This window comes from Armigeres subalbatus, chromosome 2, assembly GCF_024139115.2.
Source record: "Armigeres subalbatus isolate Guangzhou_Male chromosome 2, GZ_Asu_2, whole genome shotgun sequence".
NCBI lineage: Eukaryota > Metazoa > Arthropoda > Insecta > Diptera > Culicidae > Armigeres > Armigeres subalbatus.
Genome location: NC_085140.1, coordinates 456,305,718 through 456,365,717, shown reverse-complemented (window position 1 = coordinate 456,365,717; position 60,000 = coordinate 456,305,718). Strand labels below are relative to the sequence as shown.

The following is a 60,000-nucleotide window of genomic DNA, read 5'->3' as shown; positions in this document are numbered from 1 at the left end:
CGGCGTTCTCCATTTTGTTTTATACCACTGTGCTCAAACACCACTCGTATTACGACTGTACTCAAACACGTCTGTCTCAAAACTGCTCTTCAAAACGCTAGAACCTTCCTGCCTCAAGCAATTTTTCGAAGCTCTCCGATGCGATGTTCTCATTTTTTTTTTTGCACGCTTAATATGATGTAGTACTAGAGTATGTCCTGTCATTGATAAAGCTTTATAAGCACATCTAAACCGGAAATGAAGGATTATACATTCATTTCAAATAGTTCAATTTGGGCATTATTGTATTTACACAATATATTGAAATGTCTGATTTTTTTTTATATACATATTGGATTAACACATATACGTGTCAATTTATTATATAAATTCAATTCGATACTATTTTATTAACACAAAATATATTATTGTTATATATTTATTCATTATTATTATTTTTTTTTTAAATTTATTTTTTCATAATAACATATATTATCTACATCCTCGTCCTTATCTACTCTCTAAAAGGATACGTACGCGTAAGCCTATATATATATATATATATATATATATATATATATATATATATATATATATATACTTGTACAACTATATTATAGCAAGATTACCGGTGGAGAGTATATATGTACCGTTTGGCAGCGCAATGTTATTACTTGACACTTTACCACTTTACTAAAGGCACTGCTAAAACAGTAGCGTAGCTGACAAGTGGTACGGAATGCTGCCAGAAAAATGATAATGAAAATAGTGACCTATGCGAAAAAAATGACTGAACAGACAGCGCTGGGAGGGTGATCAAAATACTCGTACCCAGTAATGATGCTCTACTCTGTAAATAGAAACGGAATAACTCAAACGATTTGATGAACGGTTCAATTCTATTCGGCACCCTTTTATCCAACTTCACTTGTTAATTTTATGTAAAACTTCAACAAGTTAGAGCTCTCTGGTTCGATCTTTAGACACTATAGTTCGATCCACTTCATTGTACAGGACTAACATTCTCAATTTGAGTTCTCCAAATTAAAAAAAAATGTGCGTGATTTCGTTGTATGACGCTCGAATGTTTGCTACAGGATTACCACTCATTTGGATATTATACACGTAAAAAAATAACCTTATATGTTATGGCAAAAAACTATTCGAAAATACTTATACTCTTCATTATGCCATCTAATGAATGATCCCATATCAAAAAGCTAATAACATTCATAAGTTAATGAAAAGTATAAGTTTTGGAATGTATGTGACTAATGCGATGTATATGTTTTTTTTATACATCTTATTAAGCGCCTGCTTTTGCAAAAAAGTATTAGAAATCTTAATAATAACATTAATTTTTTTTTTACGTGTACATCTTACCCATCCTACACAGTGACTTTAGTGTTGGTGATTCTGTCTTTAAAGATCTCAATTGCAACACCCTCAACGCGCACAATCTCAAGAACCTCACCTCTCGGGTACATTTTCAATTCAGCGTAAGTGTAACATTTTGAACCTGCTGTTTCTTTTTAGAAACTTAACATTTTTGGAAAATTGAATGTAACTAAACGATACGCGAGGAGAAAAAAATTGGGCACTGCGTGTGAACACAAAAATATATAATTAATTGCATATTATTCGGCAACTCGGCCGTACGAAAACCATTTTTTTGTTAAATATCTTGGCTGTGCATATGCACAGCATATGTTTCGAAATGGACAAATTGATATGAAATTTGCGAAAAAGAATCCAAGTGTCTTGGAGGGACTCGAACCCTCAACCTCCTACTCTCTAGATAGGCGTGATAACCCTACACAACAAGACCACTTAAAGGTCACGTTTGCGGAAAAGCCATCAGAATCCGAGTACCAACCTCCACCGCGGTTAGCTCTCTTTTTGCAAATTGAATATCTTTCGGATGCTTGATTTGTCCAATCTCCACATGTGCTTTACTGTTGTATATCCACAGCCAAGCGAGTGCACATTGTTTAGAGAGTAGGAGGTTGAGGGTTCGAGTCCCTCCAAGACACGTGGATTCTTTTTCGCAAATTTCATATCAATTTGTCCATTTCGAAACATATGCTGTGCATATGCACAGCCAAGATATTTAACAAAAAAATGGTTTTCGTACGGCCGAGTTGCCGAATAATATGCAATTAATTGTAATCAAGTGTCGGTCTTTCACCGTCATTAGTCGTCTGAGTACACGCGACCGCTTACGTGAAAGGCAATCAAACTCATCAAATGCTTTAGCCAAGCAAGCCTTTGGCACAGCAGAGTGCGATTGAATTCGCATTCTATACCGTCCCGCCCAGACAGTTACTGGGCATGGAGTGCGATCCTCTCGTTTAATAAACAATGTGCACTCGCTTGGCTGTGGATATACAATAGTAAAGCGCATGTGGAGATTGGACAAATCAAGCATCCGAAAGATATTCAATTTGCAAAAAAGAGAGCTAACCGCGGTGGAGGTTGGTACTCGGATTCTGATGGCTTTTTCCGCAAACGGGACCTTTAAGTGGTCTTGTTGTGTAGGGGTTATCACGCCTATCTAGAGAGTAGGAGGTTGATGGTTCGAGTCCTCCAAGACACGTGGATTCTTTTCGCAAATTTCATATCAATTTGTCCATTTCGAAACATATGCTGTGCATATGCACAGTCAAGATATTTAACAAAAACAAAAATATATGTTAAAACGTCATGCATCAGACAAAACAAATAGATAATTTTGATAAGTCAGAATCACCATGGTCGTACTACATTCGTCAAAACGTAGTTTACGCTGTTCCATACATCGACATTCTTGATACCGCAAATGCCACGTAAAGTTGAACATTTCTCGCCCATGCGTCAAAAATATAGATAGAAATACAACGCAAAATTTGTTTTTTTCACATCGAAAATTAAAATATTAGAGTAACAGTTTCAACTTTGAAAAACAATTATGTTGCACCGTTAACAAAAACATGAATTTTATTTATTTGTTACTGTTGTTTTGAAGATATACACATTCTTATTTATATGAATTTATTTAATATAATGCTATTCAAAACGGGTTTGTTACATCTAATAACTTATGCCCTTTTGGAAAAATACCCGAGACATGTCGATTATTTAAATCACGGTGTACAGAAAACAAGGTAGGCTCGTTAGAAAAATGACACTTCGAATGTGACGCGTATTTTATCGCCACATGTTGGAGTACAAAAGTAAGCATGCTGCGACCGTATAGCATCGTCTCGGTCCAGCTTGTGCGAAGATAGCAGTGACGTCACATGTTTACATTCAAACTGAATGTTTACATACGTGATAAGCCTGCCTTGTGTTTTGTATGCCGTGATTTAAATAAACATCTGAAAAGAAACGGTTTTTCTATCGGACGCCCATCGGATCAGTTGGATCGCGCTACCGCTGCCTGAAAAAAAAAACAGTGCAAAAATAGCGTACGCAAGGAATCAGCAGTTTGAGAAAAAACATTTAAACCAGCTACAATTAGAATGTAAGGAATTGTAATTATATTTAAGCTACGGCTAAGTTTTATTACCACTTTTCTTTTTTTGAAATAGTTTTCGACGGATGGGGCTCGAAATTACGCAAGCAATCCAGGTGCCAAGCGCGGCGATTCGCTGAACTTCCAACGCTCAATCATTCTCACACACACGATCATACCTTCATGCATTCCATTCATGTTCCACGGCAGAATTAAGGGAATGCTCCGGAACCCGACGTTCCAATGTATCCGGCTGTATAGTGGACGTTTCCAGCTCGCAATAGTGAAACGACAAATCCCGCTGCTTAGCGCGCAACGTTCTGAGCCACTACTAGAACAATCCCAGCATCCCGCGCTTTTAAGAAATGGCTATGAAGCGTTCCTGTAGATGAGTCCCAATGTATGCGACCCACCTGCACACTGGTTGCCGAAATAGAGCTTTCTTATATTATGATCTATTAATGATCCAAAGAAAAAAGTGAGTATTATTATTATTATTTTATATTTTTGTAATGATGCTAAGCTATAAGAAAAGGTTACAGTTGAATACAAGGTTTATTTTTCTCTTATTTGCTTAAAATTGTCGATTACTTTTGTAATCATTGAAGTCTTGGATATTACTGAAAAATGTTATACATGAACATGTCTTTAAATCTTTCTGGTTTACCAACATTTCTCGTGGGTCTTTTTTCTATCTGCTCACCCGGAAGTTCTGCGTTTGCTGCGTGTTCTTGTGAAATTGTCTCGCTATGGTATTCCGGTATCATAGATTCAGTGTTCTGATTATCTAACGGTGCTAGTTTTAGATCGTTAACGCTTCTGGTATACTGGACACCGCGGTCACTTCTAACGACTACTTTAGCTCCGTCCCTCGAAAGTACGGTGAATCGTTCATCATTGAATGGTGGATCCAGCTTTCCTTTCTTCGAAGTCGTCATGAGCACGATGTCCCTGACTCCAATATGAGATGTCTTGGCTCCCTTCGACAGTCGGCATGCTTTTTATCTTGCAGTTTTGTCATTGCATCTAAATCTTTCACGGCTTCTCGATCAATGGTTTCCTCTTGTTTGGAATCCCACAGTGATGGAAATATTCCTCTGTGTTTCCATCCAACCAATAATTCGAATGGGGTAATTCCGAGTCTAGCGTGTGGTTTGAGATTGTTATGCACATGAACGTATTCCTGTAAGGCGTGTTTCCAGCTCTTACCCTCAAGTTTCGCGGCTGACAAAGCTTTTATGACTCCTTGATTTTGGCGCTCTACAGCACCGTTTGTCTGCGGACACAGTGGGATAGATTTTCGTATCCTTACTCCTTTTGTCTCCCAAAATCGAATAAATTCTCTGCTATGGAAGGGTGGTCCATTATCGCTTTGTAGAATGAGTGGTAAGCCCCAGGTAAAGAATATTTTCTGCAAGGCTTCATTGGTGCTAGTCGCATCTGTCGATCTCATTTCTACAACGGTGAGAAACCTTGAGTAAATGTCAACCAGAATCATGAACTCCCTGTAACCACAGCCTTGTACAGCCAAAAAATCAACCTGTAAAATCTCCCAAGGTCCTTCTGGTAGCTGGCGACTTGAGAGTGGGATTGGTGGATTTCGCCTGGAAATAACGACACAGGCGTTGCAATTTTTTACAAATTGCTCTACGTCGTGGCTCATCCGTGGCCACCAGAAGTATTCCCTGAGAATCCTTTTCATTGCAGGGCACCCTATGTGGCCCTTGTGCGTTTCTTCTATAGCCTTCAATCGTAAACCAGCGGGTAATACTATTTTGTCTTCTTTGAACAACATTGGGTCTAATGTTCTAAGATCCCTTTGCTGTGCCTCATAGCTTATAAGGTGCTTCGGCCATATTCCAGACTTCATGGCGGCGCGCACCTCACCCAGATCATCATCTTTCTCGGATTCTAATTCGATGTCTTGCCAAGTTATGTTCATGAAACCAGCTTCAAGGGCGTACAACAAATTGTTTTCATCTTCTTCTTCGAAGGGCTCATCCACCTGCGTTTTCGAAATCAGTCGAGATAGGGCGTCAGCTACGTTTAGTTCTCCGGGTATTCGCTTCACCTTGAAATCAAAAGCTTGGAGTCTCAATGCCCAAGATTCCGCCCGTGATACCGCTCGTTTGCTCAATTTATGTCCACTTCCAAAAATAAACTCATTAGCTTCGGAGTCAGTACGTATCACGAAACTTTTGGCAGTGAGATAAAAAGCAAACCTTTCTATCCCCCATACCATCGCAAGCGCTTCTTTTTGTGTTTGCGGATATCTCCTTTCAGCTTCCGTAAGAGCTTTCGATGCGCAGGCAATTACTCTCGCAGGCAATTACTCACCTTTGTCATTGAATTGTGCAAGAACAGCGCCTAATCCAATCGGTGAAGCATCGACGTAGAGCTCTGTATAATCATCAACGTTGAAATATCCAAGTTTAGATATTGCTTCCAACGCTGTCTCTTTCAGGAACTCAAATTCATTTTCTTCTTCACTGCCCCAATAAAAATAATCCGATTTCGCAAGTTCTCTCAACTTTGAAGTTTTGTCCGCTCTGTTCGGAATAAAACGTTCCGTGAAGTTGATTAACCCTAGAAAGCTCTTCACTTCCTGTTGAGTTTCTGATTTGCGGAACTGACGAATGGACTTCAGTTTTTCATCCTCAACCCTAAGTCCGTCATGACCCAGTTGAAAGCCGATGAATTTAACAGATTGTTTTCCGAATACGCATTTCTCTTGATTTATACGAACATTGTGCTCCTTAAGTTTCTGCAAAACTCCTTCCAAATTGTCGTCGTGTTCTTTCTTTGTTTTGCCGGATACCAAAACATCGTCGAGGTAATTACGGGCTCCTTTACATCCCTCAAGTACGATTGTCTGCATTATCTCCTGAAATATATCAGGAGCATTCGTCAGACCAAACGGGAGCCTCTGGAACCGATACATTGAGTTTCCCGCGAAAAAGTTTGTCAAGTGGCGTGAGCGTTCATCCAGAACGATATGGAAAAAGGCGCTTGTTAAGTCTATCGTGGAGAACCACTTGCATTCGGGCAAGTCGGAAAGAATAGAATCCAGAGTGGGCATCTTGAATGGTGTTCGAACAATTGCTTTATTCGGACCTCTGAGATCCACCACCAACCTAATATCGTGTTTACCCTTCGGTACCACCAAGAGTGACGAACAATACGATTTGTCCATTGAATCTGTAACACGCTCAATAATCCCGGTTGTTAATAAATCAAGAAGGCGCCGCTCGGTTTCGACTTTAAAAGCCGGCGGGATATTCGTAAAAAAAAAATTCTGGAAGGTGGCATGGACTCATCATACCGGAGGATTACTGGCGGCACATTAAACTTTGGAAACTCTTCGGACATTCCAGTGAATGAATTTCTCCAGGAAAGTTATCTTGGTGCTTGAAGTATCTAGTAAAAAGGGGAGTAGACATTGTCTTCTAGATATAGTAAGCGTAAACTCGTCTTGTTCAGTGGGTAGTTAGTTAACTTCTGATCGTAGTATATTTCTCCTATTCGATACATGTCTAAAACTACTTAATTCCCTTTTCTCTCTTCCTGCTTTCTCGCTTCTCTGAGCGAGTTCTCAAGCGTTCGCATAGGGTTACCACAACTCCTCCATCCTTAAGTTAAAGACTATAGTTCAAATAAAATTCAAAATATTTACAACACTAAATCCATTTAGTAATAATTTCACTACTCGAATGCACAATATTCATGCTTAATTGCTATACAATTTGAATTTACATTTGTACAATTTAAAATTCACTATTCTTTCGATTCTACTAATAGTAGACAAATTCACTTTTCCTTCTTTTCTTATTTCTTCTTTTAGAACGTCTTATCGGAACCACCGGGAGTGGATCTGATTCTTCTTCATGCTGTAAATCTTCCTGTGGTTCTACACTAGAGAAAATAAAAGAATCGGCTGGGTAGCCATAAAATTCGAAATCTTGAGTAGATTGGTCGTCGGATTCGGATTCTTCTTCATTCCGTCTTCTTTTACTTCTTGTTCCTGATTCGTTACTACGTCTCACCGAAATCGGTGATAAAACATCTGATGACGACGACAAAAGTGGTGCTTCTACAGATGACGAAACTGGTGCTGCTTCTGGATTTCTTACTGGCGACAAAATGAGTGCTGGATCATGCATTGGGGTCGCTGAACTCTCATGTGGGAACATTAAAGTTCCTTTACGGCGAGAGTTAGAAGATAGCTTAAGCTGACGCTTATGCGCCAACACTATCCTTCCCCCAAGAGAAATCTGGAAAGTAGCATCAGAAACCTGTTTTAAAAATGTGGCTGGCAACCATCTTCTGATGTCGGTTGGGTTAATGTTTTTGTAAAAAATCTGATCTCCATTCTTGATCTTAGTGAATGCGTCTGGCTTTTTATTAACTTGCGCATTAGCCAAATAAGAATCATCATGCGAGTTAGTCAAGTGGTTTTTAAAATTATTCTTAGGATTAATTAGGTCCATCAAGGTTTTTGGCTTATAGGAGAGTAATCTTTCTGAAGGAAATTGGCCTTTGTTGTCTAAGCAAATGTTGCGATAGTTTGATAAAAAATAAGCAATTTGTTCTTCAACATCTAAACTTCTGATCTCCGAATCCAGCATAAACTTTTTCAAAACGTCTTTTACCAATCGAACTGTTCGCTCTGCTTGTCCATTGCTCTCCGGATGGTATGGTGGACTTTTCATGACCAAAATCCCTTGATTTTTCAAAAAGGTTACAAAACTGTCTGAGTTGAATGGTGGTCCTCCATCCGTAACTACAACATCCGGCAATCCGTATCGAGCAAAAATCCCTAAAAGTATCTTCAAAACCTTTTTGCAGTCTGTTCCATGTCGCATGTACTCTAACTCGATCCATTTGGTAAAGCTGTCAACCACAACAAAAAAAACCTTTCTATCAAAATGAAAAAAATCAGCATGAATTCTGCTGAAGGGTTTAGTCGTCGGAATCCACTTGGAATAGGGAGTCTTTTGGTTGATCGCTGTCATTTGATGGCATATCGCACAGGTCTTTACGTAGTCTTCAACATCCTTGTTCAACCCGAACCAATAAACTGTCCTCCGAGCTAGCTGTTTGATTTTGCTGATTCCTGAGTGGTTCATATGAAGCATTTTGAGTACCTTTCGCTTCATACTTTCAGGAATAACCACGCGATCCTGGAACAAAACGCATCCATCGACCTCTTCAAGCTCCTGGTAATGTGAGTACACGTCAACAAAACGCCGTTCCAATCTCTGAGGCCAACCCTGCTTCAAATATTTCAAAATTGTCTGTAGGAACTCATCGCTTAGAGTCTTTATTGCCACCTCTTTGTGGCAATTTTTGACATATTCCCGTGCCCAATCTTTGGGAATCACCTCTGATAAAGGAAAACGACTGCAAAAATCGGCATTACCCATTCGGGATGAAGGCCGATACACAATATCGTAGTCATAAATGGAAAGCTCCATAACGTACCTCTGCAAACGTGTCACCGAAATGGAATTCTTACCCTCCTTTCCAAAAATACCGATTAGAGGCTTGTGATCGGTGTAGATAGTAAAATGCATACCGTAAAGGAATTTATGAAATTTCTTTACGGTGCTCACAACTGCTAACGCCTCGAGATGCAATATAGGGTAATTTTTCTGGGCACTGTTTAAAGAAAAAGAGGTAAAGCATATAGGTTTCTCCTCGTCCTCAACCAAATGTGCAATTACACCTCCTAATCCATAGCTACAGGCATCTGTTACTACTACAACTGGCTTATACGGGTCAAAATATTCCAAAAGGTTTGGGTTTAAAAGAAATCCTTTACAATCATTGAATGCTTTTTCACAGTTGTCAGTCCAACAATACGTCACGTTTTTCTTCAAAAGGTTGTAAAGGCAGCTGATGCGAGAAGATAAATTTGAAATGAACTTCGAATAAAAAGTTACAAGTCCCAAAAACGCCTTTAGTTCTGAAACATTCCGTGGAGCTTTCGCTTCACGAATAGTTTTAACTTTATCAGGGCAGGGAAGCAATCCCTCGTCCGTTAAAACATGCCCCAAATAAGGCAAACGCGTTACAAAAAATTTGCATTTCTTTAGATTTACCTTTATGTTGGCTTTAGTTAGCCTTTCTAAAACCAAAAAAAGTTTCTTCTTGCATTCGTTAAAGTCTTTTCCCGCTATCAGCACGTCGTCCAAACCAAGTACTTGGTCCATGACCTTTTGGAAAATTGCAGCGCTAGATGAAGCTCCCTGTGGGAGTCTGTTGTATGTATAGAGGCCCTTGATGGTATTTTTTTACCATGAACGAACGATCGGTCAAAAGTAGCTGAATATATGCGCCCTCCAAGTCCAAAGAGCAGAAAACTTTTGAACCCGAAAGTGTAGCAAACAGATCCTGAGCAGCAGGCAAAGGGTACGTATTCGGAAGCAAAACTTTATTGATAGATACTTTGCAGTCTATCACCAAACGAATATTTTTATCCTTTTTGACAATGGCAATAACCGGCGAAGCCCATTCGCTGGCTTCAACTGGTGTGATAACTTTTTGCTTTTCCAAATCTTCCAAATAATCAACAACTTGCTGTCTCAAACGCAACGGAACCTCATAGGCTTTTTTTAAAAATGGGTGTATCTTCCTTCAAGATTAACTCTCCCTTATAACCAACTATCGGACTAGAAAAATCTTTGGTGAAAATCGTCGGAAACTTACTCATTACTTCATCGACAACTGTTTGCTCGTCAGTCACGTCAATGTTCCCAACCATCAACGGAGGATTGTTAAATGTGTTTCACCATCCTAAATATAATTCGTCTAACCATGTACGGCCAACCAAAGGGATGAAATTAATTTTGCACCGTAAAAAAACCTTGCTTAGTCGTTTCCGGTTTCCAGTGAGCTGTACATCAACGCAAATTCTTCCAACTACATGCAATTTGTTTCCGTCTATCACAGCACGTTTTTTGTTGCATCGCTGCAGCTCACAGTTCTTGAAATTACAGCATAAATACAGCGGATTAACGTCCGCTGATCTACAATCAATCTTCATGATTAGAATCTTTCGATTGATTAAAACCTCCACATAGCAGGGATCACTGATCTTGTTGACTGACGAGATCATGAGACAAGGCATGCCATCAGAATAATCTGAATCTGAGTCTAAATCTTTCTTTAAACGCTTAAACAGTCCTGAATCTTTGTACTGGAAGATGGTTTTGGAGAATCAAGAAATTTAACACTGGCTTGGTTCTTACGCGGGCTTTTTCCATGCAAACGGTAGCAGAACTTTCTTGTGTGTCCAGTTCGCTTGCAAAAGGAACAAAGGTAAACTGGTTTACCTGAGCTTGCGCCTCTCTTTGCCTTGGTATCTACCATTGCTTCTACTCCTGGACAAAACGATCGATTTCTATCAAAACTACGGCTCCGGCTTCGGAATCTACTCCTAGACCGCGAAGCATCAGATCGGTTACCCAACCTGGTCACTAAACTAACGCGTTTGTCATCGTCGTGTTTCAATTGCTTTGTCCTACATGCCGATACCTCTGACTGAATTGAGAATCAACCGTTCTGCTTTAGCCGCAGACAAATCCTCTTCATCACACAGCCGTTTTTGTAACTGAGCATCATTCACTCCAATTACAAGCATGTCACGAATCGCCCTATCTTTGAATTCTCCAAAGTCGCATCTTTCAGCCAAATTCTTGACTGTAATTACAAAATCCTCTACCTTCTACCTTGCCTTTTACTCCAAAATTTTTAACTATGCATAACAAGCAATCGTTCTTGTCATAACGTTTCTTATGTTCATCAGTCATTTGTTTATACGTTAAGTCATTGAAATTCTTTCCTGGGAATAGCCTTTTAAGCTCTATGAAATCTCTTTTCCACAGACTGCAAGGAATGACGTTTTATAACGTTCTTCCGGAAATTCATTATGTTTAAAGATCCATTCCAGCTGTTCTTGGTATTGGCTGAATGGCATAGAGTAAGGGACGAAAGGATCGGCAATCGACGTCAAGGTCATCCTTCCCAAAGAAACGCACAAAATCAACAAAAATCAAAATGAAAATTGGCCCAATTAAAACACAAAATAAATAAAATAAATCTCGCTGAAGAGTAGAAACAAAAACAAAACCAACGTACCTGTTTAAACAATGCACTCGATGATCCAAGATCAAATGCACTCCACCAAATCCAAATCCAAATCGTCACCAAAACAGCACACAGCAACAAAATCCGCTCGATTTTTTCTCCGTCGAAGCACTTCTCAAAAAAAAATCCTCACAGCAGCATCCACCATAAACAAAAGCTTTCCTTCGTTGCACTCGATCAAAAAATATCCACGTAACAGCAGCAGCTCTGCGACCCAACAGCACCCAATCAATATTGTTCACCACCGGCACACAATAAAAACCAGCTGACCGACGGCTTCACACTCGGTAGTTCGTTGACCTCCGCAGATGCACTTTTCGATGCACTTTCCAAAATTTGCTGATTTCGACGCCGACACAAAACAATCACCGACTGTTTGGCTCCAATGCTCGGGTTGTCGGTAGTGGTGAAAACGATGTTAGGTTCTGATGCCACACTCACACTACTGTTAGCGCAACTGTCACCTCCGTCAGATTTTCCTTTTTGTATCCGCGTTCTTGGTCACTGATCCTCCTTCGGCGAACGGTTCACACCGAGAAAAAGTGTTTTAGTATTCGTGGAATTCGCATAAATGCTGTAAAATGTGGAAGACCAAAAATGTGTGTGTAAAAGAAAATGATCGTCGACAAAATTCCAACCACGTTTTAATTTTTTTTTTACAAAATGGCTTCTATTTAACACAATGGTTTATAAAAGATTTTCTCTATATGTTTTACACAAACCGTAAAAATGGCGTTTGAAAAACTTCTCATCACCACAAAAGAAAAAGCGATTGTTCTGGCGCAAATAGTTTCACATAAAGGAAAACTCAGAACAATGGCCGTCCAAACGTGAAAAATGGGTGGAAAGCAAAATACTTTGTCAAAGGAATACTTACGCCGAGTGTTCTTGAAACAAATGGTATATTTGGTAATCCTACCAAAACATTATAAAACTTTCACAAAATGCACGCAGTCACTCGCAAAAAATTAAAACCAACTGTAAAAACTTAACTTATAAAAATCCTCGTACGCCACTGAAGTATCTAGTAAAAAGAAGGTGGACTTTATCTTCTAGATATAGTAAGCGTAAACACGTCTTGTTTAGTGGGCAGTTAGTCATCGTAGTACATTTCTCCTATTCGATACATGTCTAAAACTACTTAATTCCCTTTTCTCTCTTCCTGCTTTCTCGCTTCTCTGAGCGAGTTCTCAAGCGTTCGCATAGGGTTACCACAGTGCTCAGATCGAATGGAAACATCCAGGCCCAGCTGTAAAACGCTGTATCTTATTGCCGTGTCTCTACCTAACAATGCTCGCGCGTGGTTGATAACGTAAAATTTTTCTCTGTAGCATGGTCGGTCATCGCTTATTGTCAGTTCTGCTACAAATGAAGCAAGGACATCAATATGACCTGAGGATGCGTACGCCTTTAGTGGCTTGTCAGTCCCGTGGTTAATAAACAGTAAACCAGAAGCATCTCCGTTCAGTAACTCTTCGAATGTATCGTTCCCAACTGTGTTCACGTCTGCGCCTGAATCGATCAGGAATCGAACTCGTGTTCCCGCAATTTTGCCATCTACTTCACCCATTTTATTGAAATACGACGATTGATTTACTCCTGATATGCTCACGTCCAATCCCTGAAAATTTGTCTTTAATTTAATAACTAAAGGTATTAAATTGAAGTGTCATAACTAACCACGCTTGTCTTATCGAGTCTACTATCGCATTTAAAAGAGTCTCCCATGGGTGCTACTCTATCAACGAGTGAATAGTCTAGTTGATGGTGATCTTCAATATGTGGTACAGATGTCTGAAAATTGGAATGGGTAACGTTTTTCAATCAATCGAAGATATAAGATTTATCGAAAAGTTTTTTTTTTTTGTCAAGAAACGGTTACAGTTTTGTACTTGGAAAAAATGACAACTTCAATTAACATTTTTATGTATCGGTATGTAGCGATAGAAAATTCAAACTCATATAGTTATATTTATGATAGAAGAAGAACAAAGATAATACATTCTTAAATTATTCATTTATCTTAAGAATGAAATAACCACAACAATTAAATCGAAGATGGTGAACTTACAGGATCTTTAACTGCTTCATCCTCATCGCGCTTAACTGCAGCAACTTTCTTCGACGTGGATGCCCCCTCGTTATCGTCATTGCTGATGCGTCGCTTCAATACCATGGCAGACGGCGTGCGGTGGCAAGCTCGCGCCACGTGTCCCATGCGTTGACAGTTATGACAAGTCTGCTGAATGGTCCAACAAACTGTAGGATTGTGCTGATTGCTTAAACATCTCCAACATCTGTATTGCTGTGTGGATGTACCTCTCTTATATGCACCACGACTCGTACCTCTTCCTGCAGCACCTCTCCAATTTCCACCAAATCTTTGTTGTTCGTTATGTGGGTTGCTCCGACCTCCATACCGATTAGTGTTGAATCTCTCGTTTCCTGATTTATTAACAGCAACAGCTGCTATCTGATTTGACTGCGGCACTTGCTGGTGGTTTTTTGCGTACATTTCTTCGTTCATCTCATCCATTTCTAATGCTCGGACTTTATCGAGTAAATCTCCCAGCTGTCCACCTTTACGCAGAAATTTTCTAGCGAGTTCACGGACTTTGCGATTTGATGCATGGGTTTGCACCGCATCTGCTACCTGCTCAATCAAGATGTCTTCGTTGAAATCGCAAAGTTTTGCAATCGCTATCACCCGTTTAATGTATTTGGAATCTGTTTCTCCTTTGTTCTGGCCCAACGATCTGAGCTTTTGTCGTTGCATAAACAAATATTCGCGCGACCCAAAGAACAAACTCAGCCTGTGGATCGCATTCGAATACGGTTCAGTGCGTGTGTCTGGCGATTCAGGACTTGATACGGTTCCCTCGAGAACGTCGAGTAACTTGGGTCCGGCCTTTATCTTGAAGATGTTCATCTTCGTCATTTCATCAGACACTCCTGCTAGCTGCATAGACGCTTCGAGTAATTCTCTCCATTGCTCATAAGATTTGCGATCTATGTCGTCCTCACCGTCGCTTGGTTTGCATTCCGGAACTTGCATCGATGCGAACGATAAGTTGCTCATAGACGTCATCAAAATAGAATTCTGATCGTCCGTCAAGTTGTTTTCATGCATAGTTGAATGCAATCGCACAAAACTTCCTTCAGTAGATGAATTCTCTTGTTGCTTCTTGTCTGATTGTGCTTTCTTCAGCTTGGATCGTAATGTTATGTTAAGTTTCTTTTCCTCTTCAAGTTGTTTTGCCAATGCTATAGCATCTTTCTTCGACGTTCTGGTCGACTTCCTGTCGAATTAATTTAAAATGGCGATGTTATAAGTATGCCATAACAGTAAGGGAATTTTAAGGTTTACTAAGAGAATCACTATGGTTCGAAATACATCATTTAAGTGATGAAGCAAGAACATCCTTCAATAGTTTTCTTTATTTCTTCCAACGCTCACTATAGAACGCTACACACTTATTCATTCAAGAATTTGGTTTGCTAATTGTTACGAATTAACGTTCACTTCAGAACGCACCAATTCGATCGAGAATTGGATTTTGTTTGGATCCGACCGGATCAACGTCCACTTTAGGACGCACCAATTCGATCGAGAATTGGATTTTGTTTGGATCCGACCGGATCAACGTCCACTTTAGGACGCACCAATTCGATCGAGAATTGGATTTTGTTTGGATCCGACCGGATCAACGTTCACTTTAGAACGCACCAATTCGATCGAGAATTGATTTTGTTTGGATCCGACCGGATCAACGTCCACTTTAGGACGCACCAATTCGATCGAGAATTGATTTTGTTAGATCCGACCGGATCAACGTTCACTTTAGAACGCACCAATTCGATCGAGAATTGGATTTTGTTTGGATCCGACCGGATCAACGTCCACTTTAGGACGCACCAATTCGATCGAGAATTGGATTTTGTTTGGATCCGACCGGATCAACGTTCACTTTAGAACGCACCAATTCGATCGAGAATTGGATTTTGTTTGGATCCAACCGGATCAACGTCCACTTCAGAACGCACCAATTCGATCGAGAATTGGATTTTGTTTGGATCCGACCGGATCAACGTTCACTTTAGAACGCACCAATTCGATCGAGAATTGGATTTTGTTTGGATCCGACCGGATCAACGTCCACTTTAGGACGCACCAATTCGATCGAGAATTGGATTTTGTTTGGATCCGACCGGATCCACCGAAGCAATAAACTAATATCAAACAGATTCTACTGTGCCGTCTCGTGACGTATGTAACGGCACAAAATTGGAAAAATTGCATTTTTTTTCAGCGCTTCTGGAAGCTATCTGAATCTTTAATCTATTTCATGCCTTTACCCGCAAAAATTCTAAAAAAATGAATTTGTTGAAAAAGTATGTTGCATCTGAAATCCAATATAGCCTATGACGCCATTTTGAATTTGTTACACTCGTCTCTAGTAAATCGCCATTTTCAACTACAACATTTAAACCATTTTTTATATTTTTTGAAAATAGAATCATCTGAAAATCTAATCCATGCATTTACGGGGTAAATAAAATTTATTGAACAGCTAGGTCGCCCCTGAAATGCAACATAGTCATGACGCCGTTTCGAAATCATTTCATTCATATAGTTTCCAGCCGAAATATTTAAATTAGTTTAATGATAGCAAAAATAAAGCATCTAAACTACCAGGAATCTTTGGTTTCTTGCACATTTAACAAAAACGCCATCTTGCTTTCCTTAATTTCAAGCCATTTTTTTTTCAAATTTTTCAGGTCACATTTCTTTTTTTTTTCATATAGATCCCTAAACATTTTTCTGTTCGTGGCCGAGAATAATTAATTAACTTTGGGATCGTGTACTTCGTTTGGTTACGTATTACTGTACCTTGTAGGCGGCGTTCGCTTAATGTGATTGCGCAGTAGTTGCTACAATCCAGCTTATCGCCCTTTCGTAGATGAGACACACGATACCTTCCATCACTCCTGCAGCAAAACTACACTCCTCAAAATCTTAGTAATGACCCAGTGCAGCGCTCTAGCCAGTGCCTCACCGCCGTGTTTAAATAGCTCTCCTGGTTGATCAGCAGGGGCTTTGTTCTTCAGCCTGCCAATCTCCTCTTGGATTTCCTGGAATTCGGAGCCAGTAAAGATTATGTCCTGCGCGCGTTCTCCCAGGTTACATCCCCACCATACCCGAGCAGCACAAGTCAGTTAAAATCTGGTTGCAGCAACTTGAGATACTGCATTAAATCTGAGCACATATGAGTTGCAGTAACTTGTCATGTAATATATTATTGCTGCTGGGGTACCGCCATCTTGTCTGCCCATCGCCATTTCAGGTGTTCTTCGTAGTGCACCGCCACCTTTGGATGCCTCACGCTCGTTCGTAGAAAGGTTCCGTTTATGTCATACATATCAAGCTGTGGCACGCTGGCACATACGTGAACGGTTTAACTTCTCCATAGAACTTTCGATGTGTTATAGCGCGGTACAGTTGCTCCGTCTCTTCACGGTCTCGATCTTCCTGCTGGCGCTTTTTCCTCCGGAAAATCGAGTTTTGTCTGTTCCGCGCACCAACATATCATTCTCGTTCGCCCTCGTGCGGTGTTGCAGCAATCTCGCCCATGCCGTTTCTTCCTCTCCACTAACTGCTCACATTCGCCGTCGCCGCCAGTCGTTTCTATGATTCGAAGTACCGTACCAAGTGCAGCAGTTGCGGTGCTAATGGCAGATCGGATATCTCCGCATTCATCTTCAAGAGGCGCTGCGCCTACAAGCTGCTCTTCCGTTGGGAGTGCCACTTCCAGCTGCTGCGCGTGTTCTTGGGCTAGTCCGCGTCTTGTAGCCGCCCAAGCCGCGGCGTCAACTACGACGCATGTTGTACACCGTCGAGTTTGGGCACCGAGCATACTGTAACGAGGTGGTGGTCCCGGATTCAATATTCGCACTGCGAGTAAGTGCGGACGTTCGTGATGTCGGAAGAATTTGCAAATCGATTAGAACGTGGTCATTTGGTTTTTCCGTTTCTTGGTTGGAAGTGATCTCCGTGTGGCCTTGTGCTGGATGTATTTTTGCGGGGAAAAAGAAAGTGCTGGACTACCATTCCGCGGGAGGCTGCGAAGTTTATGCATCGTTGGCCGTTGTCATTCGATACGGTGTACAGACTATCGATCCGATGACCGGTCTGCACATTTCCTCCCTTCCTACCTGTGCGTTCATCTTCGATGATATTTGATTTTGACGTCCCGCAGTGGGCATCCATCGTATGTCTGCCGGCGCTGTGCGTAGAACGCTTCTTCTCGTCGTCAGGTCTCCTTCATTGTGGGCGAGGTACGTTGATGATGCTATAGTTGAAAAACGGCATCCTCCAGCTTGCACATCCTTGCGTTGATTGGCGCACCTGTCGCGTTGGCGCATCTTACCCAGCACTATAAGCCGGTTCCCAGCTCGTTGGTGGTGCACAGCTTTGGTGGTAGCCGCTCGATGCCTTTCCACTTTCTGTCCTGTCCAGCAAATCTCCTGCAGCGCCACGACATCCAGTTGCGGGGATGTAATTCATCGTAGATCATCCTGTCGCAACCTGCGAAACCCGCTGACTTGCGGTTCCATGTTCCACTTCCAATCATTGATCACTGTATTCGTCGCCTGGGTCTTTACCGATTATATCGAATCGCATTATCACTTATATTGTTAGTAATGATTGGTTTCAGGCGGCGTATTGGGCCTGCGCAAACCTCATGTCTCGTCAGAGGCCGTCGTGTCAGGGGCTGTTGGCACACCTAACACACTAAGACTTGGGCTTGTGCGCTTTGAGCGGCTTTTACGATCGCTTTGGTGGGGCCTACTTGCGGATACATGCAGCTTTTTATAGAGGTTTAACAGGGCCCACTGTCAAACCCCACACATCTAAACCGGCCCACAGCTCGCAGATGGCCTGGGGAGGGGGATCGTCAAACCCTTGGACATAGTCCCTGCTGCCCACAGTGATCTATGTAGTCAATGTTTTTGATTATATTAAAATGGTTCATAGGCCACCAGACGGAACGGATTTTTGCATAATGGTAATTTCCGCCCTGAAATTTTAATTGACATTGGCACAATCAAATTACATCAAAATTGTAAAAAAAAAACTAGGAGGACTATGAAAATGGCAAAGTGCAATCGTTCAAGCATCAGGGGGACAAAAAAAGGTCAAAATTTGAATCAATCTAGTCCTCACCAGTGGATTAAAATGCCTGTCTTGAACTGTAAATCTGACTGATGGTCGTGTTGCATGTGGTCATCACTAACCTAGAATTATTATAGCATGACAGAAAAATCCATGAAACTTCTGTGACATTTTCTATGCGACATAATATGTGTCTAGAAACGAAACTAATGGAATATATTTTAGGGTATGATGAATGCATCACCAATGGAGCTAAATATTTGAAAATAATACAGTTAATATAGCTGAGCTCGCGTTTTGTGCTTTCTTTGCAGATTTGGGATTTATAAGTTTTATTTCCTATTTCCGGGTATTGGTCACCCGAAATGAACAATAATTAATATTATGAAAGCTCGATTTGCATATACTGGCAAGATTCAAGAAAGATGAACGGTTTACGCAAAATTTATACAAAATGCTTTTTCTTTCACGCAGTAAAACCACTAGAAATCGATTTCGTTGAGCCATTTTCTTACGTTTATTTTAAAAATTCACGTTCACGGATTATCGATATTGATTTATTGCTTTTTCAGCGGGCAGCTTTCAAAACCATTTGAAAACCAAATCAAATATGACGATAACATGTGTCCTTGAAAGTGTTTGTATGATATTTTCAAAAGTATGCTGTTTATTAACGCTGACGGCGTTCGTTCTCATTAAAAATTCTAAGCTAACATCTAGCGTTGACTACGACTTCGGTATATGTGCCTATCATATTGTAATAAACGGATCCTATCCTGAACTGCAATCAGGTTACGTTGTCTTCCTATCAATCATTCCGTTACAACAATCTATAGTGCCGTGATCCAGGGGAACATTAATATTTTTTAATTGTTTTGTACATATTTCTCCGTAAGTGGCTTTTCTCATATTTTAAACAGAGTACTGCAACATGTATAACGTATTATGCAATTGTTCTTGATTATTTGATAATTTTAAACTGGTTTTAAAAATTTTTATAGGGTTTTGACTCTTCAATTTAATTAACTTTGATCATCAAACGTTTCAATCATTTTTATCTATGTATAAAGGCAGCGACGGTAAACGCCTTAAGGCAATTATAGTTGGAATACTCAGTCAGAACAAATAAAAAGTAATGAACAACCAAGAGAAAATAAGATTACTTATCACACAATTATACGTACGAGCATATTTTTTGTTATTATTTTGGTTTTTGGTGCTTTGAAATATATCTAAAAATATCATTTTTACTTAGAAAATCAAAAAAAAATCTGGCTCAGATAGTTAAATATTAAATTATTTAATTGATTTTTAAGTCTGTAAAAACGTTCTTTTTCCAGAGCAGCAATAGCTTTTAAATATATAAGAAGTGTCTCCTCGTTTGACGATTTATTGTTTTGAGAAATCTTACTCGGGATATAAAATGACGATACCTCAGTACGAAAGTGAACTCCGGGTTTGAACCCGTCCCTATGAAATTTTTCATTTTTAAATTATTTTGTTCTTACCCTACCCGCCATAAGCCTTTACGTAATAAGTGTGCAGCCAAAGCAGCAAACGAAACAAAATTGTTTATTAATTTACTTTTTCTAAAGCATCACTTAGCTTTTATGACTGCTCAGAACATTAATTCTACATCACATAGTAGATAGCAGTATTACATTCACGGGCGGCACGAATATTGTCACATGATACGAACGACTCATGGGTAATACATTCATTGCATGAATGGCGTATTATTCTACAACACTATAATTGTCACAAGAGAATGTTGTGCAACATTCTGTCAGTACAAACAATGTGACATGATAATGGCAACAAAATATTGCCTATTACAATCACTGATTCCTCCTGCTGAAAAAAAATCATTAAAAATAATATCAATTCTGCTTTCAATGCTTTGTTTTCATGGGATGAAATTGAACTCTAGTCTTAATCACTCGTCAAAGTGAGCCAATGATATTTAAATGGTCGCCATTAGGTGCAAGAACGTTACCTTTGAGAACAACTAACGTGCAAAGATGAGTGCTGCCCTCACTCGAGCTCCGCCATGTGGTCTTGTTTTAGCTTCAAAGCATCGTTCAACAAAAGAAGAACTGCTAAATTGGCGAAGCTACCTCATACTTTACGTTTACGTGACACATGCCATGTATGACGTCCAGAATCGGCAATATTCAACTAGTCAATACCCAGGATAATACGGATTACCAGGACAAACTGACTATGCATTTCGCGTTTAAGTGCCGCGAAATCGCTTATTTTACTATCTACAAAACATTTCTCAACAAATCTCATTTAAATGACATTTGAGTAATTTATGTAGTAGTTATTGCTATTTTATTTATGCATTTGAGAGTTGACAAAATTGTCGACTTGTGAGTAGATTTGCTAAAGTCAGACAACAACTTAAATTTAGTCTGCTCTGATAGCAGCATAACCATTGAGAGCTACAGTAGTCGAGCTCAATGGAGTCTATAAATTTGCAAAAATAATCTCATATTTTCGATCTTCATTTTGAGCCGAAAGGCTGACCCCACCAAGTAGTTCCCCACACATTTGGCGTATCAAATGCTAGTGAAGTTGTTGTTGCTTTTAGGTTAGTACAAGATTAATATCGATAAATTGACCGATGCATGGGGACGAGCTTTGCTCACGCCATGCTGGCAGATGCTATCCACTGTAGAGGCGAGCTACGAGCAACATTTGAGCCATACAGGTGGTATCAGGAAAACTAGGTTTTGCGATTACAAACGTCTTCTTTTTTTTGGCACAAAAATATATTTTCAGTTTGGTCGTTTGTTAAATAACGGTACATTTATCTTTGGGGCAGATCTTGCTTATTTTTTCTGACTAGACTTTCTCGCGTCCATCCACCGAGCCGCCACAGCAGCAGCCACGCAGTGGAACATTTAATTGGCGACGCTCGACTAATCTTGCCGTGTGAAATTTCACCCGAACTTATCTCCATCCGGATGCTTTCACCTGCTGACCGCGTCATGTTCCGGTTATTGTCGGTAGTTTAAACATTTATTTTAAGTAATGCACAGAGCTGAAGAGGCGACCGCTGACTGAAAGTTGTTAATAGATGACGATACCGTTTGCCAAAAAGGAGAAGAAAAATGTTAGATCGAAAGCATGTGGAACGATTTATGTCTTTCATCTACCCTTTCACGCAACATTGTAGCCCAGTGGTCTGCAACGATTCACAAGCGATTGTTCTCTTAAATGTCTGTGGAAAATGCATGGTATTTTACTAAATTCACATTCTTTCGACTCTAGCGAAACACCGAACAATAGTGAATTAGGATCTAAGTAACGCATTAAGGAGGTGCGATTCTTAAATCCTTGTGATAGAAACGTTATCTTACATTTAGCCACCTGCTGAGGGAGGAACTTGACTGGGAAAGCGTTACGACGATGCCAAATTCCTTCTCATTTTTTCTTCCACCGCCAAAGACTGAGCAGGTGAAGCCAACTTCAAACAAAGATACGAAGATGCCATGCCCAAGCCACTAATCGGACCACCCAATCCAAAAATCCTGCGCGTTGGCTAATAATCTGGTGTAAAGGCTAGTCCTCCTTCCATACTGGCTGGTGATAATTTCGAAAGAAATCGAACCGCACTGGACAGGTGAGCCTTCCGCAGGCCACGTGGGCGTCTGATAGACCCCTGCTGGTGATTCATTATCTAGTTGATTTATCAATTTCCGGAAGCAGATTATGGATAGGTAAACGAGAGAATGATGAGTTTATTACTGGAACTTTGCGATGTTATTGTTGAAAAATAAATTTTGATTTTCTCAAAACAAGTTTTCTGAAGTTTTGCCAGTCACAGTGCTTTTTTGAGATAATGCGTCATCTTGTGGCGACTTTGGCAACTATAAAATCATTCAAGTGACCATTTGCTGACTCAGGGTAATTGATCAGAATTTATTTCGGAGGTCCACCAAATTTCGTTTCATTTTGTTAAATCCATGAGTCGTTCTAAGCAAATTTTTTTAATCCCATTAGGAAAGTTTTGATTACCTCCGATTTGCTGGCTTTTTTCGGTGAGTCTTAAATCTTCAGTTTCTATTCATTTCGCTTGTCGCTCCTTGCGGTGTCAATCTAGTCTGTATATTCATTACTCTTATGTACTCCCTTTCGTTTGATTGAATTATCACCGAAAAAATCCAATAAATTAGTACCGATAATTTTTGTAATGGTTCAGAAAGCTGCAACTTTTCTTAAAGATCGATTTTCCTTAAGATTTGTGCATCAATGCAAGGACCACTCATTGACCAAAAAGATTCAGGACATTCGGAGGATTGATTAATTCCGGAAGTTCATTCTCATAGACAACTGTGACTTTTTTTAATCGTTTGTTTTCAGCATTCTGAGAGCAAAATCAATGCTTGTACTGCTCTTCGGCCTTAGATAGCCACTAAGTGGTGCTCCAGGAATAGAACTATGTATATCAGTGGAAATACTCGCTTCACGAGTAAAGTGTAATTTTAACTACTTAAAACGCTGCATATGCGCGAACCTGCTGCCCACATTTTCTGGTGCTTGCTTTGTTCGCGGGGACAAAACAAGACAGAAGTAAGACAGTATTTTGGTTCGAGAGTAGAAGTTATGGTCGCTCAGAGTATACCCATCAGTTCCTTTGGAAGTTCTTCGAAATTTCTTCCAGGAATTCCTTCAGTTCCTCAAGAAATTCCTCCGGGGAGCTTTCCTGGAAGTTCACTCCAGAATTCCTCAAGGAGTTCTTCAAATTCCTCAGGAGTTCCTCGAGGAATTTCTTGATTTCTCCAGGAATTCCTCCAGAATTCATCCAGTTACTCCAACAATTTCTCCTGGAGGTTCCTCCAGAATTTCTCCGAGAATTCCTACAGGAATTCCTCCTGAGATGCTCACTAATTCCGCAGGAGTTCCTCCAGAATTCCTCCCTGGAATTCCTCCCTGGGTTCACTCCAGGAATTCCTCAGTAATTCCTCCGGGGGTTCCTCAAGGAATACCTCCAATTCCTCCAGGAAATCCTCCAGGAATTCAACCAGGAGTTCTCCGGGAGTTCCTCAGGAATTTCTCCGCGGGTTTTTTTTTGAAGAATTCCTCCGGGAGTTCCACTCCAGAATTCCTTCAAGGAGTTCATTCAGAAATTCTTACAGGTTCCTCCAGGGTACCAGGAGTTTTCTGCATTCCTTCAGGAGTTCTCTAATTCCTTCGGGAGTTTATCCGATTCATCTGAAGTCCCTCAAGGGGGGCTCCATCAAGCTCATCCTCTTTTGGCAATGCTGCCTCAATATGCTGCGCGTATGCAGTGGCGACATCAAATTTGCTTCAATTTAACTGGGTCGTACCGGCGGCTGTCAGTACCGTATTGTCGATTACGGATAGTTTTTGGTGCAGTTTAACTATTACCTAATAGGGGCGTTGAACTTTCCAACAGCCTGTCTGAACTCGACAGGAGGATCTTATTCGTTCGATTCTGTGTTCGCCTCGCCGGTTCGGATTCGTAAAGAAACGGTAGCACGCGCGGAGAAAGGAATCCCGTTTCGATTGCTACCGTTTCTGTACGTTTCCCGTGTTTGTGTGCTCGCCTACAATACCGCCTAGGAAAATCCTCGCGGATAAGGTGGTCCAGCGGCGAATTGATCATATGCGAAAAGCGGTGAGAGATTCATCGCTGACGCTTCGATCCAGTGCGTGACAGGTGCCAAGTGCAAGTGAATCGACTCTCTAGACAAAGTGGATGCTGCGTTTGCGGAGGTTCAGGACACCATCGAGCGACTGAATGAGTGATGATCTGGAGGCACATCTTACCGAAAGAGTAGATTTCGAGCATCGGTATTACATCACAAAGTTATTCCTGCTTTCAAACTCCCCACCAAAAGTAATCAAGCGCAACTGAACTTCTACCTCCGCTTACCGCAGATCGACCTCCACGTTTCAATGGCGATTTCTTACGTTGGTTTCATTCCGTGATACATTTTTCGTCCGGGTTCGTAAAATGCGGACATACCAGCGGTCGCCAAACTGCAATATATTTTGCAGTCTCTGGAAGGGAACGAAAAGATACCCACGGTCAATCGATACCGAAGCCGACAATTGCAGCTTGCGCGGGACGCAGTCCTCAAGCGACCGACAACTGTCGATTCCTCAAGCGGCAACTTTCCGGGCACTCTACGATTTACCAGCGGTGAAGCAGGAGGTCTGCTAATCGCATCCACAGCCTGATCGACGTTTTCAGCGCCATAAAGGCCCTGAAGAAGCTGAACGTACCTGTATGGAGCACTGGGACACACCGCTGGTGAATATTTTTTTTTTGTCGTACAAGCTGGATTGATCCACTTTGCGAGCCTGGAAGGAGAAGAATGGTACGCAGGATGACGTGAAGTATGATTGCTGGTAAATTACTCTATCAGCGCGTACGAGGTGCTAATTCAGTAGATTTACGAAGAGCGCCATCAGCATCCAATGCCGTCAGCAAAGGATTGGCCGGCAACATTCCAAAATGTACCAAAAATCAAGTTCGCAGCCAACGCCATGCATCCCCCAATTCCTCTCACCGTGTCTACTGTCTTGTTCGAAAATCACGTCCTACGCTGCTTCACGATCCTGCTATATCCAAGTTGTCATGGAGTTCAACCGTGCCATCTACTATTCCGTTCAACAACCGTCTCCGTCCACTAGTGTGGGCACTCGGAGCTCACTCCTCCCAATGTCAACATGGCAGTCGAACTGCATGCAATACTGTTTTGTTGGAAACAGTTTGTCCTCAATGTCGTTGATGATCACAGCGGACGAGTACCAGGCAAGCTTTACTGGACTCGCTTCAATGTACAGCTTCATTTGAAGCCACTGGCGAAGCTACTATTTAATCGGTCAAAAGTGGGCATATCCGCCAGCAGGGATCGGCCTCTCCACGCACAGTGTGAAAAGTGCAATTACCGCTACCATCCAATCGAGAACACAGGAGTTTCGATGAAGCTACAGTTCCTCATTCTTTAAAATCCTTCGGCACAATTTATACCATACTCAACATCTCATCGTGGAACATTCTCAGGGTTGGTCTCTTCGACCCTCAATTCTAAGTCCCAGGAGGATAAGCCTCATATCGGTGAAGCCTTCTATTATTATTATTATTTAAGACTAAGCCGAAGTGAGCCTGTGGCGGTATCATAGAAGTCTTCTCCATTCGGCTCGGTCCATGGCATACGTCGCGCAACCCGCAGTCTACGGGAGGTCGCAAGTCATCTTCCACCTGATCATCCACGCCTTGCTGCTGCGATTCCTCGCCTTCTTGTGCCCGTCGGATCGTTGTCGAGCTCATTTTCAGCGGGTTATTGTCCGACATTCTGGCTACGTGCCGGCCCACACGCAGTCGTCCGATTTTCGCGGTGTGAACGATGGATGGTTCTCCCAGCAGCTGATGCCAATCGTGTTTCATTCGCCTCCTCCATGTCCGTCCATTCTCTACCCAGTACCAGCACGTTATTCTTTCGAAAAGCTTCCAGTGCGCGTTCGTCCTCCACGAGCATCGTCCGTCTCGTGATCGCGTAGAGACTACCGGTCTAAGTGTAGCGTTTATGCCAGATGTCAGTTTTGGTACGGCGTGACTCTTTCGATCGAAGACGTCTTGCGAAGGTCAAAGTATGCACATTTCCAGCCACTTGCGCTCCGAATTCTCTGCTGGTATCATTTTCGGCGATCACCAGTGAGCCCAAAGTACACAAATTCTTCTACACCTCGATTTCGTCACCACCGATGCCAACTCGCGGTGGGTGGCTCATGTCTTCTCTTGAACTCTCTTCCTATCATGTACTTCGTCTTCGACGTTTGATGACTATCGATCCTTGGCTTCCTCTTCAGTCTGATGTAGGCTTCTCCATCTTCTAAAAGTTACGTGCCATAATATCTATGTCGATCGGCGAAGCCAAATAGCTGGACGGACTTATTGAAAATTGTACCTCGTGTTAATCCCTGCTCTTCGTATTACCTTCCAAGCGATGTTGAATAGCAGACACGAAAGACCATCACTCTGCCGTAACCTCTGCGGGTTTCGAAGGGACTGAAATGCCCCTGAAACTCGAACTACGCATCACCCGATCCATCGTCCTTTGATCAACCGTGTCAGTTTATCCGGAAATCCGTTTTGATGCTTAGCTGCCATAGCTGGTCCCATCGATTGTATCATATGCGGCTTTGAAGTCGATGAATAGATGATGTGTGGCACGTTGTATTCGCGGCATTCTGCAGTATTTGGCGAATGGCGAACACCTGGTCCGTGGTGGACGTTCGCCTAAAACCCGCCTGGTACTGCCCACGAACTCCCTTGCAATTGGTGCTGATCGACGGCATAAAATTTGAGGTACTTGTGGCGGCGTTCAGCAATGTATTGCGCGGTAGTTAACCAAATCAGCTTATCGCCCTTTTGTAGATGGGACACGACACCTTCCATCCACTCCTGCGCGAAAAACTTCCTCCTCCCTTGGTTGCACCAGTGCAGCACTCTAGCCAGTGCCTCACCACCGTGTTTAAAGCTCTCCTGGTAGTTGGTCAACCCCAGGGGCTTTGTTGTTCTTCAGCCGTAATCTCCTCCTGTTTCCTGGAGATCCGGGGCCAGTAATGTATATGTCCTCGCGCGTTCCCAGGTCCATCACCATACCGCATCTTCGTCTGCCACATCGCCATTCAGGTGCTCTTCGTAGTGCTGCTGCGCAACTTTGGATCACCTCCGCTCGTTCGTAAGAAGGTTCCGTTTGTCATCCTTGCACATATCAGGCTGTATGGCACTGCCCTCGTGAACAGTTCAACTTCCTCCGCGAACTTTCGTGTGTTATTAGTGCGGCTACAGTTGCTCCGTCTCTTCACGGTCTCGATCTTCCTGCTGACGCTTTTTCCCTCCGGAAAATCAAGTTTTTGTCTGTTCCGCCTTTATATCGTGCCTCAGTTCGCCCTCGTGCGGTGTTGCAATCTCGCCCATGCTGCTCTTCTCTTCTACTAACTGCTCAAATCGCCGTCCTTACCGGTCGTTTCTCTGATCCGGGGCACCGTGCTGCAGTGCAGCGGTTTTGCGGTGCTACCAATGGCGGATCGAATATCTCTCGCCATCTTCAGAGAGCATGCGCCTAGCTGCTCTTCGTTGGAGTGCCGCACTTCGCGAATTCTTAGCTGGACCTACTACCGTCACATGTAGCCGCCAATGTTGCAACCCGGCGTTCGACTTCGACGCGTGTTGTACACCGTCGGAGTTTTGAGGCCTGGCAACTGCAACGGGTAGTGGTCGGATTCAATATTCGCACTGCGGAATAGTGCGGACGTTCGGGTGATGTCGGAAAGAATTTTACCGTCGATTATAGAACGTGGTCGATTTCGGTTTTCCGTTTCTTGGTAGTGATCTCCATATGGCCTTGTGGATGCTTTGCGGGGAAAGAAGGTGCTGCCGGACTACCATTCCGCGGGAGGCTGCAGATTTATGCATCGTTGGCCGTTGTCATTCGATAGGTGTATGCAGACTCTCCGGTCCGATGACCGGTCTAAGCATTCCTCCTTCCACCGTGCGTTCATGTCGAGTGACGATTTTGACGTCCGCACGGTGGGCATCCATCGTATGTCTGCTCCAGCTGTGCGTACGAACGGCTTCTTCTCGTCATCTCTCCTTCTTAATCCAGTGCGGTACGTTGTAATGGCTACCTGGTTGAAGAAACTGCCTTTTAATCTCAGCTTGCGTAATCCTTGCGTTGAGCTGCCACCCAATCACGCGTTGGCCTATCTCCAGCACTATGAAGCCGGTTCCCAGCTCGTTGAGTGGTGCCACAGCTTTAAGTAGAAAGTAACCGCTCGGGGAATGCCGCTTTTCCACCTTTCGTCCCTGTCCGGCACTCCTGCAGCGCACGCGTCGAAGTTGCGGATGCCATTCATGTAGATCATCCTGTCGCACCTGCGAGAACCTAAGGACTTGCAGTTCCATGTTCCAGCATCCAGAATCGTGATCCTATTCGTCACTCTGGAGTCTTTGCCGAGTTATATCGAGTCGATTATCTCTTATATTTTTTCATATTATTGGTTTTCTAGGCGGCTTATTGGGCTACTGCACAAACCTCCTGTCTCGCCGGAGGGCCGTCGTATCAGGGGCTGTTGGCATCTCACTCACGGACTTGGGCTTGTGCGCTGAGGCACATTTTCGGTCGCTTTGGCAGGGCTGCGGATACTGGCCAGCTTTTATAAGAGGTTTAACAGGGCCCTTATCTCAAACCCCACCATCTGAGCAGGCGCCACAACTCGCAGACGGTGAAGCCTTCTGGGAGATTTATAGTCAGTTGAAAATTTCCGTTAAGGGCGGCGGTTTCAACCTTTTTCTTGAGAGAATTACCCCTTCAAACTTATGCATTAATTAGGTGCCCCTCTCGAAAGTAGGCACAATCTTGAAAAAAAATAATCCCAGGGAAGCCTTTGAAGGGCTCTTTGAGCTTTTAAGATCCCTTTAAGTGGGTTCCGCCTCTTGATTAAAACTACTGAACCTCTTAACGGCTTCCAGGCCTCACCCAGAGGTGGAATTTCGAGTCACTTAAAGAAGGCTTCCTTTGCATCTTGAAGAACATTTCTGAGCCTTTTGATGGTATGCTTCCAAGCCTCTTGAAGAATTTAGAGCTTTTGGGAAATTGAGGCTTCCGAGCATCTTGAAAGAGCTTCCGAACCCTTGAAAGTAGAGTTCGAGCCTCTTGAATGCAAAATCTTAATCTTAATCTTACAAAGAAGTGACTTCTTGAAATGAGGCAACCTAACCACTTGGAAGGAGGCTTCCAGGCCTCTTGAAAGATGGCTTCGAGCCTCTCTGAAAGGCTACTCTTGAAACAGGCCCTCTGAGCGGGCTTTGAAGAGGCCTTCCGAGCTCTTGAAAAGGCTTCCAGAGCCTCGAAGGCAAGGCCTCTTGAAAGGCTTCGGCCTCTTGAAAGGACCTCTGGGCCTCTTTGAAAGGAGGCTTCTGGGAGGCTCTTGAAGGAGGCTTCAGGCCTCTTGAAAGGCTTGAGGCCTCTTGAAGGAGGCTTCGAGCCTCTTGAAGGAGGCTAGCTGGAGGAGGCTTCGAGCCTCTTGAAAAGGCTGGGCCTCTAGAAGAGACGCTTCTGGGCCTCTTGAAGGAGCTTCGAGGCCTCTTGAAGGAGGCTTCGGGCCTCTTGAGAGGGAGGCTTCGAGGCCTCTTGAAGGAGGCTTCCGGGCCTCTTGAAAGGAGGGCTTCACGACCCTCTTGAAGGGAAGGCTTGAGGCCTCTTGAAAGGAGGCTTCAGGCCTCTTGAAAGGAGGCTTCCGGGCCTCTTGAAAGGAGGCTTCAGGCCTTTGGGAGGCTTGAGCTTCTTGAAAGGAGGCTTCAGGCCTCTTGAAAGAGGAGGCTTCTGGGCCTCTTGAAGGAGCTTCGAGGAAGCTTCGGGACTTTTGAAAGGAGTTCCGAGCCTCTAGAAGGTTAGGCTCATGGGCCTTGAAGGCTGAGGCCTTTGAAGGAGGCTGGGCCTCTTGAAGAGGGGGCTTCTGAGCTCCTCTTGAAGGAGGCTTCGAGGCCTCTTGAAGGAGGCTCAAAGGGCCTCTTGAAAGGGAGGGCTTCGGGGCCTCTTGAGAGGAGGCTCTCGGGCCTCTTGAAAGGAGCTTGGAGCCTCTTGAAGGAGAAGAGGAGCTTCGGGCCTCTTGAAAGGAGGCTTCTGAGCCCTCTTGAAGAGGCTGGGCCTCTTGAAGGTGCTTCGAGCCTCTTGAAGAGGCATCAGGCCTCTTGAAGAGGCTTCCAGGCCTCTTGAAAGAGCGAGGCCTGTGAAAGCGAAAACAGGCCTCTTAAAGGAGCTCCACGAGGCTCTTGAAAGGAGCTTACAGGCCTGAGAAAGGAGGCTTACGAGGCCTCTTGAAGGAGGCCGGCCTCTTGAAAGGAGGCTTCGAGGCCTCTTGAAGGAGGGCTTCAGAGCCTCTTGAAGGAGGCTTCCAGGCCCTTAAAAGAGGGCTTCCCTGACTCTTGGAAGGAGTTTTTGGCCTCTTGAAAGCGACTTCGAGGGGAGCTTAAGGACTTTTTGAAAGGAGCCTTCCGGAGCCTCCTAGAAAGGGCTTCGGGACCTCATGGAGGCTTTTGAGCTTCTTTGAGGTGGCTTCTGGAAGCTTCTTGAAGAATCAACCTTACCATGAAAGGCTTCCTGAGTGCCAGGAGGCTTCCGAGGGCTCCTGAAAGGAGATTCTTACGAGCCTCTTTGAAAGGAGGCATTCAAGCTGCTAAGAGGGCTTACGAAGAAGCGTAGAAGAATCTTCTAAACCTCTCTTGCAACGAAGCAAACGAGCTTATTGAAAAATAAAATCATTTTGTTCATTGACGTTTTGTTCGTTTGATCTTTTTTCTCGCAGCCCTTCATAATGGTCTGATTGGAAGGCAGGATTCAATTGGATTAATTGATATTATATTATGTCAATATAAATCTTTGAAATAAAAAATTATCAATAAGTTTTGATTCCAAATGTAATACGTCGCCATTACGCATTTTGTCGAGTACCCCTAGGGCCAGCGAACAATTTAGGGTACATGTAGTTAGTACCCTGCGTTAGGGGACAGACTACCATGGTTGACTGAAACACCATTCGGATGGGCTTCGCTGGCATCAAGTTAACACTTGTATTCCTCGATCTGCAACCTTTCTACGAAAGATGATCTGTTAGAAGCCACGCTTCAGAAGTTTTGAAATCGAGGACGTCTTCGACGGATATTAACGCCGAAGAAAATAGATGTGAAGCACTTCAGCGCTACTACCACCCGTAGTCCGTCTGGAAGGTATATCGTCAGTCTTCCTCGAACGACAAATCGATATTGTTCTAGGAAGCTCAAGGGATGTCGAGATCGCCGTCGAGTGTCGAGCGGCGTCTCGAACGTGATCCTGCCTCAAGGACGCGTATCATCGTTTTATGGACAGATATACTCAAGTTGGGGCATATGGAAGCTCATCGATCTGGTAGACGACAATCAACCACTGCTACATACCCACCATGCCGTCTTCAAAGAGTCGAGCAGGCCTACAAAGGTTGAGTCGTTTCGATGCGTCTTGCAAACATCCTCCGGATATTCATTCAACGACACTCTTGGTTAGACCAGTCGTTTAGGAGATCTGCTCCCATCGTGCTGTTCCGCATTCGCTGTGTCGTTTGTCGCCGACGTGGATGAAATGTACGGCAGATACTCCACCTCGAAGACCGTAAGTTCCGTCGGATTCGCTGGACAAACAATGATGTTCTACCTATGAAGCTGCAGAGCGGTGACCTGCGTACCACGTCTGCTCCGTATCTTGTACAACGAGGAACTCTGCAGCAATTGCACGCGACATGGGCACCAGTTTATACGATGACGATTTCCTTTCGGGTGCTGATGACGTAGAATCTCAATTGAAGTGAGGCAACAAATGACGTCGATGCTCTAAACTGCGGCTTCCCAATCAAGGAATGGACATCAGATGTTCATGTTCTACATGGTGTCCATCGGAAGATTTAGTTGTTCAACCGCTGCATGAACTTCAGGACGAGCAGGCAGTTTCAACCCTGGATCTCGTATGGGGAGCCGAGAACCAATTACCTACGGTTCAAAATCCAGCTATTTCACTGGCCATAGTCCTGACGAAGCGAGAAGGGATGTTTTATATCGCGCAAATCTTGGTCTTGGGTCTACTATTAATTGGCCATTCTGCAGCGTTTATGGGCATGAAGCAAGGGAGGCCTGTGAGTGGGATACAGCACTCCCAACCAAGCTACAGGAGGAGTGAAGCGTTCATTACTTTACGTTTACTGAGCGAAGTTCGTGTGCCACGATTTGTTTCGCTTTCAAACGCCGTCAATCTCAACTCCATCTTCGCCGACGTCTCTCAAGGAGCTTACGGATCCTGTTGCTACGTATGACCAGAAACCAAAGGCAGCAAAATCAAAGGTCACGCCGTTATTACCGTTCACATCGAGCTTGTTAGCGACCTCACTAAGATGCTTTCCTGGCAGCCCTGACGTGTGTGAGTTTACCGCTCGAGGATCAGAATATCGGTGGAAGTTTATTCCGCACGTGCACTACTGGCGGGCTTTAGGAGGGCTTTAGTCAAATCAGTCGGAAGACCTCCTGAAAACAGTAAACACCAACATCGCCACGAACAGATGTTGACTCTTCTGGCAATGGTCAATGTGCCTCAATTCCCGTCCACTGCGTCCGATGCCGAGGAACCGTCGATCTGGAGGTCCCAGGACACTGCTCGTAGGGCCAACCTTCAAGGGTACCATACCGATTTTGCGATGATCTGACAATCGTCTGGAAGCTTACGACGTGGTCAGAAGCATCTCCAGAACAGCTGGCGCTTGGTACCCACCAGCTCTAGTCGCGCTGATGGTGGCTAAGGCGGCGTCGCTTGAAGAAGCGGCTTGTGTGTTGGAGGTGAATATACAAAAATAGAAGACCCGGCCTTTAGTCATCATCCTGCACATTGTTTCACTGATCGGCTACCGCCGAACACGCGCCTTTGCATATCGCCCATCACTATGAAGCTGTTCCCAGTTCGTGTGTGATGCCGCAGCTCTAGTAGATTTATGATTACCTCTAAACGTTCGACACCTTTGATCCTTCCAACTAAGGGTATGCGATAACAACTTTCCTAACGAAACGAAATTTGAAATGTCTATGTTGATTCGGATCGAAACGAAACGAAATATAGATTACTTTCGAGACTTCGAAACGATACGAAATCAAGGTTCATTTAATTCGGAATTTTCGAAACGAAACGAAATTTTAATTTTTTCCGCGGAATTTTATTAAATTGAGTTTTACATTATATGCAATTCTGATTTCACTTGGCACTTCACGTTCACTTGTGTCTTGCATATGAAAACAGCTTTTATGGTCAGTGTCACGTACAGAATTAGAATGTTGCATCCCAAGATGCACCTCACTAGGCAATCAGATAGGCAGCACAAGACAGACAATAGAGTGTTTTCATCGTCGTATGTTCTTTTCACACTTTATCTATTGGTATGTAAATGCGACCAACAGTCAGTCAAGTATAGGTAGCTCTTCGGCGCTAACGCCGTCGCGTCGATCGCAGTGATCGCAGCAGTAGTAGAATTTTAGTTCTAGTGTCTCGTCCGTACCGGTCGAAAATATGACAGTCCGCTTTTTGTTGGACGTTATGGTTTGTTATTCGATTAGAATAAATTGTCCGTCGTGTCGCAGTTAAGTTTAAATACGTGTTTAAGCCAACCTCCGAAACGCGCTATTTAGCGAAGTGACCGTGGATTATAGTCTGCCAGTTGAACAGTTTTATAACTTTATAACATTTTGGTCCTTCGAGCCGGATAAAGATCAATCGGGGACCACGTCTAGTGAATAGTGCGCGTGGCTTGGGTGTGTGTCTGACATTGTCTGTCGATATTGCGCGTGAAAGTGAACTTGTATGTAAAATTGTATCAGAGTGCAAAGTGTGCTCTGATCCATTGTACGGAATCGATATTTGTCTTCAGCTAGGTGAGCAAATTAATTAATAACTACCAATGAATAGCAGTTAGCGAAAGTGATTTAAAATATCATGTGTGGCCGTGTGCAGTTTGAAATCAACGTTCTTCGCATCTCAGGGCTGAATATTGATTTTTGATGTCATTTTGACATTTGGATACGAAGGGATTAACCATTACAGCTAAGTAGAGTGTATGCAATGTGTGGTTGAGGGCTTGGGCTCAGCGTGGTCTGATGTGACGCCTAATAATAAGCCATTGTCTTGAGTTAATTTGCAAGCGCTCTGTTACCGTACTGTGGTGCGGTTTGGACAATTGAATTTTATTGTGGAATTTTGGAAACAATTTGAGTTCTCCGTTGACTATTTTCACACATTTGCGATTTCCATTTGACTAATTCCACAGTTAGTGTGTTGATAATTGAGCTTTAATTCTGTCAATCCGTTCCGCTTGAGGTCTCGGTCGTGGTTCAGTACTAGTGAAGTGTGATCTTGTGCTATTCAGAATGCCGAGAGTCCAGTTTAGTTTGGTGAAAGAGGAGAATAGTTGAATGCAGCTGGCGAATGTAAAGATTTTGTGGATAATTTTGATGCAGTTAGTGACAGTGATGGTTGAATTACGTTTAGTGAAACTAGATGAAATTTTTGATCCTTCTGTACCATTAGGGTGACATAGATGTGCTCTTCTAGACAGACCAGCGAAGAGTTTGAAAGTGCGGTTGATGACGATGGTGTTGATAGCGCAAACGTACAGAATTTTTGAAAATTCGTATTTCGTTTGATGTCGAAGCGTTAATTGCTGAACGCCCTAGAACAAAAAGTAGAAGATTCTGAACGTCAGCGCCTGCCAACTCCCGGTTGAGTATCGGCTGAAGCTTCCATCTTTTCCGGAAAGCTGCAGGATTGAAATCACTTTCGGATAATTTCAAATCGTTGATTCACGACAACGAATGATTTGAGTCAATCGACAAGTTTAATTACCTGAGCATCTTTGAAAGATGAAGCATTACTTCAGATCACCCAAGTTCAGGTAGCGCTGCCACACAACAATTGTGGAATATTCTCGAGACGAAATAGAAATCTAAGCGAAATCTGAAGGCGCTGTTTCTGTTCAGATGTTGAAGTTCGGAGCTCGTTTGATCCTGAATACCGTCTTGATGACTTTTAAGGTCAATCTTCAGCAGTTGGAAAAGTTGGGAGAAAACACTGAAAACTGCACAATTCTAGCATTCATGTTGTCGCAAGCTAGATACAACAACCTTCGCCAATGGGAAACTCATACACGGTTCGAAGAACATTCTCAGTATGATACTATGACGAATTTCTGGAGAAGCATTGCAATTCTGCATTCTACGTCAGCCCGCTGTTCAAGTGATCAAAGACCATTCAAGAGTTCAAAGATTCACACGCTTGTTTCTGCTTCAAGTAATTGTCCAGTCTGCTGGTGGATATAGCATCGAACGTGTCGTCGTTTTAACAAAATTAGAGTGGTCGACCGAAAATTGTTGATCCGAAGACTTGGACTTGCTTGAATTGCTTGTGTTCTGGACATTTTGTAGCCGTGTTCGAGACGTACTTAAAGTGTGGACAACGTCATCACCATCTTTGCATCCGTATTATCCATCCGCTCTAGCACACCAGAACCAAACGTCGAGCATCCCAGACAGGCCTCAAGTCGCGAAATCAAACGCTCAATCTCGTTTCGTCAACAGTTAGTACAGCATTCGCAATCGCATCAATCCCGGATGAATAATACTCAAATATCTCCACAAATACCCGTCCAAACCATACTCCACCACAGACACGACAGCACTCCCACAAACACACAACTATTTCTCACCACACTGCTACCTCACCAATGCTCGAAGTCATCAAAACACCACACATTGTCAACCGCTCTTGTGAAACTCGCGATCGCTTCGGAAATACGGTCATCGCTCGTGCATTGCTGGATAACGGTTCTCAAATATGCATAATCACGGAGAACCTGTTTCAAAAAATTAATTTCAAGCATTCACGAGAACTGCCTGTGAAAGGTGTTGGTGATTCTATCATGACGTTGTCAGAACAATCGGTGTTAGTGAGGATCCGTCACGTTATTCTTCGTTCGAAACCAAGGATGTAAAATTTTATGTTGCCTCAATTACAGATCGCCGCAGACAACTATTGACCTCAGTGCCTGGAAGCTGCCATCAGACATCGGCCTAGCTTATCCAAGGTTCCACGAACCCAGTGCGATAGATCCAGTTCTTGGCGTATCAGTTGTCTACGAGATGCTGTTGAGTGACCAGATGAAGCTGTCGGATTCTGGTCCGATTTTACGGGACACCGAACTAGGTTGAATAGTTGCTGGAGAAATTACTGATAGTCCAGTCACCACGTTCTCTTGCTGTGGGCCCCCTTAGCCGTGCGGTGAGCGCGCGGCTACGCAAAGACCATGCTGAGGGTGGCTGGGTTCGATTCCAGTGCCGGTCTGGACAATTTTCGATTGGAATTGTCTCGACTTCCCTGGGCATAAAAGTATCATCGTTAGCCTCATGATATACAAATGCAAAAATGGTAACCTGGCTTAGAAACCTCGCAGTTAATAACTGTGGAAGTGCTTAAAGACACTAAGCTGCGAGGCGGCTCTGTCCAGTGTGGGATGTAATGCCAATAAGAAGAAGTCACACGTTCAGCGCTGTTACAGCCTCAGTCAGCACGGAAGAGACACACGAGCAGTTAGCACGTTTGGGGACTTGGAGTCATGCCAGAAAGCTGTCTTCCGTCGAAAATCTACGTGTGAATAGATTTTCGAGCAGACGACAACAGAGACGCTGATGGAAAATTTCGAGTGGTGCTGCTGAAGAACAGTTCATGATGGAACATTTGGGAAGGTCGAAGGAGATAGCAACCAAACGGTTCATGGGCTTGGAGCGCCGCTGACTGCAAATCCAAAAATAAAGGCTTCTATACTGAATTTATCCACGAGTTTACTGATGGGCCATATGCGAGAAGTACGTGAGGAGGAGGAAGAAATATGTACAGCATTATTTGCCACACCATGCAGTCATCAAACCGGATGATACGACAACGAAGCTCAGAGTTGTTTTGACGCCTCATGTGCTACAGATTTTTTCCTGAACGACACACTGATGAAGTACTATAGTCACTGTGACGGAAAATTTCGTAGTCGTGATCAACGTAGTCGAACAAAATCAACCATTGCAAGAATTCTTTGGCGAGAGTCCGTCGATCATGCCAATTCGAACGTATCAGTTGAGTACCGTGACTTACGGCACTTCATCAGCGCCGTACTTAGCAACTCGAGGCTTAAGAAGTGTGCCGAAGAAGGAGAACAGGCGTACTCTGCAGCAGCCAAGGTCGTAAAGCGCCATTTCTATGTTGGTGACATGCTAACTTGTGCAGAAATCTTTCAGGGAAGGACAAAGCCTGCGGGTAGGATGTTCCGTCGTTACTCAGTTCTGCTGGTTTCAATCTCCGGAAGTAGCACTCTAATCAGCCAGCAAGCTAAAAGGCAATTCAAGATATTTGCAGACAAGCGAGAACTTTTAGACATCGATTCGTCGTCTACCGTGAAGACCCTTGGACTATGTTGGGCCAGCTCGGATAAGTTCTGGTTTAAATGCCACTCTGAAGAGTCGTTACCTGATACGCAACGTATCTCGTTCTTATGACTCCTCTCGTTTGTCCGATCGCGGGATTAGCAGGGCCAGTGATTGTGCAGGCGAAGATGTTTTCCAAGAGCTTTGGAAAAAGAGTATTCTTGGATGAACCGTTGAGAGCGAGATCTGCGTCACAATAAGCACAATTCCGGACAAATTTGGATCGACTGGATGCAGTTTCGTTCCCGCTGGATCGCATTTGACGATAATGTGATTTCAGTGAGCTACAGGATTCTGTAACGCCTCGAGAAAGCGTATGGAGCAGCGATCCATCTGCGAGGTGTGGAACCATAGCACCTGAAGTTGAGAATCAGCTGATATTATTTCATGGCGTTACACCACTACGCTTGTCGAGTTCTGTTTGGTGGAATGAGCATAGGCTTCAAGAGTATTCAGTGCATGCCCGAAGATGAGCAACGACACAAGTAGCAGTTTGATTCAGTTACGCTTGAAGAACGCCGTTGGTAGCAGTGTGTACGGAACTACCGTCTAATGATGTACGTTCAACGTCCTACAAGCATTGCGCAAAATGGCTACTGGTAAGTGTTACCTGTGCGTATTCGTCTGCCTAATAGTCACAGCAGTCATTCCTGGATGCATACCTAGAAATTACAAGAGACTGAGTAGATGGAGTCGAGTTCAGCGGTTCAGTCAAGTCTTGTGAAGAGACCTACACAACCGAAACAAATGGACTAGGAGCGAGACAACTTGCACATTGGAACGATGGTCTACTGAAAGAAGACAAGTTGCCTCCGTTGCGTGTGGCACTGGACGAGTGGCGGAGATCCACCCAGGCGCGATGACATCATTCGAGTGGTTACCGTTCGAACGCAGTATGGAACTTTCCGTGAGATCCAGAAGATTTGTATACTTCCCATCCGGGACAATCAGTCAAGTCGAGCACGCGGACTGCAGCAGGCGGCATATTTCGCCGTTGATGTCTGGGAGCGACTCTCAAGTCTTAGTATTCTGTTGGAACCTACTGCTTGCTTTCCTTCACTGGATGTGATCAACTGCACCTGCTCCGGACATCGTCGCTGCCAAATCGTCTACTAGATCAGTGAGAACTTCTTCAGTTCTTGTTTCCTGCTTTGGATCATCATGGTTAAGTACGCCGCCATATGGGGCAACTGTTGGCATTTTGCGGTTGCTACCGCTACGCCACGGGGCGATCTATGAGTTACGTCGATCCGCTTTTTGTTTGTTCTGGATCCAATCGCTTCGTATTCTTCGACAGATCTCGACAGATCGACACATAATAATTTTGTGCTCTTCGAGGCAGAACTGATTTTCACTTCGCTTCCACTCACTTCTTCCACACTAGCTGGCGTGATCACATCAACCAGGTCGATTGTACACTGGTTAAACAAATTTCTGCTACGCAAGGTAGATTTTTTCACTTCGCGTTCTCCCGGACTAGCTGCCGTCCCATGACCTGCAGCAACACGATCGATTCCATTCATATTGTACAAATAGTAAAAAAATTTACAAAATATAAATGAAACCAATCAATTTGAAAACAACTTAACGATTTTGTTCATGGCGCAGCCAAAATTTGATAATATGAACCATGGTTTAAGTTTAATTTTGTTTCGAAATTCGTGAATTCCGTTAAATTTCGTTAGAAGCTGAGTCTTTTCTAGCGCAATTTTTGTAATTGAACGAAACGAAATCAAGAAATCAGATTTCGCCATGCTCAATTCCGCGAATTTCTGTTTCGAGACCAGAAATTTTTCGAAATACCGCATATGCTTACCAACACACCTCCAGCAGCGCTACGATGCTAAATTGACGTCCTTGAGCTACTTGAGCAGCACAAGTCAGGCAAAAAATGTTGAACAACTTGATTATGACAATCTGGTCATATAACTTGCGAATATTGTAACATAATTCCTTGCTAGGAAATCGGCGAGTATGGGTGTGTTCCGAGGAAGTTCAGAGATTTGCAGTTTTACAAATCAAGCAGTTAATAAATGTTAATTGCTGCGAGGTGGCAATGTTCCAGTGAGGGATGTAATGACAATGAGAAGATGTATGTTTCAGCATGAGAATCGGTTTCAACCAAATTTGAAACAAACATTCTTTGTCTGAATAATAGGAGAATGGAGGGAGGATTTTTTAGATGAGAACAATTCAGCAAAATTGAATACATATTTTAATCTTAATTAGACGATTGTTAAGGGCGAGAGGGTCATTGGAAAGAGTGGTGGAAGGGGGTGGAGAATTTTCTGGTTGATCAAGATTTAAGCGTAAATTCTTAACCTCTTGACGATTTTACCAAATCGGAACAGCCTATCCTGAGGAGACGATTATGAGCGGTGTAAATGGCATTCTCAGTTTATTTCGTGCGCATTGTTTAGAAACCAGCAATTCCGGATAACTAAGTCCTCTAATCGATTTCTACCAAAATTGAGACGCGTACCTATCTAACCTAAGCAAACGATTATAAGTATGTTTGATGTTGATTGGGAAAAAGAGGAGGATTGTATGAAATGCAGAGTGCGGGGTTATTCATAAGTATGTTAAGTACAGTGTTCGTTAGGCATAATTAGAATTCTCATTCTTTTGTTCATACGAGTACTTTAAGATTGTACAGTTCCCCGAAAACCAACTCCTTAAAATAGCAAATCCTGAAAATAAGATTTTCCGGAAATAAAAATTTCATTTCCTCGTAAATGATATCTCTCATGACATTTCCTCAAAATGACATTTCCTGAAAATAACCCTTCTCGAAATATGATTTCTAGAATATAAAGAATTTATTCCGCGGAATTAATGTATTTAGAAGTGAAGTCTGCCTCTTTTTAATCATTTGCATTTTCTGTAAACCATTTTCTGTCCCTCTTATCAAATGATGAAGTAAAATAACAAAATACAATGACTTGCTGACCAATTTCCTCATGGTGTAATAATTTGTATGCTGGACTAAAATAAAAACTACCCCTTCAAAAAGAAGTTTTCTGTAAAAATACTATAAAAATAAGGGTAGAAGCAATAAATAAATATTAAAATTTCCTAAATAAAAAAAATCCCATAGACAACGAAAGTAACAAAGAAACAAAATTTACTCAAGTTTTAAAAGTAAATTAATTTCAAAAGATGTTTTCATTCTTTAATTTTTTGGAAAAACTAAATAATCAGCAACCAAAATCGAGGATGATGGCAATCCTTTGTTGTAATATAGGACTTAAATTTTTGTCACGAAAATGATTTATTATCTAGCTTTCCAACATCATATAAATAAAAACATAAAAAATGTGCGTCTGTATTACGACAATTGGGAGTTATGCTTGTAGAGTTTGTTACTTCAAGCAGGTAGAGTAGATTGTAGTTAATAAAATACGTTGTAGTAATTTTTGTTCTAATAATGCAATCTATATTTGAAAATGATGGACGCATGTTAGGTCTCCATTATCCTTACAGGTAAAGGCGTAATGCTAATCCGAGATGTTTTCGAGTGGTAAACATTCTCACTCTCTGGGAATTGAAAAATGTTCATTTAAGAACTGAGGAAATACTAATAGAATACTAAGCTGTAAATTAGGCTGAATTTCAAGTTGAATATAAAGCAAGAGAAGAAGTAGTAGTAGAAGAAGAAGAAAACGCAATGTTGCAAAAATACTGATTCGAGAAACCGATAAAAATTTCGAAAAAGGAACACAAACACAATCCATTAGAATCACCCCAAGGTTGAATAAAAAAACTTTATTATATTTTGGTGTTTGTTTTCCAATCCCTACAACATGTCTAGGCGATTCAAACAATAGACCAGGATATCCCTAGAAGCTAATTTCTCTTTCGCTGCATGGTACCATCCAGCCCAGACTCAGCCTCGAATCACACACACTTTCCAATTTACCGGCTTCTCAAAATCGAACGGACATGCATATGGCGTTTGAAATGGATTTTCGGTTCGTTCCTCGTTTGCCTGGGGTTCCGTCGAACACACGCACCGCACAGTTTTGACACTTCTGGGCAATTATGATGGGTGTTGAAGCGTCTAAATCGCTCAAACCACATGTTCACCCAAAATTGCGGTTTCGCTTTCGTTTGAGTCTGACGGACGAGGAAAACCCCCAATCTGACTCGGTGGGCAATTCGAGCGAGGAACACACCAACAAATGCGAAGGTGATGGGATTCTTCGAAGGCAGGACGAAATCGGATTTCTCTGATTTTGAACGACCTTTCCGTGTGGAGAAATGAGGTAGTAAAATCCTAATTATCACTTTTGTTTTGCTTGTCGCTTTGTGGCGGCAGGTAGGATCCTGCGGAGTTAATCTAAGCCTGAGGCGTCATTATCCTTCCTGGTTGCGCCTTAAGACGAAAGGAAGCGACTGAGCTGGAAGCGCCTCTGCTTGAGAAAATTTCAAGCTGGCTTCAAGTATCGTTTTTATGGTGATGTGCTTTGCTCAGACAACACCATGCAGCATGCCCTTTGAAGATGAAACCCCAAAAAGAAAACTAGAGCTCAAGGTAGGTGTTATTTATATCATCACACCTTGGGTTGGAGTCGAGATGTGGGAGAATGGGCAAAACGGGCACTATGATATTTGACATCATTAGATGACTGATATAATGGTAGAATTCATCCTGCATGTATATTCATTGTTACCAACTGTCCCTAGGAAGAGAGACAGAGAGTTCATTGCCTTAGCATATTTTCTTTTGGACCATGAACATTGAACAGCTTTATTAGAACAAACAAGGGATAGCACAGATCAAGGGAGAAAGGATTCTCTCCGGGTCGGTCATTGATCTGAGCTGGTAGGTTTGCCTGCTGTCTTTTGGCTTTCTTCGTAGAATCTTTTTTTGTGTGCATCCGCGACCATTAGACACGAGGACTTATCTATTTCTTTATCAATTTTATATGGGACATTTATCAATTTTGATTGCGATTGAGCAGGTAATGGATTCAAATCTTCCACACTTTTGGAGCACGATTTGACTGAAGCTTTCTTCTGTTTTGGTCTGGTCTGGTTGGTAAGATTCCACAGTTTCGATGGAAAACATCTGTTAGGAAAAAAGGATGCAGTGGTGCGCATTCCTGACGATACCTGCGGAAAGGAAGATTAAACGGTCTGCTGGTGCTGGCTTGACTACGATAGTTGACAGTTTGTCGCAAATTCGAAAGGATTTGCTCGTCAATCGTTTGGCTAATAGAGCTTGTGCTATTTACAAGCGAACTGGAACTAAAGTTGATTATGGTTATAACAATGTACACTTTTAAATATTTGTTTGACATTCGTTAGACTTTAAATGCTTGTATTGAAAGAAATTTTTGGTTACTGTGGAGTTCATTCTAACTGTGCAAGCTGGAGCCACTTTGAACACCTTATGCCTTTTGATGGTTCACGACATGTGGCTATTGACACATTGCTGATTGCTTTGATAGATTATAATGTGACTGTCAGTTATGGGTCTCTATTGGGCCCTACTGAATGGTCGCAAAAAGGCAATTTAGGCTCAATTTGTGTCGTGTTTTGTTGTTATCCGGCGTGCTTTCTGATAAAATCACAATAATGAGGAATAAAACAATTTGCAACCAATTCTTTTTTTGAAAGTATAGATTTGGTACATGGTATGGAGCAGTTTCCTATCTAGTTGAATATTTGTTTTATGTATAAACAGCAAGTGTAAAGTGCATTCATTATACAAGGTCAATACTCTTACCTTTTTTACACTTAGAGAGGGAAAACCCGCTGAGTGTGCTCCTTCCAAGCTACTTCCTCCGCAGGGCACAAAACCTCCTCATCTTTTCTTTATTAAATATTTCGAACAATTGGTTTTACAATACCTTTAAGAATATTGTACTAGTTGATTCAAAAGTATAAGATTGCTAATTAATAATTGGTACCAGCACTACTATGTGCTCATTGGAACAAATGATTTGACACAGGGCTTCACCATGTATCCAGCCTCTTCAGGTAAGTGCTGTTTCACAATTTTTTATAACTAATTTTAGCGATTTATTAGAACCGAATATGGAAGAACCACCTGTCAAACATTCAGGTTCCGTGTTGTCCTCATCAAATGCCAGATTCGCTTTCGTTTTACTCCATTTCATGTCTATCTCTTAGCAATGCTCATCGAATTCCAGAACAAGTTAATTTTAAACAGCTCCCTTTGCAGGTTCAATAGCTTTGCTGTGACTGCGCTGGATCACGTAGACCACTAAGCATGTTTGATACCATCAGTCGCACCGTCAGACGTGTGCAGCCAAACAGCAAATCCTCTAGGCTCACCGTATCCATCATCCAGCATCGTGAGACCCCATGACCTATCGCTCGTGGGGCCCGCTCGACGGATAAAGGCACACACCCAAACGGTAGCCCTTGAGCGTCCGAAATCAAAACGACCTGTAGAAACCACCTTTAATCAAAATAAATCAACACATCCATCAAACGTCATTCTTAGTGTTTAATGCTGCTAAGTAGGGATCGGCTTCCTTCCATTCATCTCTCATTGTCCATTTCCTCCAGTTACCAGACCCCTCCCCAAAAAGTGAAGCCAGTTTTAATTCGGTTTCTCATCTGGCTTGCACTTGGGCGTTTTTAAACAACAAATGGAGTTTCAGAAACTATGACGGCATGGCATTAATGCACCTCAATTAATGCTGCGATTGTTCCTCGAATACTTGTTACTGGATTTGTCGCCTGAATTATGGACGCTACCATGCGTTAATCATATCTATCTTCAATTAAATTGGAAAGGTTATTGTATAACTGTTTGTCAATTAAACAATATTATGAATCACTAAGATGTAAGTGTAGCGTCTGTTTCTCAGTCATATAATTGGTGGCGCCTGAAGATACCATAATAAAGCTGAATTACTAACAAAACTCGATTTCAAAATCACACCACAATGTGCCCACTTACGATATTTTGGTGTACTTCGCCGCGCAAAGGTCGCATGCCATTCTCAGACGCACGAATCAAATACCTCCTGCTATGTGGGGCGTATTTTATTGTTATATGATATTTTACTGCCCCAATCACAGAAACCATTTCGTCATCACCCTTTCTTTGGATTTTCGCCGGTCGCTGCTCATTACGTATCTTGGTTTCAAACTCTCCGAGTCAGGAGCCAATCGATTGGGTGACCGATTCAGGATGTCGCTTTCTTGACGTTGGTTTCGGTTCTCATCAGGAGAGATATATTTCTACCACTTTGGAAGAATATTATGTCATTAAACTAAAGATAATTGGATTTATTAATAACATTATTAACACTCGTTTCCCACGAAACCGCAGTCATGATTGACCGACTACAAAACCCGTGTATTCGAGTGTGTAAGTTTCTCGAAATTGGGATCTGTTCTGGTTTGGGCACACAGCCGCTGACAGATTGCTGATGGATCTCTGCATGGGGGACGACACCGTATGGCCGCACGAAGTGAAGATGTATTTTTAAGGAATGAAGTGTGGACAACGTGATTTGATTATTTGTTTAAGAAACTGTATTAGCCATAACACGGTGCTGTAACATCAAATGAATGAAAAATAAAATCAACTAAACATTGATCCACTGCATAGAAACATAATTCCTTTACACTAATTTGTCAGTCCTATCCACACGGTTGTCCTTGTTTTGCTGCAAAATGAAGCCATGATATGAGAGTCTTGATTGTTCTTTGAAAATGTAAAGTTGAAGTGATTTAATTATAAAAGAGTGCTGCTCTATTTTACGTGGTATTGTTTACTACATTGAATGTGAATATGGACGATAATCGTCAAATAAAAGGACATGTGTCAAAGTGCTGATTCATGCGCGCCTCTCGAGATTATGGAGGGTATTTTCCTAGAGTTCTCCTATCCCGCTTAAATTTTGTTTTTGTTTATATTACGTTTTTCTCTCCTTTGTCAACAGATTGCAGCATTGCGTGATAGATTTTTATCTGGCTTCAACGTACAGTCCAGATCGGATTCTAACCTTATTGGTACATTGTAGGACAATGATTGAAACTATTGGTACAGTAACATCAATCATCGGTGACCGTGTTTCTAGAAGCCTGCTTGTCAGTCTTGATTTAGTTGCATCATGTGAACGTGGAATTGATCTAGTAACAGGGACGTGCCATTATTATCGCTCAAACCAGATGCTTTTAGGAGCAGCACACGAAAGATGATCACTAATCAGTTGTGAAGGAGACTGATAACCAGTCCTGCAAAAACTCAAGAGTTGGTATATGAGACAAATCAGATAATATCCACTCTAGAATTCAACTTAATGCATTAAAATTAGCATATCAATAGGAGCAGCTCATGTCAATCTCAATACCAGCAGTCTGAAAGCAAAACTTCAGAATATTTTAGCATATTATTTAGTCGTTACGCAGAAACACCTTTAGATTGCGTGATGATAATAATGTTGATCTATTCAAACTTAGGCCGGGTGACTTGTGCAGTTTAGGTTTTATCCAGTTTGCTGGAACGGCCATCACTAACAATGCAGTCTACAGAAGGGCCCACAAGGCTTCTCCTCTCTGATCGATTCATCGTCCGTTACGACCTCGCGTACCTCTCGAACATTAATAAAAACAATTTGTCCAACATTCTGGCTAAACGCCTGTTCTACTGCAGGTGGAGTTTCTTAGTAAATGATCATATTTCTCAACAGCTAATTCCTGCCATTCGTTTTCTCCGGAACCTATTTCCGCCTGCATCTTACATGGAAGTCGTATTTCAAATGCATTATGAAATAATCGTCCACAAGCCTTCAAAGATTCTGCATCCATAGAGGACTATTAGGTTGCATTGATGGTCAATTTTGTGTGAAACCGTCTAAGACGAATTAAGTACTCTCCATTTAATTCCACCAGTTAATTTTCGTTATCTTTTCAGATACGTATTTCGACCACAACTGTGGTCGTCTTCAGTGATCTCGTAGAATAAGGGCAAATTCTTCAACTATAGCCTGATAACGTGAAGGATGAGTTCTATGAAGCCTTGATAAGGTCTACGGAGAGTGCCCAACACATTATGTAAAAGTGTCATCGAGGAAGCAAACGCGCAGTATTGGTACGGAAAGCCTTCATTCCGCTACCAACGATAATTGCACGACTTGTAATCTTTGCTCTGCTAGAGGGATAATAAGCAGTACCTACTTCGCACGTAAGAATATCGCAACCACACCTGGCAACATCCGAGTGGAGACACTTGCTCACGATAGACCTGCTGTGATGATCAACGGACGACATTTCTCGGATGTTATAGATTAGGTCAGTTCAACTGATTTTTGTTTTGGCAGTTTGTTTTTCGCAGCGTTATTAATTCGAGCTACTATCCGTATTCGAACGATTTTTAAAGTGGTGTTTTGTGTGATCGTACATTTAAAGTGTTAATTCACTCTGCGAAGTGGAGTTGCATAATTGCTAGGAAGATTGAGAAAGTGCGAGAATACCTTTCTCACCGATATTGATGCGTCTTCAGTTCAAGCACTATAGTTTTTCGATCGTGGTGGTCTGATCAAAACATCGCGAATAGTACTGACGCGTGCTCCCGGTTTCGACGTCAAGTTGTTTTGTTTCGGAAAATAGAAATTCAAATTGTAAATGTTGAAAATGTCTCTGATTTGCCACTCTTGTGCCGGTGACGCAAACGAAACCCACGTCAAATGTGGAGGATTTGTAAAGCGATATTTCACCCTAAATGCACCGGTCTTTCTGCCGACGCGCTAGATGGTGAAGGATATCAATCAAGTTTTTGATTCTGTCCATCGTGACCTCGTTGATGAAGGATATGCGTTTCCGGAACCGTTCAAGCTGCCCGGAGGCTGGACATGAACAAGCTTCTATATCATGGGGATATTTGGCGCACAGAGTTTGAGATACTGACGGAGCTGAAATCTGAAATCAGACGAATTTTCCAAATTAATGAATTCTAACTGCTCCCCCCGAAGGCAACGAACAGAGTTATACTGAACCGGTTTACGAGCGCCTTTTCAGTATGATAACGCTTCTGTCCCAGTTACGAAACTTCTCCTGCTCGGAACCGGCAGCACTCTTTCGCCCTCATAAGAAATCAAGACGTCCCTAAGCCCCAGCCTAATTCTGGCTTTTTGTCGCGGATTGCACCAGACGTTTCAGCTGATCAAATTGGCGAATTGACAAAAGCGTCTTGAAACCAATGACGCTCAAGTAAGTCGTTTGGTGCCTAAGGGAGAACATAAGTTCATATCTTTGTCTCATTCAAAATTGGAATAAATGCCGAATTGAAATCGAGAGCGCTTTTGAGTTCGACTTGCCTAAAGGAATTCTTTACGAGAATTTTGCGACGAGAAAATTTTGGCGACCAAAACCTCCACCTCGACCAACGATCCGCTAGGCATTCCGGCGGAAACAGAAATGGTGGTAATCGAGTGATCCTAGCAACTTCCTTCAGCATTTCACCGGGACGCATTTTGCCGCTAGTTTCATGGAAGACCCCAATCCCTCAACACGGTCAGCCCTCCTGCCAGCGACCTGCACCGTCCCGGTCCTGTGTTTGAGACCGGAGGGGTCCTCCAAATCGTCCTTCAGGCAAGTACGCTCCTATTCAAAACATTTTGCTTCCTGAAAAAAACCTTGTTTCCAGTCGACTATCAACTGAACAACCGCCTTCAATTCTAACCGTTTCGACAACTGCACGCAAGCGTACACAAGTTCTAAGAACAACTGTATCCTTCGGACACTGTAGCAATCACGTGAACCGCGAAATCTCTACGACCGAACCCACTGCTGTGTGCGAATCTGAGGTCATCTGACAAAAGTTGTCTTGGACAACTGAGCAATCACCAACCGTTACTTGCTGTACATCGGGATGCACTCTTGCCCCTAGCTACGAGGAAGCCCCTATCTCTCTCATCAGTCGAGCCCTCCGCCGAGCAACCATCAGCATCCGGTCCTGCGTTTGAGTTGAAAGACGGGGTCTTCGAACTCCTCCTGCAGGCAAGTATGTCGTTATGTAAAAATTCCTTGTCTGATCGATTATTGTTTCCAGTGAATTTCGTCAAGCCAAAACAAGTCTGCTGCTAACGGAACACCGGAACGCTTCAGTGTCACAGAGTCCTAGAAGCCCTATTCCTCCCATCGCAGTCAGCCCCTCCTGCCAGCGTCCAGCAGCCGTCCCGGTCCTGCGCATGGGAAGGGGAGGGTCTTCAAATCCTATACCGGCAAGTACAGTCAATCACCACCGCCTCTCTTCTGATATTATCCTGATTTCAGAGCAACAGCCCCGACCGAAATCGCACGTTACTATGTACTATCAGACCGTTAGCGGAATAAGATGGTCTAGTGGAAGATTATGACTAGCGGTCATGGATCATTGTTACGATATCGTAGTTCTGACCGAAACTTGGCTGACTCGCACAATTTCAAGCTATATTTTTGGAACTGGGTACGAGGTTTTTCGATGTGATTGAACTCGAATACAGGAAATCGACAGATGGCATCTCGCTGTGGTTCTGAGCTGAAGGCATCAGTAATCGAAGACGATTCGTTCAACACCGTGGAGCAGGTTTGGGTATCTTTTCAGCTCGGAGGCCGTAAACTGTTGTTTGTGCGGTGACATTCCTCCAGACCGAACTCGTGATTTGGAACTCATCGACACGCACTGCCGATCAGTCTTCTTTCGTCGGAAATAGCGTCTAATGATGAAATCATCGTTCTGGGCGACTTCAACCTTGCAGGAGTCGCGTGGGTTCCAACTCACAACGGTTTCCTACGTCCTGATCAGGAGCATTCCTCGTTTCACCCTGGAGCTCTCAGGTTGCTGGATAAAATACAGTGCAACGTTATCTCAAGTTAATTGCATCGTGAATGAGATTAATCGCTTCTGGATCTGTGCTTCGTCGGCGGTCGTTACACGCTCCATTTATTTCCATGCGCCTTCCTTTGGTCAAGGCTTCCCTCACCATCCATCTCTTGTAATTAGGTTGAGAATGATGACGTCCGTGACTATGTTGGTACTTTAACGGCTGTGCTTGTTTTTCAAGGCGAATTATTGCAGTATTGCCGAAGTGCTGAACTTGGATTGGAGAGTATCCTCGACCCGCCGATGCAAATATCGCTGCACAGACTTTTTTATATGTCTTGGCATATGTCATTGACAGACGTTATAAGATTGCCCATACCGACTCTAGGTTCCGTGGATGACAAATGACCTTCGTTGGTTGAAAAGGAAAAAAAGGCCGTCCTGAAAAGGTTCACAAGGTTCCACTTCCTTGAAGCACCATTATGCTAGGCTGAACAACGAATACAAACGGTTAAGTCGTTTCTTTTTAAACGTTACCAGCGGAGGATACAGCAACGGCTTAAAACTCATCCGAAATCCTTTGGAACTACGTAAACGAGCAGCGTAAGGAAGTAGGTCTCCCATCGTCCATGGTTACAATGGAGACATGCCTCAACTCAACAAGAGATTTGTAACCTATTCTCGGCCAAGTTTGCTAGCGTGTTTGTCAATGAGCGCCTCTCAATGACTCCATAACCAGCGCAGCGGGTAATGTACCCTTAACGAATCAAACGCTAAACGTTGTCGATTGAGTACAGATGCCATAGCGAGAGCAGCCACGCGGCTAAAACTTCGTACAAATCGGACCTGACGGTGTTCCGTCGGTTTTCCTAAAACGAACATTTCCTGCCTTCTGGAACTTCATCGAATCTTCCAGCTCTCCCTCTCTAATGGTGTATTTCCGTCCTGCTGGAAGACAGCTGAAATGTTTCCTGTGTACAAAGGGAAGCAAGCGCGATATAAATAATTATCGAGGAATCACGTCGCTATGCGCTCTATCGAAGTTGTTTGAGCTGGTCGTCATGGATTCTCTAAGTGTCACTGTAAACATATCAGTACCGATCAACGTGCTTTATGGAAAAACGTTCTACATGTACGAATCTACTGTGTCTTACATCATACATTGACAGTATGCTTGCTTGTAATCAAACAGATGTAATTTATACGGATCTAACTGCAGCATTTGATAAGTTGGACACACATTGCATCAAGCTTGACAGATTGGGAATTGGAGGCAGCCTACTTGCATGGTTTGGTTCGTACCTTACTGAGCGCCAGCTGACAGTTGCTCTGAGCGATTGTCGTCGGAAGCTCTGCGATGTCGGCATACCGCATCAGGGTAGTCATCTGGGACCGTTGATATTCCTTCTCTACTTCAACGCCGTGCATCTAGTTCTAAAAGGACCGCGATTGTCATTTGCAGATGATCTTAAAATGTTTTTTGCGCTGCTCAATAATTATCACTTACTACAAGACCAGATCGATGCTTTCGCTCATTGGTGCGATCTAAATCGACTTGTAGTTAACCCGAAAAAGTGCTCGATCATAACTTTTTCTCGGAAGAAACAACCGATTACCTTCAACTACTGCCTGTTCGGAACGACTATTGAAAGATCACTGTGTGTAAGATCTCGGTGTTCTATTGGACTCAAACTGACATACTCGGATCACATTTCATATGTTGTGATAAAGCATCTAGGTCTCTTGGATTTGTAATCAAAGTGACAAAGACTTTCTGACATCTACTGTTTGAAAACACTGTATTGCTCTCTCGTGCGATCTACGTTAGAATACTGCTCTGCGGTCTGGAGTCCAAACTATAATAATGGTGTCGAACGCATCGAATCCGTTCAACGTCGATTTATACGGTACGCACTCCAACCTTCCCTGGAGATCCGCTACGACTTCCTCGCAACGAGAGCCGTTGTCAGCTGATCCTTAGAACCTCTGTGTATCCGAAGGGATGTATGCAGAGCATTAACCGTCGCCGATATTTTGCAAGGAAGAATAGATTGTGACACTCTCTGCGGCAAATAAACATCAACGCACCCCGACAACTGCAGGTAACCTTTTCGTCGCACAAACTATGGGCTACGTAGTGCTCTCCATGGTTTGCAGCGTCTTCAATAATTGGCATCGGTGTTTGATTTCCACTTGACGAGATGTCCTCCGCCGGTTCTTCACATCATTTTTACCGACCAGAATAATTGACGCACGTAGACATATTAATGTATTTGTGAGTGTATTGTATTTTAATCTTTGACAATGTTTTTAATGTAGTGATGTGATAGTGTATTTCCTTTCGTCGCACAAACTATGGGCTACGTAGTGCTCTCCATGGTTTGCAGCGTGTCTTCAATAAAATGGCATCGGTGTTTGATTTCCACTTGACACCGCCGGTTCTTCACATCATTTTTACCGACCAGAAATTGACGCACGTAGACTATAGTTAATGTATTTGTGATTTATTGTATTTAATCCTTGACAATGTTTTTAATGTAGTGATGTGATAGTGTATTTATATATATTTTTTTAAAATCATTGGGGCTGTATCAAGTCTGTTGATGTAATAGATAAATAATAAATAATAAATAGAGGTCCGATCATTGACTCGGCGACGTGTACAAGGGCAGAAGGAAACCAATCCACCGCAGGAAAAAGGCACGAAGAGAGTGTGATAGCTGAAGCGCAGAAGAACATGGATAGAAACGATATGCGGAGGTCTTACAAACTGTCAATGGCGCGCGATAAGACTGCGCAGTGCCCCCATGTGCAATGACCGAGAGGGAATTTGATGACAGACATGACTATGATGGCAGCCAGGTGGAAGAGGCTCTTCAAGATTTTGAACGGTGGAAATGAAGGTGTATTAAGGAGCAGGATGGACAGTCGGCGACTAATGTATTGGAACCACCAACGCTGGATGAGGTAAAGAAGGCTCTGAACGAGCTGAGAAATAATAAAGCTGCTAGGAAGGACGAGATCCCGGTCCAGCTTCTCACACGGAATGTGCAGCTGCATCAATCAATCCACCACATTATCCAGAAAATATGGAGAACGAAAACTGCCTGACGGCTGATTGGATGGCTATGAAAGGGCACATACTATGGTTTTGCACGGCGTCAAAATCCTGTTTAATAGACTGAGACCCTTGAAGTCCTTCGTCGGCGAATACCAGGACAAGGGCCGATAGTAGAAGCATAAGTACTAGAACGCAAGTGGCGCTGTAGTCATTTAAATTATTTGCCTTAATGCTTCAACAAGCTTGTCAATAATTTATGCATCATTTTGTTGCATGTGTTGAAGTGTATTGGGGCCCTTTTGTTTATTATGTATATAAATGACATGCGACGGTTTTACGTTTTGTGATATAAACTTATTTGCAGACGATACTGTGTTATTCATTGCAGCTAGAGACTTAGAAGATGCGAGTACAAACAGTTGAAATTGAATATTAGTAAAACAAAGTACATGATTATTTCGAAATCGTTCAATTGATAATGTCTCTGTGAAATTGATGACGAGACACTTGATCGCGTACGGGAAATTAAATATCTTGGCGTTTATTGATGATAAATTGAAATTTGACCAACATATTGACAATGTCATCAAGAAAATAGCCAAGTATGAATCCTCTGTCGACTGAAAAACGAATTAAATATTGCTAGCAAAATACAGTTGTACAAATCAATCATTTCTCCTCCTTGGACTTTTGTCCTTCCATTTTGTTTTAGCAATCAGACACAAATATCGAGATAGCAGCGTTTGCAGAATAAGATTATGCGTTTGATTTTGAGATGTAGCAGATTCACTTCCTCAACTTTTTGTTGGATGCTGCAGTGGCTCTCGGTGAAGCAAAAGAATTGTATTTAACAATGGTGTTCATTTTAAAGTAGTAAATGGTTTGCTGCCTCGATATTTGTGTGATCGAATTGAAAGGAAGTGACATTCATAGATATAACACTAGAAACGCGGAAGATATAAGAACACCATACTTTTTAGACTTACAAAATTCTTTGTTTTTAAAGGTATCAATTATTTCAATTCGATGCCTACACATATCAAACGTAACGACATTATCACAGTTTAGAGACTTTGTGTTTCACGTAAAAGCTGCCTGGGCAGGTACTTGTTGACTTTTAATTCAATAAATTTTGTATCTTGTCGAAGTTTGACAATGTTTGGACAATTGTATTTTTTATTTTGAGGCACTGATAACTGTTTTGTTCGCCTCGATGATGATGATGGATTTTATATATATTGACGTAATTGTAATTTGACCTTTTGTGTAGTCTACAAAGTTTGAGTCTCGCGCGCCAAAGCAGATATGGATGATTTAAAATATATGTACAGACTTGCGCATTTTCAACTGTTTGAATGATTCTTCGGATTAGTAATGGGCTATCTGGTAGAGTTTTGTTCCCGTGGTTGATACCGAACTTTTGATTCGACGGAGCGGTAACACAAATTTTAGTTTGTTGACGCTTGATTATTAATTTTATTGATGCTGAGTGATAAACGTTAAGTGCTCTTGTATAAACATGAAACGCGATTCTCGGTGAAACTTTTGAAATCTGTGCGAGAGTATCACAAGTTTTGCATTTATAATGAACTCAAGTATCACGTATCACTACCGATGCTTATGAGAATCTGTAGATGAAAACAACAGTTTTTCCTAATTTACCTTTTGCTGGATAGTAATGAAAAGTTATGTAATTCATATCTGTGATGGTAATCAGATCGTTTTGTTTTTCAAATCCGATTAAATTGTTATTATATCATTCAATTAATTATCTTAAAGATAAATCGTCTAGCTCAACCTTTGTGGGAAGGAATTCCGAATTCGAAGTTCTGGAATTCCTTCGAAGTTCCTCCAGGAATTCCTTCGGAAGTTCCTCCGAATTCCTTGAAGTTCCTCAGGAATTCCTTCGAAGTTCCTCCAGAATTCCTTCGGAAGTTCCTCCAGGAATTCCTTCGGAAGTTCCTCAGGAATTCCTTCGAAGTCCTCCAATTCGAGAGTTCCTCCAGGAATTTCTTTGGAAGTTCCTCAGGAATTCCTTCGAAGTTCCTCCAGGAATTCCTTCGGAAGTTCTCCAGTTCGGAATTCCTCAAGTTCCTTCAGGTTATCCAGAATTCCTTCGGAAGTTCCTCCAGGAATTCCTTCGAAGTTCTCCTCAGGAATTCCTTCGGAAGTTCTCCGATTCCTTCGGAAGTTCCTCCAGGAATTCCTTCGAAGTTCCTCCAGGAATTCCTTCGGAAGTTCCTCCAGGAATTCCTTCGGAAGTTCCTCCTGGAATTCCTTCGGAAGTTCCTCCAGGAATTCCTTCGGAAGTTCCTCCGAATTCCTTCGAGTTCCAGGAATTCCTTCGAAGTTCCTCCGGAATTCCTTCGGAAGTTCCCTCAGGAATTCATTTGGAAGTTACTTCAGGAATTCCTTCGAAGTTCCTCAGCAATTCCTTCGAAGTTCCTCCAGGGATTCCTTCGGAGTTCCTCCAGAAATTTCTCTGGAAGTTCCTGAATTCCGGAAGTTCTTCGAAGTTCCTCCAGAATTTCTTCGGAAGTTCCTCCAGGAATTCCTTCAGTTCCTCAGGAATTGCTCTGGAAGATCCTTCAGGAATTCCCGGAAGTTCCTTCAGGAATTCCTTCGAAGTTCCTCCAGGAATTCCTTTGGAAGTTCCTCCAAGAATTTCTTCAGAGTTCCTCCAGGAATTCCTTGGAAGTTCCTCAGGAATTTCTTCGGAAGTTCCTCCAGGAATTTCTTCGAAGTTCTCCAGGAATTCCTTCGAAGTCCTCCAGAATTCCTTCGGAAGTTCGTCCAGGAATTCCTTCGAAAGTTCCTCCAGGAGTTCCTTCGGAAGTTCCTCCGGGAATTTCGAGCAATTCTGCTTTCAGGCCAAAAATAATTCGTTCGAAACCCTAAAGTGTTTCGTTCAGTAGTTCGAAACCAAAGAACGGAAGAACTGTTTTTTGCACGAGCGCAGAGATCTTTTGGTCTTCTATACGAAATGTGTTTGGGCTTTCAAGCACTGAGTTTTCGAACGATTCCTCTCGCTTTTCAACAAAATCCTTTAGGGCTTCCTGATTAATCCAGGATTCCGTTCGGAATCCCAAAGTATTCTGTTCAAATTCCAAAAGAACTCTGTTCGAACTCCAAAGAATTCTTTCGTATTCCAAAGGATGCGGTTCGGAGCTCCCTGCCCAGAAGCGAAAAATTCCGTTCAGAAGTCAGAAGGCTTAATCGAAGTAAAAGTATTCCTTTCGAAAGTCTAAAAGTAATTCATTCAGCCCAAAAATTTCGTTGAAAACTCAAAGGAATTCGGTTTGTAAACATAGATGGATTACGTTGCTCACATAATTCCATGCAAAAATCAAAGAACAAAACCACTTTGGGCTTCTAAAGTAATCAAACGATTCCATTTGAAATCCTAAAGAGATTCTGTGGAAACCAATGAAGCTTTACGTTCAGATGCCGCCGGAAGTCGTATAGGATTCCGTACGCAAAAGGGTTTCGTTTGAAAACCAGAAATAGTTTAGTTCGAAGCACCAACAGGATCTTTTTCAAAGCCCAAAGTTTCGAAAACGACACATGTCTGTAAAAGTCTGTAACTTCAATCAAAATTCTTTTAATGTCTGTATGTCTGTATGCGAGACCAAATGTCTGTATGTCTGGCATCCCTGCTGATATCGATATTCGAACCTAAGCGCATGATGATCGGAAACAGATTGTAGGTATCTGTAGGTATCTGCTCGTTATTAAAACATCCCAACAAACAATTTAAGCTGAACAGGCTAGTTTTTGGCTGAAGAAGCTTATTTGCCACGTAAGTTCTTCTTCAGCTTCCAATGTTTGTTTGATGTCTCATATCAAAACATTCATAAAACAGAAAATTTAGGCTCAATTTGTGTCGTGTTTTGTTGTTATCTGGCGTCTCACTGCTGAAAAAATCACAAAAATTAGAATGTAATGTAATGTAAAAATAATTAAATGTAATTATTGAGCAATTGACTTAACCTTTAGTTTGCCGCTGAAAAAAGGAATTATTGTAATTTACTTTTAACAGAACATTGTTGGATCTCCAAATATTCGTATTGAAATTTAGAAAAATTATTCTAGCAAGCTGCCTTTATACCTGCAAGGAAAAATATGTATTATTCTTATCTTCTCATTTGGTAAAAGCTTGGGTTGCAATAATTGGTATTTTCACCTGGTTACAATTTCAAAATTGATTAGCAAAAAACTACATAATAACTGATGCGGAAGTAAATAAAGTAACATAATGTGAGATCAAACATTTCACTTACCAATGGCCCTGTCTTTTATTACAAGCCACAAGAAGATTATTATAGACTTGTTTTGTTTGATTAAAACAGTTCAATTGTTCAGTTCAAAGAAACATTTGCGATGTTCCTCAATCAACATTCGAACAAAAAGACAGAAAAATGTTCTCGCCGAGTCTAGAACTGCTGCAGTAATAAACATTTCGGGATGACAAATCGTCCTGACCGAAGTAATGGCACTTTAAAATGAATTTACAGTACAGCATACATCTTTCTCCGAGCTGCAGACAATGCGTGACCTTGGCGGCAGCTGAATGTAATCTAGCGCCGATTGTCCGCTTTGTCGTTCCGGAGATAAGTGTTTGATTTTAAAACAAATTACCACGTTTTCTCAGTATATCCAGACTTCGCTGCTGATGGATGTTCGTCTCAAAAAGGCTTTCGCGACGAGTGTGGGAGTGGAAATCGATTGTAACAAATGGACAAAAAACTACGACAACTACTGTCTTTCATCGTGCTTCAATCTAGTCCTTTGTTGCCATTGTCAGTTTAATATATTTACCTCAGAGAATTTTTGAATACAGAGATGCTCCGAATTGATGATGGGTTGGAATGATGCTTGAATGATGTATAAATGGGCATCGTGAAAATATATCAATTATTCTTTTATCTCAATTGTATTTTGTAATGCAACCTACCTTGAACTCTTTTAATATTTTGCTAATTCTACTATGAATTTTCCTTCCTATCTTCATCTTATTTTCATTTTATGCAACATTCTGTTTCTTTTATATCCCATTCAAAAAATCTGGATGCGTTGCAACTATGAGTTAAACTTTTTTTGTTTTCCCGGATCTCTGCTTAATTTTATTTCCTATTCATATTTCATCTTTTTTCTACAGATTTATTTTCCTCGTCTACTTTCTTTGGAAAACTTTTCTTTTCATTTTCGTGTATGTTGTATAACATACAGTTTTCATTTATTTGCCAAAGTGATATTTATGTTTATCCAAAAGATGTAACCTAGTTTGAGGAATATGTATGAATATCAGATCTAATTGAAAAAAAAAACAAAAAAACTCTAATATACATATTTCCTAAACGACTTAACTTTACACATATCTTCAAATGCTCAGTTCTCGTTTTCTTCTTTGCGCCAATTTCAAATACGACAAAGAACCTTTACATCCACCTTTGGAATAGTCGCGGAAAATGCGCATCTAAGTTGGTGACAGTAGAAGAAACAAAACAAAGCTACCTTCCCGGGCCAAAGAATTGAAATAAAATAACAACGGAACAAAACGAGAGAAAAGATGCGTTTTACGTGACATATCGAAGTTCACGCATCGCCGGTTTATTCAATTCACCGTGGCCCTGCATTCATGTGCTACGCTTCGGAACCCGTCCGTCTGGGGAAAAAGTAAGACATGGCACACAAATGACACAAAAGCGCTGAGCTCCATTCAGAGTTTGAACCGTCGTCGTCCGCCGAGGTTTACGTGTTTAGAACGCTTTTATGGGACATTGTGCCGGGCCTTGGTCACGAGGCCGACCGTGATAAATTTCCAAAGTGATAGAACTTGTTCCGAAATCTCGCTCGTTCTCTCGTTGCCCTGCGTCGAGAGTCCCACCTTTTCCGTTTCCATGTACGCACGGCGATATCAGTGGAGATTCGGTCATTGACTATAAATAATCGAGGTTCTTTTTTTCGGTCTCTCACTTTATCAGTGAAAGTTTGACCCTTCTATTTTTGTGTGGAGATCAATTTCAGGCCAGTCTATTGAATCAACCGTTTAGTTCACGTGAGATGACCTTTGCTGCCCTTCTCTTTTCCTTCCGCTTGTCGTTTCCCATGACCTGAACAGGTCATCGTGGTTTGATTAAATATTTTCTTCGGTCTCTATGGGTATGTTCAAGTTCATACTCATGTGATCTAATGAACTGCTTTTTGGTTTCCTTTTCATGTTCCATCATCGGCATGGCATCAAAGGACGATAAAACGTTAAGCTTTGTAACAGTCAGTGTCAAGGGGATCAGGAAATGAAATGTGTAAGAAACTTGGATATATTTTAAGCGGATGTGACAAAACACTTTGAACGGAGGAACAGGTAAAAATCAAACGATGCGACATGAGCTAAAGAGCGCAATGTTTTAATTTATTCTTTTCATATTTCGCAAAATATAACCAGGATATACGCAACTTTATTCTTTGAAGTTATAAAGGTGTAAATTGTATCGGAAATGAAGGTTTTCAAGAGCGGTTGATTGAAAAATCATTTATCATTATACAATATTTAAGTTTCGGAATAACCGTCACTGTCTTTTCCTCGCGGCAAGAATATAGATGATCTCTCTTCGTCTCGTTCAAAGTATCTGTGTCAAATCAGTCTCAAGTATAGAGATGAGTGACGTTTAGCGCTCGCACACTAATGTGCAATTCGTCATGTGTAAAAACATGTTTGTTTTCCTTCTGCTCATAACCTCAAAAATGATCGGTCTGTAAATAATATATGTTATTTTGAAAAAAATTAAAAAAAAAAATAATAATAATGAATAAATATATAACAATAATATATTTTGTATTAATAAAATAGTATCGAATTGAATTTATATAATAAATTGACACGTATATGTTTAATCAATATATAAAAAAATCAGACATTTCAATATATTGTTAAATACAATAATGCCCAAATTAGACTATTTGAAATGAATGATAATCCTTCATTTCCGGTTTAGATGTGCTTATAAAGCTTTATCAATGACAGGACATACTCTAGTACTACATCATATTAAGCGTGCAAAAAAAATGAACATCGCATCGAGAGCTTCGAAAAATTCTTGAGGCAGGAAGGTTCTAGCGTTTTGAAGAGGAGTTTTGAGACAGACGTGTTTGAGTACAGTCGTAATACGAGTGGTGTTTGAGCACAGTGGTATAAAACAAAATGGAGAACGCCGACAATGGTTCAGTCAGGGATACCAATAACGCTCCCGTCGAGTAACTACCCAAAGTTAATTGG

The 60,000-nt window shown here is 42.1% G+C and overlaps 1 protein-coding gene across 1 annotated transcript; it reads right to left on the bottom strand.

Annotated features, from left to right (window-relative positions):
* Nucleotides 1-3,340: 3,340 nt before the first annotated feature.
* LOC134210484 (uncharacterized) lies at nucleotides 3,341-26,130 on the bottom strand. The gene is made up of 5 exons (XM_062686531.1): nucleotides 25,993-26,130; nucleotides 25,056-25,133; nucleotides 24,796-24,830; nucleotides 13,692-14,919; nucleotides 3,341-3,397 (listed from the first exon to the last, which is right to left on the bottom strand). The coding sequence occupies exons 1-5, from the start codon at nucleotides 26,128-26,130 to the stop codon at nucleotides 3,374-3,376; spliced, it is 1,503 nt and encodes a 500-aa protein (XP_062542515.1). The 3' UTR covers nucleotides 3,341-3,373.
* Between the last annotated feature and the right edge of the window lie 33,870 nt (nucleotides 26,131-60,000).

Excerpts from the sequence above, each read along its gene's own strand:
- LOC134210484 (XM_062686531.1), bottom strand. The coding sequence starts at position 26,130 with ATGTCGGACAATAACCCGCTGAAAATGAGCTCGACAACGATCCGACGG. Across the intron at positions 24,831-25,055 it reads TGTCCCAGTGCTCCATACAG|AGACTGCAAAATATATTGCA; the intron begins GTACGTTCAGCT and ends GTTCCCTTCCAG. Across the intron at positions 14,920-24,795 it reads TTGCAGTTTGGCGACCGCTG|GAAGTCGACCAGAACGTCGA; the intron begins GTATGTCCGCAT and ends TTAATTCGACAG.